This window comes from Prosopis cineraria, unplaced genomic scaffold, assembly GCF_029017545.1.
Source record: "Prosopis cineraria cultivar Desert tree isolate PC_DT_omini unplaced genomic scaffold, ASM2901754v1 PC436, whole genome shotgun sequence".
Lineage (NCBI taxonomy): Eukaryota > Viridiplantae > Streptophyta > Magnoliopsida > Fabales > Fabaceae > Prosopis > Prosopis cineraria.
Genome location: NW_026555761.1, coordinates 1 through 50,629, shown reverse-complemented (window position 1 = coordinate 50,629; position 50,629 = coordinate 1). Strand labels below are relative to the sequence as shown.

Here is a 50,629-nt window from a genome sequence, read left to right as displayed (position 1 = left end):
AACACATTTTTTATTACTCAATCTCTAAATCTCAAAAATAGAAATCACATAATTTAACCATTAATCATCATAATTCACATATCATACATGATTCTTACTTATTTCGTATTTTAACTCTGCTATAGATCTCACAATCCATACACAAACACTTTAAAGGCCCAAACTACAATTATATAATTATAATAAAAACACATAAGTAAGAAAGTCACAATTGATTATCCCTAGTTGGCAATATCATGCAATATCTACACATTAATACTCAAAAAGTAAAAGGAGGCCTACTAAATAGGATCTTAATTCTATGCCTCAGTTTGTTTCTCTCTGTCCTGCCCTCTAAGCTAGTTCTTGTAATATTAAAGATAGTGGGGTGAGTATAAATTATTTAGTAACCAAGGTCTCGATCTAACTCATACTAATGCATGTCAATCAATTTAAATACAAATGGTAAAAATAATCAATTTCAAGTCATTTACACGTTCAAGAGCATAATTCAAATTCTCATTCATAGTACACATGCTCATAATTAATGATTGAAATAATACATTTTCATATAGAAACAATACTCGCCACATGATTTGTTTTACTAGGGTCACAAGACGAGAGCAACCAGGTGCCTTTTTTATTACTATATGCATGATCATACTTACCTTATATCCTTCTTATTCCTTTGACACGAAATTGTAGGCTTAAACTCATTAGGATCCTCCACACACTGAGACTACCCTAGTAAAAACACACGTAAGAGGTTATCTTGTCAAGGTTTTCTAACTCATTTTTGAGTCACGATTTCCCCCATTTCTCACTCTATGAGGTGTCATTTTTCATAAAACTTATTTATTCATTGAACAAGTAGATAACTAGCTAGTTTTAAGTTTCGTTGAATTAATGGGATGTTCCTCATTGAACAAATGAGATAATATAAATAATAATTTAGACTAACCATCGAGCTCTGATGAAAGCCTTACAATGTGAATTTTAATTTCCTCTTTTCTTTCTAAGAAAACTCCCACCTCTCATGATAATATAATGCATAAATACACAAACTCCTAGCATGGAAGTATTCACTACTCAAACATGCTTAATCATCTCATTGTACTCTATTAACAAAATCACATCATTGGACTTCAAAGGAAACAAGTCATAGAACTTATAAGACCATCAAAGTGGATTTTTCAAGCAAAATCATGCCAAACTTGCGTTCTATTCAATTTCACATATTTTAATTATCAAATATGATTCAATAAATTAATTAACATATAAAAGTACAAGAAAGATTCTCCTGATTACCTTAAACTCTTGAGAGGTCAAAAGTTTCACCCTTCAAATACTCACTCCCAATGCTTCAATGAGCTTAAATGGTGCCAATATAATCACTCTGTAATTATTACAATAAGTTCATCAATATCTTTTTTGGATAATTTTTACTATTACTCAAATACTTCTTCATTTCTAAGATTCATTCTCTTCTCATATAAGAGTATTCATAGAGTTTCTTAGCTTCCCTTCATTCACATTAACGTTATTGAGCTCTTAAATAACTATTAAGAGACTGCATTGTCTCAACTACTTCATTAATGGTAGATTTTCATTCATTATAACTCTAAAACAAAAACATATAGAGCCATAAATTCTAGTTTTAAATAGCTCAAACAACACTTATTAACTTTATTTAAGTCAATGGATTCGAATTTATACCTATATAGTTCAAAAATCATCATTTTTAACTAAACTCTAACTTCTCAACTAGAGAAAATGGAAGAGAAAGGTAGATTTAAGCTTAAGAAACTTACATCTAATGTTTAAAAGTTTTAAAATACTCTAAATGCTTCCAAACTATAAGCCCTAATAGAACTCCTTTACGTTTCTTTCTTTTCTTTGTTGTTCTCTCTCTTTTTCTGCATCAAGCTTCACGTTTTTATTTTACAAAAAGTGACCATCAGTCGCAGCGGACGTAACATGCACCGCAGTGCATGGCACAGAGAGCCCATCTTGGCTATTTCACTCATGGATGTTGTGGCATATGAACCGCAAGTCGTGATGCATGGCACAAAACCTCCTCCATCATATTTTTCTCCCTCTTTCATATCTGGGTGATCCGACTAACTTTGAACTCACATTTATAGTTGAAATTATAACCAGACACGTCCGTTAGACCTCTCTAACCACATTCCTCACTAATAAACTTGATCACTCTAATCAAGCTTAATTAGTTAAGCTTAAATTTTGAGGATGTTACATATATTTATATATAAAATGTCATTTGCTTTGTTTATTTTGATTTTAGATATGTGAGATCTTAAATGCAAATTATAAGCCGGAATCCATTGATAAGCTGGTTGATGCATAATTAATTTTAATCCTGTAAATCTTTAGGATTGGGCTTATTTCTTTCTATCTAGTAGTATCACATCATGCGTAGAAACTTGAGACACGTATTGCCATTATTTTCGTTTGAATATCCGATCCAAATAATATCAAGGTAAGTTAGTAATGATCATGGCCGGGCAAAGAGGAAACTAGTTTTCTTTAATTTTAATCTATGCATGTAAAATTTGCAAGCAATTGCATAAAAGATAATGCTTAATTTAATCGTAACAGAGAAAGTTAAATAAAGTGAGCACATACAGATTCTATCAGCTTCTTAATTTCGAAGCTGTAAAACTTCATGTACTAAAAATTTCAACATCATATTTACAGCTGTTCAGCCTAATCAAACAATGACGTAAAAATACAATCAAGAATTCATGTTGTAACAGATCCAGGAGATCAACTATGATTCAAATTAAGCTTAAACATGTAGGGCGTGGCGGAGAACGATGAAACGTACATCTTCGGCTTCGCACTTCCCCTGAGAAACATAAAACCGAAACATCAATGACAATTCAAAAGTCAGGACAACCAAATAATTTCTTTATTGGTTAATATCACGAAACTCACTTGTCACGACATCGAGAAATACAGGCAAGGTCGGCTACTGATTTGTTTTTTCGGGTCGACTTGTTGGTTTCCCATCGACGTTGTTGTCGTGATCCTGATCCGCACTATCTTCCACGATTACTGACAATGCTGGGCACCAATGCGATGGGTGGTTACGACGACAACCAATTCTGTTGCCCCTAACGCGACGGTAATTACCGGAAGTACGAATGTGACAAAGATGGCTTTCGTCCGTTACCGGCGGTCTCCGTCGTGGATGACGGCAGCAGGATCCGAATTTGGAAAATAAATTGATCATCACTGGAATCAGGAAGCAGTGTGCCGTTTTGATTCCTCTGATTCCGTTTGTTGAATCGGAGTTCAGAGTGGAAGCGATTCGATTGGAGCATGTAATCTTTATATTTACGAGCCAGTTAAAGCCCTCCCTCGACGCTTATAAATCTCCTTTATGAGTTGTATGCAAGCAGTTAAGTTTTCTGCCTTATCCCTTTAAAATAGGACTGTTTTGGCAGGATTACTTTCTAATTTGAGTTAATTTGAGTTAATTCCATATGCTTGGCTTGCACAACCGTTATCTGCTTTTCATTTAAATTGACAATTGAAAATTAATTAAAATATCACTTTAGCAACAAATTTTTTTTTTACATAATGTTTAATTTTAAATATGGGAAAATATGCTGTTTTCTTTATATCAAAATTTTAAAATTATTTGATCGTGCTTTGCTGTAATCAAATATAAGGATTTTTAAAACGGAAAATATTAGCCGTCAGAGTTTTATTTTATATTTTTAATCCTATTTAAAATTTTAGGAAAAAACCAAAAAATATAATATTTTGTAAAATATTAAATATGGATCCTTCACTTTTTTGTAGAGAGAGAGAGAGAAGCCTAGTGGTCCAAAAGCTTTTATTCTCATTCATTTAATGTGTTAGGCTTGAATATTAGGCCAACAATAGGCCCAAAACTCTGGTAGCATAATAACGTCATCTACGACAGCCCACAGGTAAATTGAATGGCGCCAACGAATGGATAATTATTTTAAATTCAATCTTTAATTGTGAAAGCATTAACAATAAATGCTCAAAAAACAAATTTAGCAATGAAAAAGGTGCAAATCTTTCAATTTTTTTCCTAGATTGACTCATAGAGTGAGGCCTTAGGTCAATGTCTTAAGAAATTTAATGTTCGGTATGGTTTTAAATAGGATAAGCTAGCTTGTTTTGCATTTGACATGAAACACTAGCTTTTGTATTAAAAAGCTTATTCCACTTGACATCAAATTAAAGAAAAGGCAAGGGTTTATGCTTTTGATGATTACAAAGGTCTGATTATTGTCTGTGTTGTGCTAATTTAGTTGCATGTGGATGTTAGTATGTACCCATGTCACTGTCCATATGAAAGTACCTCGTCCACACAAGATTGCCCCGTCATGATATATTGATGTGTTCATGTTAACAACAATTAACTCTCATAATTAAACAAGACACAATTGAAACTTGTTGGGTTCTTCTTGTTTTGTCCTCCCCCAGCTCCTCCGGAAATTTTTTTTAAATGTTTTACACTTGAGATTAGGAGTGCGTAAAGCTGAACTAAAATTGAAAATCAAATCAAATTTTTATTATTTAACTTGGTTTGTTTGGTTTTTCAATTCAATTCTTTTTTTAAAAAATATTTTAATTGATCAGTTCAATCCGATTAGTAAAATTTAAAATTAAATAGATCAAACCAACTGAATCATTATACGTATAAATTAATAAATTATATTTAGTTTATTAATTATTACTTTTTTATTTTATTCTTTTTAATTTTATATTTAAATAAAAGAAAATATACAATCTAATAAGTTGTAACCATAACCTCTTATTAAATTTTATATATACAACTTGTCTGTTTTAGTAGAAAAAATAACAAAATTGGCACAAATTTAAATAGTCTAATATGAAATTTAAAATTGAATTAACTGATTGAACTAAATTTTTAAATTTTAATTCGATCATTGTTTGGTTTGATTACCTTATTTGATTTCATTCGGTTCCTATTTTTAATATTATTTGGTTGATCAAACTTTCACATTTTGACATTGAATCAGATCCATCATTGGGAGCAAAATTGTTGCATTGAGACTATGAGTTCCTTGTTTGACATCAACATCAAGTATAAGATAACTTGTATTATTCATAATTTATAAATAATTTTGATTTTTATAAAATTTAGTATACGCAGAATTTTTTTATTGATAATTTTTTTAAAATTTTAGTTCTGAAAATTAGTACTAAAACGGAACAAGACTTTACATATGTGTATTACTTTTTTATTTGGTAATATATATATATATATATATATATTACTAGACAATTTATTACGCGGTGATCCACACGGCAACCCTTTTTTTTTAATGTTTTGTTACTTTTTGTTTTGCAAAATTAGAGAAAAGATTGAAAATATCGTGTTTTAATTAATGAAAATTATGCTAATAAAATAAATAATTAAATTACCCTTTAAACATATTTTTTCATATATATATATATATATATATATTTGCAAAGCTTGTCCTAAAAATTACTCAACAGAATTGTTCTAAAAACATTAAAAAAATGAAACAATTCCTTATATTATTACTTCTTAGCTAACATTTTGGCTGTTATTTAATTTAATTAATACACGAATTTCAAAATCTAAAGAGCTACATATAGTATCTGCGAAAGAAAACTAGCTTGAAATTAAAGCAATGAAAGTGGTAAAATAATATTTCACGTAAATATAATTTTTTTCCTTTGAATAAGATATGGATAACATTACTAAAAAGGAGTATACATCAAGTCTCTCCTATTCTTATCATCATCCACCACTTTTTTACAACAAGGTGAGGGTTGATCATATATAAGTGCAAAATTATTTGGACAATCAAAAGCCTAACTAGCAAGTACATGAGCACAAATATTAACTTGTCTAAAAATAAAATCCAAGGGAATAAAACTATTCATATACAAAAGGAATCTAGCATATTCAATTATATATTTATAAGGGTATAGCTCGATTTCCACAGTCCAATAATCAGGTGAGTCACTTCGGCACAATCCATGTAAGCTCTCACTCCAACATGACCCAAATATGTACAAAGTTCCAGCCGCTGAATTAAGCTCACAATTTCTGTAATCGCAGGTGCCAAGCTGCCCACTGTTGAATTGTAACTTGCCATCCACTCTGCATTGATGTTTCTAATAAATACTCCACCGCAACGACTTGTCATCCTTGTAAGATAATCTATCCGCATCCAAGCGAACCTCCAATTCTTTGGGTCAAACCCAGCTGGTGAGAGCATTCCGTGTAGCCGTAGCCATGGTGTTAGAGTTGCTAACCATTTTCAGATCTCGGGACACACGAAATAAAATATCCACAGGAGAAGAGAGTCTCTCTTGACCATCATTAGAAAACGCTCTAGAGCATCTAAAGCACCACATATATTTCCCAACACATATGGCCAAATAGAATATCCCATGGAACACTCTTAGCATGCAAATTACCAACGTTATTTTTCATGTTCCATAGAATCCATTCGTACCTGATAAACTTTTGAACTTATACCATAGTTTCAAGTTGATCATTATTTTTCCATTTTGCTACCGCATGCGGGTAGTGTAGTCTCTCAACAGGTGCCTAGTATCTTCCTTTGATTCATAACCCAATATGCAAGAGTCTGAGTCTCGGAGGAAAATTTTCTGTATGGTGCTTTCCCTTGGCCATTAGCCAAAGGTGTACTTTTATTTTCTCCAGTCTCGTCCATCTCCAGATTTGTCCAGAGTTTCCCTGTCGATGAAATTGTATCGGCACTAGGAAATTTATTTATTTTTTCCCTTTTTAGCTGTAAGTCAGTAAAAAAGGAAATGCGTACGATTAAAGTCATTTAGCAAATTGATCGGACTTGGTGAGACGATAGAGACATGTCCTTTTGTGCAGCCTTTTGCAGGATGAAATGATACTTCGCAAACGTTGCATGATGCTTCAAATCGGACGTGAAGTTGCCTTCATTCTTTTCTTCTTGTACTTTTTCGCAGAGCATACTTGTGTTCAGCCACCATACATTATTACCATTAATCTTCATCAGATCGACAGTTTATAAATTCACATTAATTAGTAATTACCGCCCCTTCTCTCTAGTCTCTATCTCTTCGCGCGCTTCTTTAATTTATCAGTCACACATACAAACAGAAAATCCTCCACGAAAAGTTAATTAGTCAAATAAAAGAGAACTTAATAATGATATTATAATATACAAAAATTGGAATACGTGAGCATGTCCAAATGTGACACCCAACTTAATATTAAAAGATCGTATCTTGATCAGAGGATTAAAAAAAGAAGACAAAAGAGAAGAAGAATAATTAAGGAAAAATTGCAATAGTAACCTAATAATCTGAAAATGAAGAGGTCAGATTTGTTTTTAGTTGTGGCATTACAAGCAGAAGGAACAATTTGATCTGTGCATTGTTATAATAAAAATGTATAAATTATATTAAATAGGTGCATTATTTGAGAGCAGGGGAATGAATGCAACAGGAAGATCGAGACTTGTTATGACTAACCATATATGGGATGTGGATTAAAATAGCTATTTGGTGAAAGCGAATTGGACAAGAGTGGGCCGGCTATAGCACACCTTCTTTAACTTATTTGCCACCATGTGTTTTTAATCCAGCCCCGCAACAATATTACATTAATCAAAATCATTATCACTACAATACAAGTAAGCGCTAATTAAAAAGCAAGCAACAGTATAATAATCTAAATTAGCTTTATGATCTTTTGATCCATCCAACAACTTATTTCAAAGGGACGTGTATAAATATCTATTAATTAATGCATTGGATTGGAGGGACGTGTAGCATCGTCTATATCTATCTAATGCAGTAGCAAAAAAGAACTTTTATGTTGCTTTTGAGAAGGCGTGCATGGAAATTCCTCTACAAACCATAGTACTTAACCACCGGATCACATTATTCAAATTGAAATTTCCCAGTACAGTTTGAAAATATAGGCTTGAATAATTCAAAGAAAAAAAAAATCTATTGTTGCCTTTGACGAATAATGAAATCTCTATTTGATTCTCCGCATATCATTTCATTAATTTAGTTAATTAATTATTAAAATGTCGCTCTAATAAAAATATAAAATTTTAGTAAGCCGTGCTTAAAACACTTGAACAATACTAAATAGATATCCTTAATTTCTATCTCATTTTAATCCATATATCTATGCTAACTAATAATATGCTGCGTTGAGCGTTATAATTAGTTTCCAAATCTAACCTATATGATGTGTGACAAGTAACATTCAATAATAAGTCAATAAACTACACGGTAATTAAATGTTAGATGAAAGTAAGTTAAAAAAATATTAACATCATAGGAGCATTTTAATGATGCCTACAGTCAATTAAAAATATATATTTTAAAATTAATCACATAATTAAGACTTTTGTCATAACACACACACGTTTTTTTTGGTAAGTATAAGGATCAAGCTCCACAGGAGGCAGGAAATATCTCTCCCAAGGTAATGGCAATAATGGGCAAACCTTTCTTAACTAAATTAGGACATAAATAATGATTAGGTTTTGAATCCTCAACTACTTAATTAAGTGATGAGTCTTTACCACTCACGTCAATTTTAATTGGTTACAGATATATTCTTTTACAACTCTAATAATTATACTGCAGTGCATTGATCAGAAGGACATATGTTAAAAAAAAAAAGTCTAGAGGTTTATTTACTGTACCCAATCTCAAAGTTTTGTCTCCGTACTACTATATCAAGATATATGACATATAAGGACCTTTTGTCTACTATATATACGGCTTCACAAGTCATAGTTCTCAAACTCCTCCTCCTCCCTAGCTACCGCACTTTCATACCCAAAGGGTTTTGCTCTGATGTCGGAAGCGTTTATATGTCCTTAAGCCTCTAAAAATTCAGTTGATAAAGCCCTGGCTTTTCAATCCTCGATCTGCACCTTTATCCTCTTGGCGCGAGTCAAAAAGCTCACTAAAACAATATCCTCTCTCTTCATTCCATCTTCTCTTTTCCCTGTACATATATTGCACTCATCAGTTCTCTTCCATGCACCGATGCACGTCCAGTAAAAATCATAAACCTTACAAGCACTTTTGATCTTGTTTTTCCTCCTCTTCAGAAACCTAAAACCAAGCTAGAGCCATGAAAACTGAGTTAAAAGGAAGCACTACTTCCATTTCCCTCCAATATCCAACTCTCTTCAACGCACCGCACAATAATCCTGATATCTCAGGAGCACTCAAAGGCTGCCTCGGGAGCCTCGATGGAGGTTGTATAGAGAAGCTCTTGCTTCACTGTGCCAGTGCTTTAGAGAGCAACGATGTAACTTTAGCTCAACAAGTCATGTGGGTGCTCAATAATGTCGCTTCTCCAGTTGGCGACACCAACCAAAGGCTCACCTCGTGGTTTCTCAGAGCCTTAATCTCTAGGGCTTCACGAGTCTGCCCCATGAACTTCAACGGGAGAAGCAGTACCATCCAGAGAAGGTTGATGTCCGTGACAGAGCTTGCAGGGTACGTTGATCTTATCCCTTGGCATAGGTTTGGGTTTTGTGCTTCCAATAGTGCTATTCTTAAAGCAATTCATGGATTCCAAAGAGTGCACATACTAGATTTTAGCATTACCCATTGTATGCAGTGGCCTACACTTATAGATGCCTTGGCCAAAAGGCCTGAAGGCCCTCCTGAGGTTAAAATCACAGTGCCTTCTTGTAGGCCATCTGTCCCACCTTTGGTCAATATTTCAATAGAAGAAGTTGGGCTGCGCCTGGGGAATTTTGCTAAGTTCAGGGAGGTCCTTTTTGAGTTTAATGTGATTCGAAGGAGCGCATCTTCTGAATTGAGCAATGTTAATAATGATTCATCCTGCTTTCCCTTTGAGTCATTGTTAAGTCACCTGAATCCCGCTACGTTAAATCTTAGGGAAGACGAAGCTTTGGTGATAAATTGTCAAAATTGGCTACGTTACTTGTCCGATGAAAGAAAGGAGAGTTTCCAAGATGCGTCCCCTAGGGATACTTTCATAAATCTAATTAAAAGTCTTAACCCTAGAATAGTACTATTGGTTGATGAGGATTGTGATCTTAGTGTCCCAAGTCTCACGTCAAGAATCACCACTTGTTTCAACTATTTGTGGATACCCTTTGATGCTTTGGAGACCTTTTTGCCTAAAGACAGCAACCACAGGGTAGAGTATGAATCTGACATAGGCCAGAAAATTGAGAACATCATCAGCTTCGAGGGGGTTCAGAGAATAGAGAGATTAGAAAGTGGGGCGAAAATGTCGCAAAGGATGAAAAACGGAGGCTTCTTCAACGTTCCATTTTGTGAAGAAACCGTGAGAGATGTTAAGGCTTTGCTTGATGAGCATGCTAGTGGATGGGGAATGAAGAGAGAAGAAGATATGTTGGTCCTCACATGGAAAGGCCATAACTCTGTAATCGCCACAGCTTGGGTCCCCAGTGAGTTAAGCGATCATATGGGTGTGGGCTGAGCTGTCTTTATAATAAGGACTTAAACCTCATTTGGTCCCTCCCTATCAATTCACTGATCACTCGATATAAAAGTTTTGTATCATTCTAGTATTCGCACACGTAATTTTGGTTCAATTATTTGAATATTGAAAGTACTAAAGTGATATAAAAAAACTTCTGAATATTGATCAATATACCATGAGGTTTGAGTCCTTAAGCATACTAAATTTACAACAAGAGACAGCAAGAGAAATGGGCCTAGCTAGCATGAGAGGGATTTGAGTTTTGGTTGAGTGGTCCAGGGAGAGAGGCAGAGAAGCGAAATCAGTTAAAGTTGAAGGCTGTATGGAAAGGCTGCAAAATGACCAGCAAGAGACAAGAAAGGAAAAGCGGCTTTCATTTTGATTGTAATTCTCGTCTGCTAGCTACTGCGATGAAGCCGAGGCTGTTAGATCACACGAAAGGCATAAAAGTTAAATGTGCTGATTGTCTTTGTACAAGAGTCAAAACTGTGTCTCTCAGCCAGCCATGCATATACATATATACATATATGTATTCCCCTTTTGATGCAGCTTTTGTTTTCTGCCTTCGAACTCAGTGCAAGAGGTTCTCTTGGTTGCTAAGAAGATCTCTCTTAGTATATTTTGTTTTCTTATTTCAATCTGCAACAGACTCTCATGATTTCCAAACCCTTTTGTTACAGCATCTGCATAAGCGAAGGTCAGGCAAGAGTGCAAGGCCCTCTCACAGATATGCAAGTCAATAAATATATATATCAGAATTCTTTCAAGCCTATATATATATATATATATCATGGAGTGAAACAAGCTTTAATTATACTTAATTTGGTAATCTAAAAGTTTTAATATTTTGTATTTCAAGCATACCTGTGACTCAATTGTCTGATAAGTAATTAAATATATTTACAACTTTCTTTCCAAGTCCATCCATCTTGATTATAATAAAATGTTTACAAAGTAAATGAGGCATTATCCTGAAAAAAAAATTGGGAAAAATATTTTAAGGATCAAATTGAATATTTTGAGTTTTCAATAATCGAAGTTAAAGAAGAGTGATATTCAAGAATCAAGAACAAAATTAATTACAGTTTGCGGTGTAAATCTTTTTTTGCCACCAAATAAAGACAAAAACAGAAAAGAAAGGCAAAAATAATTAGAAAGGACCACCCAATCCTGAATATTGCTTTTTCATGAGAGGTCATATTCAATTCCATACCAGTTTGTATTATTGTGCGTGGACAAATCAGAGAGACATATTGGACATACTAAGCTAACAAGTTCCCCCCAAAAAACAAAAAAAACAAGAAGAAGAAGAAGAAGAAGGGAAACAAAAAGTCCGACCTGCCGGATTCGAACCAGCGGCCTAAGGATATCTGATATGTTACACACTACAGTCCTCCGCTCTGCCAACTGAGCTAAGGTCGGTTGTGAGCAATCTGCCGTAATTTACTTAATAATGATAATTTTCCAACTTTTCGATTTGTGATCCACTGCATTTTTTCATTCTAAGTTAGATGAACAAAATATATGTGATCCTCCTAGTTTACCATCCTATGTGGATGTTGAAAAACTGTGCTGGTCGAAGTTTCTATCCTTCATATTGTTCCCACTAAACACCAGCACTGGAGTTATTTTTCCTAGGACTAATGATCATAACTCTTCACGACTAGACGGTGATTGAATTAATTAATCATCACCACATGAATAAACAAACCTGATATTACTTAATTATATATTGACGCCGTTATCATGTCTCCAAGTTGCTCCTTGATAACCTGTTCACGTTAAAAAACTTACCGTAGAGATACACCGCCTACGTACCTCAAATAAAGGAAGATGCTAATCTAAATTATCATTTAGAGTAATCCTTTTTCTCTTAATTTATCACATGAAATACAAGCTCTAATTGACCCGCTTAGGAAAGATTATATAATCCCATATTGTATATATACCAATTCAACAACCAATTAAAATAATTCATTCCTAATTTCCCAGAAACTAAATTGCTGAACAGTTAGCCAATAAGTTATTTAGGTGGCCTGCTGCAAAAATAGAAAAAAAAATGTATAAATTCAGAATCCAGACAAGGGGAATACTTGTTATATGCCTCGATAATCTTTCTCTGCGTCTGCGTCTCTGACTTATAGTCCGTCCATACATATAATATCCCACTGTCCGATTTTATATGCTTTGTGTTGCTTCTCTTGCACTCTCTGCTTTGTCTCTGTGTCCCATGGTCGAACCGCATCACCTCACCAATCGAAGACTCAACTACAACCACCCCATTTTCTGCCTCACTCTCTTTGTCTCTCTCTAGCTTCGCCCTCTCCTTCCTCTTTGTCTTCTTCTTTCTCTCAGAATCTGCTCTTTGGTTGCACTGCGTCCTTTTTTCTCCTCCTTCCCTCCCCCATATTTTGGCTTCTTTCGCTTTCTATTTATTACGCATCTCCCAAAAAGTTCACTACTCTTGATTTGTGGTGGGTTCGTTTTGGGTTTTCGTTCTTGCTTAAGTCATGGAAGATTGCTGTGATCTTGAAGTCGATATAAATGGACAGGAGACCTTCCTGGTTAACAAAGTAAGCATTTTCTCTGTTTATCAGAACCTCTGCTTCAAATTTTGATTTCGCGTAGGTTTAGGATCTAAGCTATAGTCAGAACCCAGAAACTTCGTCCTTTCAATCTTCTGGTTGATTGTTTATCTACGTGCTACTTGTTGTTGCTAGTAAAGCCAGAAGTGGTTATTGTTCAATGATTTTTTTTTTATATACTGTTCAAGGATTTATTCAATATCCATGCATTCTGCTGTAATTTATCTCTTCTTTCTTCCGTTATCATTTCGTTAGTAACTTTATGATAAAAATTGAAACTTTCTGTCCATCATTAATATGCACCTGCATGACAGTGAAGTGGGGCAATAATTATTTAATTATCATCTCCATTTTTACAAACCGCAAGCTCAGAGGACCTTATTCTTTGTCTGGTTTCTTTCTTTCTTCTTATGTGGTTTATTGTTTTGTTCTTGTTTGCGGCATATCGCATTAAATGCTGGATTTTAATGTTCTCACCTTCATTTGTTTTATTCACTCCTTTTGCGAGTGACTGAGGGTTGCTTTCGGGGTCATTTATTTCTCTTCTATACGCTTCTATGCTAGATTATTAGTTGATGGAGATCCTTCTGTCTCTCTCTAATGCACAATTTATTGTTCATAACAACCCCTGTATCACCGGTCCACTCTTTTGCAGCAACTTTCCTTTTTCCTTAATTTTTTTTCTCGTCTCTCTCTGCCGGTTTAATTCGATGCTAGATTTCCCCTTTCATGTGTAGATAGAGAAAAAAAAAATTGTAGATGTTTTCTTTCGTGAGAGAATCTCTTTTGTCATCTAACTCTGTTTCACATTTTAAATGGGTGCTTGCAGAATATTGTTGCTCACTATTCTAGCAAATTCATTAAATTATTTGGGAAAAATACCGGTCCTAATAGAAAGCTTAAAGTAATATTCCATGACTTTCCAGGAGGGGCATCAGGTTTTGAGCTTGTATTGAGATTTTGTTACAACAACGGAAAATATGGCATAACTCCTTTCAATTTGTTCCTTGCACACTCTGCTGCAAAATTCATGGAAATGAAAGAGTCCGTTGATGGGAAGAGTCCTAATTTGTTGGAGCAAACAGAAAAATCACTCCAAGAGATTGGCTACTGGACATGGTCCAACCTTTTAGCAGCCTTGAAACAGTGCCAAGATTTCACTCTAGTCGCAGGTTGTTCTACTATGATGCTTGAGAAATGCTTGGAATCCATAGTTGGGAGGCTGGTTTTGACCAGCGAAGCGAGCCCATGTCCATCTTCTTGTTCCTCTGAGAGTTCTGGGCATCGATGTTCCAGCGACTCCAAAAGCATTGAGAGTACAAAGACTGCCTTTTCTCGTTCAACATGGTGGTTTGAAGACCTTATGTTTCTCAGTCCCTTGCTGGTTCAAATGCTGGTGAAGTCTATGCTTTGGCGTAAATTGGACCAAGTTATAATCAGCAGGTTTCTGATGTATTACCAGAAGGCAAAGTTTTCTTCTGCCACAACTGATGAGAAGAGGAAGATCATAGAAATGGTCATAGACATGCATTACAGTATGGACCCTAGAGTTCTCTCTTGCAAGACTTTATTTGGGATTCTCCGAATCACCCTCAACTTGAACATAAGCAAATTTAGCAAGAACAAATTGGAGAATATGATTGGCGCCCAGTTGGATCAAGCAACCTTGGACAATTTGCTTGTTCCATCTCCTTATGGAATAAACTACTTATACGACGTGAATCTTGTTCTGAGATTCTTGAAGGCATTCCTGCTTCAAGGGACCCGTCTGATTGCTCCTTCTCGGATGAAGAAAGTTGCGAGCTTTATAGATTTGTATATAGCTGAAATAGCCCCTGATCCTTATTTAAAAACATCCAAGTTCTTGGCTCTTGCCTCAGCACTACCAGATTCTGCAAGAGACTCCTATGATGAACTGTATCATGCAATGGACATGTATCTTGAGGTTAGTTGGTTCATATTTCATTTATTCTTCTCCTGAATTGGTATACGAAGGATTCAAGCTTGTGATGACATTTACAGCTAAACCAATCTTTGGGTTTGTTAGTAGGTCATTTTAATCTTGGAAGTCTCTAATGTCCAATCTGTCAGTGTCATGTGGTTGTCCATTCTATCATTATTGTCTGGAAATACTATTGTGATCTCAAAAGAATGACTTTAAAAATTGAAAAGCCTACTTAAACGTGTTTGACTATAGGTGCACGCGGATTTGTCAGAGGAAGAAAGGCTGAAGATATGCAGTGTTTTAAATTATGAGAAGCTTTCAGCCGAGGCATGCCAGCATCTGTCTCAGAACAGAAAATTCCCTTCAAAATCTGCCGTTAAGGCTCTTATGGTTCAACAATCCAAGCTCAAGAACTTAATTCTCGGCATCCCCAATGCAGCTGCAATCACCATTTCGCCACGTAGTTCCAGTGACACTGACAGAAGAGGAACAAGACACAGAATCAAGGAACAGGCCATGCTGTATACTGGAGAATTTGATGTTCCAGTCCAGGACAAGAAATTCGCAGCAAGCTTGCAAGGAATGAAATGGAGGGTTGCAGAATTGGAGAATATCTGCAGGAAATTGCAAACCCAGATGGCAAAGATAATGAAATCAAGAGTATCGTCAGGCCACGGCTATTCAAGATCATTGCCCAAACTCTGTTCATGACAGAACAATTGCCATGATATAGATTGAGATTTTTCCTATGTAACTTACATGTAGTGTACAGCAAAGGAGTGAGTTCAATTTCGTAGTTTTTCTGAGCTACTGAAGTTGATTAAGTTCAGTGTAAAGTAAAAGATGATTCTGAGCCAAGTGCTTGCATAGTTCCACGTCCCTTCCTCCAACAAATATTCGTAATAAGCAAAGACAGCACATGTTTCAGTAGGGCAATACATTTTAATTAAGTAGGTTCATATTATATGATCAATACACACGTACACAGGACCAGTTGTGAAGGTTTCTTTAGTTGATAGTGCATGGCAATGGTGGGATTCAGAACGACAAATCAAACTTTATTGTTGTTATTATTTTTCTGGGGTCCAAAAGCTCTATCGGCATTATAAAACGTGTGCGTTTATGTGATATACATTTTTGCTGGGTAGTGAGGGAATGGATCATTCAAGTTAGTGGGTCAACCACACCGCCTTGATAAAGCCTTTCCTCTGCACTGAGTTGGGTGATCTCCGGAGAGAAACCACTTTCTGAGATGAACGTCTCTATCATACAGAAAAAGGACATCTTCAAGAGTTTGAGTTTACTTGCGGAGGAGCCTACGTGCATGGTCATTAAATATTACTACTTCATTTTCCCTCAGGTTGCTTTTAGATAGATGGGTTTATGTTGAAAATTTAAATTTAAAACCTCATATTTAAAATCTCACATTTGAAATTCATAGATTTTAAAATTTTTGTTTGGATGATATTAAAAATTTCAAATTATAATATTAAAATTTTTTATTTAGATGTTAAATAAAATTTTATATTTTATATTTAAGTTTAAAAGCAACTCGAATGACATCAATGATATAGTCCAAGTAAAAGTTAGCAGTCTAGTCGAGATCAAAGGTGGCAACCTAGTCTCAGTCGACTCTAACTATCCTATTATAAAAGTATAAGGGCTACAAATTGGACATAAATGATGATACCAGACCATTTCCTATTAACAACAACCATTTGGTGCCAGATGACAAAGGCGAGTGAATCAAAAATGGTGATCACAAATCAATCCCAAACAATGGTGATGAACTAAAACCAGTTGGATGCAATGGACTAATATTGGAAGATGGTAGTGGACTGACACCGAATTATGGCACTGGACCAACATCGAATGACAACGACGGTAAATAGGCATAAAGTGGCATAGGAGGGTGGTCCTAATCGTTGTAGGTGGTCAAATTTGGGTTAGCATCGGCATTCGATCTTAGTCAAAGCCAGCCATCCGATCTTGGTTAAAGTTGGCCATCCAGTCCCAGTAGGCTCTAGCAATCCAATCTTGGTTGGCACCAGAGATCTAATCTTGGTCGGTGTCATTCATCTGATCCCTATCAAAGTTGGCCATTAGATCCTAAACTTAGTGTAGCAATTAGGTCCCGGTCGGTGTCAGGGGTGCGGACTAGGAGGGCCCCAGAGGTCCAACCCTGATCAAAGCTAGTTACCCAATCTCGGTCAAAGTAGGTTGTCCGATCCTTATCAACATTGGCAGTGTGATCCTGGTCGATGCTATCTATCCAATTTCAGTAAAAGTTGGCCATATGATCACAGTTGGTGCCCGTAGTCCATTCAATCTTGGTTGACACTAGCGGTCCAATTCAAGTTGACACTGGCATTCCTATCTTGGTCATTACCTTATGTTTGGTCCCCATTGATTTTGGCAATCTAGTCCCAATAAATGTTGGCAGTCCGACCCCGGTGAACTCTGCTAGAGGCAATAATGTCAAAGTTAAGAATGTAGCAAAGTTGATGAATGAATATAAAGAAAGATAGAAGCTTTCATGAAAATTTAAAATAATAAAAATTTAAAAAGAATTTAAAATTACAAAGGAATTAAATTAAAATTTGAGCTTGGATTTTGGTCAAATACAAATCCACCAATTTTTAATTGCTCAAATAATGAATTTGACTTAAATTTAAATTCATATGCATCCAAACATAACATCAATGTTAAGACAACGGTCACTGGGATTTAAATTTTAGTGTACCCTTTTTTGTTTTTTTTGGGCTGAATGTCACTGTAAATTTACCATTATCATCCTTCCAATGTCAAGACAAGCAATAATAAATTAGATGCATAATTCATATGATAAATATCAAATACTATTAAATTTAAAACAATATTGTAAATGGTGGGTTTATTATTATAAATATGCTCATTAGCTGTACATAAACTAAAATTAATTATTTTAATGATTATTTAGTTGTACGCAACAACTTAATATTTAACTTAATTATTTTATTTAAGACGGATGACGGACTATTCATATTGTCATCTGTATCTTTTATATAATTTTTTGTCAAAATTTTTATTTCATCTCGTATCTAGCATCATTAGTCATATTTTAGTATTATTAAGTTTAATTGGGAACAATTTTTTAAACGTGACTTATTTTCATTCACAAGGCATCACCTTTTAATTTTTATCTGTGAACAAGATTTAAGTTCATTACTTTTTTGCTAAAATATCTATGTATGGACAGTTTTTATATAGATAGCTCAAATATAAGAAAGAACAAAGAATAAATATCTTCTAAGTTTGTTAAAATAGTTATATACTGACAATTTTAAACAAATGCGACCGCAGCTTTTTCGGGAGAACTGGTGTTTTCATTAAAAAAAAAATATGTCATAAATTTTTAGAATTATAATTTGAATTTTCTTTCTCTTTCTTCTGATTTTGTTTCATTGTTCACAAAACGGTTTCATTGAAATAAAATTGAAGTTGATTGATGAATAGACTTGTAGTTGCGCAATTCTTTAATTCGTAGAAGTCAAACAATTATTTCTCAATATGTGATTGGGAAGAGCCATATCATATGTGTACCGTAAATATTTCCCAATATATTCTTTCTCTGTTTAGCAACACATCCCTCTCAAGTTCTCATATATATCTCTTTTCACACTTTCATTTCTCACTCCATAAGCAATGGAGATAGCCTGGCAAAGCTTTTTTTTTTTTTTTTATACAAGACTATGGCAAAACTGTACAAAAAGATTATGGTCTAATCATTTCTAAAATCATAAGATTATTACAGTCCATCAGAGAAAAATCAAAAATCATAACGTTAAAAGTGTCATGTATTGACCGATGAACTAATAGATCAGTATATCTATTCACTTCTTTATAAACGTGGTCAAAGATAACAATTCAGTCTCTCATTGTGAGATTTTTAATCTTTCTAATAATGCCTAATAATAGATGATTTTTATAGTATTCTCTGCTGATAAGCGACAATGCTTATATAGAATCGGTGTAAATATTAATTTTAATTAATTGATATTGTGGCAAAGCATTTTGGTTGCTTGCTTTGATTAAAAAGTCCTTGATGTACGCGCTATAGTTAATAAGACTTCCGTTGTTGCCTTTAAAAGGTTAAAAAAAAAGAATCCAAATGAAAATGCATTATACATTTTTATTTGTTAAGTTATTAAAATAACGTTGGAGTCATTCCCTCTCGTAATGAAGTGGGCTACGTAATTTGATGCAAAGCACTAGAGCCGGAGTGAACTCAATCTTTCTTTCCCTTAGACGCCACTCACCTTGCAGATTTCGAGGTCTCAGCAATTTCAAATGCTTGAGCGGTGTCCATTTACCCTCCAAATGATAATATAAGTTAAGTAATTTTTTAAAAATATCTCTTAATTCAAAATATAGAATATTAAAATTCAGGCCAAAAATATATATAATATTAAATAAGTTTTATATCCCTTTTCATTTATACCCCTATTTTTTTATTTATCATCTTTAAATGACTCATATTTAAATATTATGTATGTGTTACTAGAAAAATTCAAGAATATAAATGAAAAGAGGTGGACATTTTTAAAAAAATAATGTTTCAAATAAATTTTTTTTATAAACTATAAAATAGTTCACAAGTTCAAATTTTGTAATCCAAAAAGATTATTCTCTATTTTCAAATCACTCAATTTTGCGGTTTTCAGTTCCTCTCCCACTCTCTTTGCACGTGGGAGACAGGATGTTTGTTATTTTGAGGAAAACTGAAATACTTTCACAATTATCACAAAAAATTTAATAGAATCACAAACCACACTCAATTAAAAAATAAAATTAAATAAACTCAATGCATCACATTATTCATAATCTATTCAAAAAAAATTACACACATTTAATTAAATTAAATATTAGGTTTTATTTTTTTAATAAATTTATTTTTATAATAGCATGCTTATTTAGTTTCTTATTTTTTTCTATTATCATTAATATTAGAATTAATTTATATTTAATGTTATTTAAATATTATATTTTGATTAGATATAGTATGGATGATGTGATGCACTGTGTATATCTACGGATTTTTCCTCAATTGAATCTTACAAACCGTTATCTAGTTACTACTTAACATTTAATTCCATTGACGCATATACAATAAGGGAAAAAAATGATGAGAAAAGCTGAAAGTACTTGGTGATGTTTTTTCCAGGAAAAAAAAACTTAAGGCAATTCAGGCTTACACAAAATCCCTCATGAGTCCTTTTGCTGGATTGGGCTTCTCATCTATGATAAGCTTGCCTCTACTAAATATGGGGCTCGGCTTGCTCACCCTGACGCAACTTGTTGAAATTGTTATATCATATACAAAAATATACAATTTTCCTTCCGCTCAGCCTTTAACGTGACAAATAAAACTAGTGTATATTACTCAAATGACAGATCTAACTTTAATACAGTGTTTTATAATAACAATTTACTCATACTAGACAGACTTGGGGTAGAGGTGAAAACATGCTAAGTCAAGTTAGACTTTGTTAAATACACTTGAGTATTTGTGATAGATTAGAAGATTGAGCCTAACTTGAAGGTTATATAAGGATTTTTTTTTTTCATGGCTCAAACTTAAGCCTCTTTAAAATTTGGTTTAGTTTGAAAACCTATTTAAAAGTCTAAATAAAAATGAACTTTTTAAATATCTCAAATATGCTTTAGGATTGTTAAAGCATGCATGCATACGCTCACACAATCTAAATTATCAATTATAATATGTATAATAATTAACAAGTTTTACCAACTATAATATAACATAATAATAAAGTAACAACATTAAAATCAATAAAGGTTCACTCTAATTGAAAACAAAAGTAAAAATAAAAAATAAATGATTGATTAAAAATTAAATAGTACAGTTTATGTGTATGTAATATATTACATAATAATAATATATATATGTAAACAAGCATGCTTGTAAGTTGTAGGTTAGGTCCTATAAAAATAGATCTGACTTATTTAATTAAACATGTATAATTCAAAGCTTGAACTTGGTTTGAAGTTATTTAATAAATGGGATAGTTTAGATTTGAGATAGATTAGGCTATAGGAGCCTAATCTATTTACACCTTTACTTGGAGAAACTAAATTATGTGAATAAATGCAAATGAGTCAATAATAATTTTGACTGTTGACACAACAAGTAGTTAGGATAGCTAAGTGGTCTAAGGCACCAAACTCAAGTTTTGATTCTTGTGAGAGGGCGTGAGTTCAAAACCCACTTTATATAGTATTTGCCATTTCATGGTATTACGCACTATACAAGTTGTATGGCCTAATTGTATATCATAAGAGATCTGCTTTAATAGTTTAGTCCCCCAAGGTGGGGGAAAGGGAGGGTAGGGTTGCAAATGAACCAATAAAAGAAAGGTTGTTAATTTGGGCCAAGCCCTACGGGCCAACTCGAACCCGCCCGAAAAAGTTAAGCCCAAGCTCAAAAAAATAATAATTTTTTATTGTTCGAGCTTATCTGAGCCACCCGAATAGACCCAAAAAAATTAGGGCCAAGCTCAAACCGTTCAGGCTTGGCCTGAATACCCGAATAGAAATTTTTTTAGAATATATATAATATAATAAATGTTAATTATTTTTTAAGTTTTATATCATTTTATTCTAAAATACCATATATTTGAGTGTATTACTATAGTTATTTTAAAAAAATAAAAATATTTATATTTTCCTATTTTTATTATTTTTAATCAAATAAAATATCTCAAAATAACAATTAAAATATATTTTAATATTTATTTTTATATTTTAAAACTTAATTTTTAAAAAAAAAAGAGTTGAGTCATGTACACCATTTTCTTGTCCAAAAAATTATATTTTATATTTTTTATAAAATAAGATAATTAATTTTAAATTAAAAATAATTTAAAAAATTTTGAACATGTAAGAATTCCCAACTCTACTACTAAACAAACATAATAAATAAAATAATATTTTTTAATAATTATTTAATTATTATCCATGTCAGACTTAGTTAAAAATTAGGAATGAACTAAAGTAAATAGCTTTTGTATGTAGGATTTAAATAATATAAAAGGTTAAAGAAAAAAATTTTAAAAAATAGTATTTTACCCATAATTAAATGATTTTGTTTTATATAATATACTATTTTTTTCATATTCTTAAAAATAAAAAGTACAATTTATCCAATATTTATTAGAAACTTTAAACTAATCAGGACAATAATTTTAAATTAGTGGTCTAACCGTAGTTGAATTGAGATTAACTTGATCATAATTAAAATAATATAATTCAATTAAAATATATAAATATTTTTATATAACCATGATAAGGGCAACATTTAAATAAATAAGACATTAATTTACAAGTAAAGAAAATATTCATGAATAAATTGCATATAATACAACAAAACAGTAACAGAGCTACTTAAGTACTTAACTACAAAGTTAATAAGTTATTATTTTTTTATTCTTTTCAAGTTAAAATAATATTTTATGTTAATAAAATTATTTAAAAATTAAAAATGATTAAAAAATAAAAAATATTTTTTAAAAAAGTTTCAGGTATTCCGGCCGGTCTGAATAAACCCGAAGAAGTTAGGGCCGGGCTTAACTATATAAGCTTTTTAAAAAAGTAAGATTCTTTAAGTCCAATTCAAATAAGCTCACTTGAATTGAGATCAATTTAAATAAGTCCGCCCGCCTGAATTACTAGCTCTAAATAAAAGTGACCCCTCTCATTCCTTTTGACAATGGGTGTTTTTTTAAAAAAAAAAAATGCATTTACGCTGTTCTAAGGCCCAATTAGTCTGGATGATGGCCCCTTGACAACTCGAATCGATCCCTCATGGAGATCACTGTCGTAAGGTTGCATTTTAAAGACATGGGACTAATTAACAAATGTTACGTTTAGCAGAAAAGGCTAATCCTCGACAATGAAGTAAGATTCAAATTCTCACTAAGAGGCTAATCACGTTTAGTGTCTGCCCGTTCATCGAACAAGATTACTTTCAATGGACAATATCTTTGCACAATTAAAAAAAAAAAAAGACATGAGACTACTTTTAGATTATTACAATTAAAAGTGAATTTGTATGTAAAATTAATGAAAAGGGTTATATTAATTTTTTTTTGTATATCTATGATGTGTATAATACTATTGCATTTAATCCATGGTATGTAAAATATTTTACATTAATTGAGCAGTCGAATAATTATGGATCTTTAACTCATAATTATAGGTTATCGCGATCGGTGAAGTTTGTAATCACGAATCTAGTTCTGAGAGCTTATAAAGTTTAAAACCAGAACAGGCTGATCATTATTCATCAAAGAGCTAGAGGAGTTGCATGATGACCATGTCTCAATAATGCATGAGGAATCATGGCCAGGTTTCATAGCCGTCGGTACGTGCAATATATTTTTGATAGTGGATCCCATAATGCTTCCATCTTTATTTGTCTCCTTCCAGCGAACCCTGACCTACATATCTGTTGGCTCGCGTCAGCATATTCTCCAACTTAATACATCTCTACCTCTGCCTACAACTTCAACAACAATATATTCATGATAATAATCCAGCAACATCAGGTGAATGACAGGGATCAATAATTATAAACAGAGCAGTAGCCATGTCTATAGCTCTGATGATAATGGCCTCGTTTCCTGGAGTTAAAACTGTAGGAACAGTTCAATCATCGTATATGAGGCTGTTGCTTCCCTACCATCCTCCACGAATTGATGCCGAATAACATGTTTTCAAAAGAAGTCTTTTTTTAAAAAAATTATTTTGTTTTTTAAATTCTAAATTAAAAACATTTTCAAATTAATTTAATCAAATAGATTTTTTTTTTGTATCTTGAAAAATGAATTTTAAAATATGGTTTATAAAATCGTTTTTAAAAATAAAAAGAGAACAAAATAAAACAAGCCAAACTTTTTTTTTTGAGCAAAAAGCCTAAATTTTTTTCACTTTGATTTATTTTAGCATTCTGATTTTCTTTGTTGGCCACAAAAAGGTTTCATGACTTCATCCCTCTGATTGTGGCTGATCTTGTGAACAATAATTGAGATGAAGAGTGGGGCAACAGGCAGCAGCGTACGTGGATGGCATTTTCGGCCACTAGAGCCACGATGCCAATCATCACACTTCCCTAACGGAAGATTCCTTTAATTTTCATCCGCTTATATATGCCCGAGAGAAACAAATAGAGACGGTGAAGAAATAAAATAAACGCAGAAAATTCTAGATACTTTTGGCGGTGTCAGAAGAAGGATTGGGAAGCGTGAAGAATGAATGGCGTAACTGGCTTAGTGCTCGTATCGATGGGTAGCTTCAGATGTTGTAGCGTGCGGCGAAGAAAAAGAGCGCGTGATGAGAGAGAAAAGATGAAGTGATGTGAGGGGGGTCGAGGTAAAAGTTACGAGGAGAAGTCGAGTGTTTGTGAATATGGTAAGTTGAGTGAGTAATAAAAATATATTTTTAATTAAGTGCCTCTCTTTTTACATTCTCAAATCTCAATAAATTTTTTCCCGTAATTTTTCGCTCTAATAATTAATTGACCAATAAGATTCATTTATTTAGTGAAGCCATAATAAATTAATTAAATTAAATAATAACTGATCTCGCAACTGATAATGAGTGATATATGTAGTTTCTTGTTACAGTCAGTTTAGGTTAATATTTTCAAACGTTATGATAATTCCAAATTGATTAGACGAAGGATTATTTATCAGTTTTATCTTTCAATTTATTGCATTATCAAGAAACACGGAACGGTCTTTTTAAAGAAAGCCACTTTGTTATCTAGCTACTAGTATTTAGTATACAATAATAGTTTTTTTTTTCAATCTTTAAGTTTGATTCGCATATGCAAAACACAGCCAATGTAATTCCCCAAACATATAGAGGATCAAGTAATTGGAGGCCTATTAATTCTCAGGAAGCTTAATGGGTTCAACAATTAATGATCGAATCCGGTTCTTGGATGCAGCATCCGGGGCTCCATGTCCATCTCCATACTGGTAGGTGCAATGGGAAACTCTCGCGAGATTCATTGCTGTTTCTACAAAAGCTTTAGAAAATTCAGACCCCATTCCTCTTTCTTTGTTCATCTTCCTCCACGTCTCGTCCACCAAATTGCGCACGTATTTGTATCCATTCTCTTCAGTGGCCCCACTTTGACGCATGTAACATACTATCGAATTTGCTGCCTCACCTCTCTCTAACTCCGCCTGCACCCAAAAACATTATCAAAGACCATAATTAAAACAATATAATGACCCCATCACCTGCACCCAAATGAAATTAATGTATGACGGCATAGCAAATATTCAGATTGACAGGGGATAGGTCACCTTTGATGTGCCTAGATCGTTGCACAGTCGAAATATGATGGAAGGGCAACGCAAGAGGTCATGATGGGGGTCCAAGGATTGAAGTGACTCCTTTGAGAAATTGTGATGGAGAAAGAAATAAGCATGGGTGAGAATTAATACTCCTGAAACTGACATCCATGCGTTTTCGAAGTAGTCATTGAAGGAGGGTATATGTTTGTCATAAGACCACCTGGCTTCTTGTAGGAATGCTTTCAATGTTTCTGACCACTTTAAATTAATATCAAGAAAAGACCATTTAATTAGTTTCACACTGAAATAGTGTTTAACATGTGATATATGTTTGTTATGAAATTGTTTTCGTTGAGTACTCACTGCTCTGGCCAGGTAGGGTAGGATGGTGTGTCCGTGCTCTTTCAGTGCCTCATACGTCATTTCATTGACAGTGTTGTACAGGGCTAGGAAACACACCTTCATGTACTCTGGTAGAACATGTATTGCATTGATATCCCACCTGAAACAACGAAAGAAGAATTCATCATATAATGTTATTAGGATCCTATTATCCTAACATAGTTGGTTTCTACTTATACATTTCTTCCAACCAATGGGAATATATGTAAAATAAAGTTAAACATATAGGAGAGAACCAACCTTTCAACAGCGGCAGTAAAAAGCTCAAGTTCATCCAAAGTGCCATAAACATCATAGACGTCATCGATTGTGGTAATAAGACAAGTGACTTTGGTCAAAGCTTTGCGAAGCTCACTATATTGAGGTTCGGACGCCATCCCGACGGCCCAAAAGAAGCACTCCATTAGCCTGTCCCTGCTGAAGCTCAACTTTGATGCCAGTCCCATCGCCTTCCACCACCTATAATAATAAACACATGAAAGAAGCCAATTTTCTCTTTTGAGCCTTTTACAATTTGATTGGCACTAATAAAATGTATATGGGGAAATGACTCGATCATATATGAATATGATGAATTGACTAGCCTTGACATTTCTTGGAGATCCCTTTGAAGTGATGACTGCACTATGTTAAAATCCAGTCTGGCAGCTTCTAGAAGCATCTTATTGGCGTCTTTTCTTTTTCTGTACGCTTCTATGTACCATCTGGCTTCTAACCTTCTAGTTCTGTGATGCAGTGGAAGGTCCAGAGCGTGGCCAATCGCCTGTCCTAACTGATGATCGTTGCTTAGATGTTCCTTCATGTCTCCGAGATGAATGGCGGCGAAGGCCCTGGCCTCCTCCAAAATGTCTTCTCCTTCGTATCCCAGAAACGTTGCCTCGTACAGACTCAACATCCCTCCCCCATCTTTGCCAAGGCATGCCTTGAAATTGCCGTTTTGGTCCTTGAAACTCGCAAATATATCTGCGTTGCTTGATTTATGCGAGATGTAATTATAAAAACCCCACAAGGAGAGCCATATAGATAAACAGTAACGTCAACAATAGATGGACAGTACCTGGGGAGACATGATAGCCATGATCTCTGAGGAGTCTGAAGGTCAACGCAGCTTCGTGCAGGCTTATGCACTGTTTTGTCTGACTACGTTTTTCCCAAGTGATGAGACTATCAAGAGCGGCTTTTACCTCGTCGTCAAAGTGATAACCAAGGCCTAAGCGTTGGATGTCGTCAATGAGCTCAAGTTTTGCCAGTCGCTGGGCATTTTCATCCACGATCATCCCCCTCACGTCGTCGAGCAGCTTCCTTTCTCTGTGTTGGTTCTTTTCATCCTATAACAACAAGTACTGTGAATTCTTTGTGGTAATATATAATCGAAGATCATGAAGAACGTTCTTAGTTGTGAATTCCTGAAGCAAGGAGGGAGTAGAGTAATGAAGGGAGAAAGTGGATATTGAAATATATTACGTACCGTAAAACCATTGTTGAGGGACTGGAGGAAGTCATGAGTCCAGAGAGTAGGCTGGTAATTGGCTGAGTTTCTTAGAGACGAGGGAGGGAGGGAAAGGGTTTGTTGGCTGGCGACGCATTGAAGCCTTTGAAAGGAAAGAGGCCCTTCGTGTTCGTGGTGTTTCCTAAAACCAGGTGAGATGAAGCAGGAATTGGCCGAGAACGCCCTAGCTAAGGCCATACTTCTTGCTAATTGCAAGTGAATGTACTAGCTAATGATGCTTTCAGTTTGCTAATGTTAACTGCTTGCGTCCCTTAACTGTGAAGGGCTTGTTATCTATATAGCACTTTCCCGAACCTGTAGTCTCCACAGAAAATATGCGCATGCACGCTGATTTGATTTTTCATTAGTAGTTATTAATTTGCTTGTCACGTGTTATCGTTCAGTTTATAGTTTCGCTTTGGCGCGTACTAGGCACGTACTGCGTTGGATTGCTTTGCAAATCCGAAAGACGATGTCTTAAGAGGGAGTAGTGTCAGCCAGTAATGCAAAGCGGGTGTCATTTCATTGGATGGGGGACTCAACTTCAACACTGAAAGCAATTTTTTTTTTTCGACTGAAAGGAAAGTATTCAAAATGAAAAGAGATTACATCAAAATATTTATCCTCTTAAAACGCTATTATCGTGCACTGCCTCTTGGAGTAAAGTTGGGGATGATTAAAGGTAAAAAAAACTAACATGTAATCTATCAATAAGCTTAGCAAAATAATCAGTATAGGTATTAGAGTCTCTACTAACATAACAGATAAATATACTTTAATCTCTGTGAAACGAAAATCGAGCATCGTTAATTACATCTAGAAAAATATGTAAGTCCTTACATCCTTTAGTAATCGAACTACTAACATTATGGATAAATATACTCTAACCTTTGTGAAACAAAAATCAAACATCTTTAATTACGTCAAGAAAAAGATGTGAGTCATTACATCCTTTAGTAATCAAATTAATAGCATCAATATAATCACCGAACATATCAACATTATACAAATTGATATCCTAGCAAAGAAGCAAACCATGACAATCATAGGTAGAACAATAGTAAGTTTGCAGCTAAAACATTTGACACAATTATCTTGAGGGTTTCAAATGCCTCCACCACATCCACTAGAAAACAATTTCAATTGCTCTGTAGCATATGCCACTTTAACAACTTATATTTAATTTCAAATTAAAAGTGGTTGGGGATTTCAATTTTGTGACATGAAGGTATCAATTTAATTTATACTAATAATTTAGATTACTTGTTCCAATCTTGTTTATAAGTCAAAGAGAAGGTTTTTTAGTTTTATTTATAAGTATACCATTAAATTTTTATCATAATTTTTTCTTTTACCTTCTATTAAATATTAGTGGGAGAAAATATTTATATTTAATATGATAAAATTGAAAACTTATTAAATTTTTAGATAAAGTTAATGAATTTTGTTCATTCCATTAGAATATATTTGAAATAACTTATAAACAACAATAACAATAAATCTTATTCCATTAAGTGAGGTCGGTTACATAAATTATATGATACTATTATGCTCTATCATTTATTAAGCTTTTAAAAATATTGTTAATTAAAATGTCTCTCCTAACAACCTCCAAAAGTATTTTCTTTAGTCTTTCTCTACCTTTCTTAACAGAGTTCAAATCATTTGCTTTATTCTTCTCATAGGTGCCTCTTATAGTCTTCTTTATACATATTCAAACCACCTCAAACAATTTTTTATTATTTTTTCTTCAATAGTTGCAACACTCACTTTTTTTGTATTTACTCATTTTGAATTTTGTCTTTCTATGTATATTTGTACATTCATCTTAATATTCTTATTTTTGTTACTTCAATTTTATACTTTTGTTATAATGTTCATCCGTTTATTTTATTTTATTTTATTTTTTTCGCCAGCAGAAATTGTAAGATCCGTCCTCCAGGGGCACTGGTCCATTCATTTCACAATATCCACGTGCGACGCGAAGAAAAATTATCAGCGCGGGCAGAGCATTGTCAAGTGGGTCCACCTTCGCCGTCCTTTACATAGTCCTGCGACGGCAAATGAAAAACGGAATCATCGAGGAATTTGATTCATCTGGCCGAGAAACTGTATCAGTTTATCTTGAAATCTAAACTTCTAATCTTGTGATATGAATTTATGTTAAATAAAAATACTAAAAATATTTTTTAAAATACCCATAGAACTGCAACTAATGATCATGCTGATGTTTTACCCCATCAGACTGGTACTTAATTTTCCTCAAAACATTGCTTGGATTTTTATTTTATTTTATTTTATTTTATTGAATTTTCAGCATTTCGGAAATCTAGAGCCATATTTTAAAGTCTAAACAAAGATAAGAGGTGATAGCGTATTGGGAACACGTTGGGATTTAGGAAAATAAAAGGGCTAAAGGTATGGCATGAGTGGCTATATATCGAGATGGTATAGTGCTCCTTTGCCAAAGATCTGGTTCCAGCCTACGTGTGTATAACCAATTCCATGCAATGGGCTCAAATATTATATCAATATTCCAATTTCCAAATTCACACAAGCGTTCCCAAAATTTATAAACCTACATGCCTTTTGACACCGGATTTGCCAAAATTCTATTTCAAGTAGAGGATGAAGCTTGTCTTTGGTAAAAAATAATAATAATAATAATAATAAGAGAGAAGCATTCCACGTGGATCGGAATTGAAAGCTCGTTCAGCTTCACGGCCATTGTTGGAGCCTCCAGTTAATTCGGTAAAAGACTAAGTGGCCATTGTTGGTAACATTTAATGATTTAATCCTAACTTTTAACTAAATATCTCAACATGCATAGTTGATTAGCTAAAAACAATTCAATCCCTAGAGTTTTGAGCCGGGGCAACTCAATTTATAGTTTCTCTATTTAGAATAATTTAATTCTTTTATTTCTTTCAATCAATAAACTATAAGGTTTGTTCTTAGTTAAAATTTGAGAATAAAATTAATAATTGAAAAAAATAGTTCTGGGAATAAAAAAATATATATTTTTCTTGCATTTTTTATATACGACATAAAGTTTAAAAAATGAGTTGCATTGTTAATAACTTTTGCAATGAACTAATCGGGGCTGCTAATAAATGTTACCACATAGATATATTGGAATATTGGTTGCTAATATTTTAATTAAATTAGCAAAATGTTATGGGTCTTACATTAAATAGCCTTACTTGATAAATGTGATTTATAAGTTTAAGAGACCATCCCACCTAATAAGTTATTTCTTATGATTCAAAATATAAGTATTTCTCCTTAATTAATCTTAATTCAAAATATAAACAATTCAGTATATGTAAAAAGAATTTAATTTTATCTCTTGTATTTATTAACCTAAATTTTTGTATAAATATTTCTCTCACTCATTACGAAGTACTTTGTAATTGGAAGTCGAGGTAAAAATAATAATAATATTTTTTTATGAACATAAAAACTTTATCAATGTGCAAATTTTTTCTAAAAACTACTAAAGGATCGAAAGGGGATAATTTTTTTGGAATAGACTCTCTTGTGAAAAAGTCAATCTTTTTTAGAGGGGAAAATCTAAAAGGCCTTAGGGCTTTAGCTTGTTTGGTTTTTGTTTTTCTAAAAAAATAAAAAATTCGTTTAAACAAGTGTTTTAAATTTAATTGTTTTTAAAATTGTTCTTATTTTTTGTTTTAAAAATTAAAAAATAGAAACATCTTAAGACTGTTTTTGTTTTATTTTTTAAAATACAGTACATTTAATTATTAAAAACTATAGTCACCTCAACTAATCATTATCATAAGCTACCACCATTAATTGCCAGCAACATCATTATAAACCAATTTTTTAATGCTAAATTTTTTTAAAATTAATATATTTTCCTTTTCTTTTAGTTTGAAAAATAATTATTAAAAATTGATTTATAAAATATTTTTTAAAAGAAAAATAGATAAAAAAATTAACAAACTCTTAAGGCTAGGTTTTTTGTATTTTTGGAACCCAAAACTAATTAATTAGGGATAATTGAATTGTAAAATTTGGTCACATGTTGATGGTGACAAAACATGCAAAAGAATAATTGCATGTGCATAAATTTAAAAAGAGATTTAATTACGGTATCCTATATTCTTCTAGATGACTTTGATCTTTGATTTGATCAAAAGTATATTTAATGGCCAAAAATATAAGCCAGTCACAACAACACAAATTAGTATTTAAGTTTGTGTTGAGAGAAGTGTATAAAATTTAAATATACGTCGTCTGTTTAAAAATATAATATAATTAGCAATATTGTTGACGGGGATCAAAGTCCTCACAAGAAATTAACTTTAGAGTTATCATGTTTTTAGTGAATTAGCAATATTAAGATATTTAGAGAATAGTAACTGGAGGACAGACGAAAGAGGATGAAAAATGAGATGAGTGGGTGCCTGTAGTCCCGTATTTGTTTTGTTGTCAGCGTGGCCCCACTACCACCGTCGTTCACAAGTATCCTATCTTGTGGCTTCCTGTCCGTCGTTCAAAACGTGTAACTATAACGCAGGAAACACAAAGCCAAAAGCTGCTGGCTTGCCTCGATCAGCAGCTCAATGAAGTTAAGTTGATGGTTGGTCCACTACTTTAAAATATCTCCTTATTTAATAATTATTTTAAAAATTATTTGATAATTTTTAACCTTCAAATAATGGGGCGTCATATATTTATTTAATATTTTTTAACCGTCAAATATTTTAAAAATTATTTAACGGTTATTTTAAAATAAAATAACTGTCAAGCAATCACTTAAATATTACCATATATTGCAGCAATAAAATAACCGTCAATAATTTAGTAATATTTGATGGTTACTTTGTAACAACTATCAAATATGTGTTTTGCAAATTCTATATGCCAAATACTTGATGGTTATTTTGAAATAACTGTCAAGTAAATTTATACTTGACGTTTCTTTCTAAATAACCATCAAGTATTTATAATGTATTTTTTTAAAAGTAAAAAGTAGCCCCCTATAAATACAAAGCAATCAAATATATATACTAACCAGCCAACAATAAAAATAATTGAATCATTATTTACATTAAAATTATAATCCAAATATCTTTAATTTATCTTATATCTACCTATACTTTAAACCTAATGCCATAAAAAAATCTATAACTTTATCTACTTTACAAGTTAAAATTTTAAAATTAATTGGCCTCAGACATAAAATTGACCAAAAAAATAAATGTGTATATCAAAACTAATTGGGCCTAACCACTACTGCTATCCACATGTTAAACACGGCCTGAGCTACCTCTTCGAGGGTTTCCTCTATATGTGCAGCTGCATACCGAACACGGTAGGCATTCTTGAAGTACTGTATGTAAAGAGTTACAACAAGTTTAAGTTAATAGCTATCTAACAAAAATTGTTAAAATGTACAATTTAAGTATCATTAAATTTAATATATACCTTGTTAGGTAATGTGGTAGGAGCATGAGTAATAATGTCCTTCAAGAATCTCATCAAGCAACAGCCACAGTCATTGCTCTGATTTGGCTGGAGTGGACATTGTGAAAAAAAATCACATATCAATAAAATAATAGTTAAAAGGCCACGGTTTGTTAATTAAAAACTCAGTCCATTAGGTTTGCCTTAACTGTGACTCATGTCTCACAAGATTCCAATGCCCTTAAGCTTGGGGACAAGGTCTTATTGGTCGCAGTACAATACAAGACCACAGCTTTAAGAAGAAAATAAATAATAAATGTTAGAAATTTAATATATATGGATATTAAAATAACAATTGATAAAAATTCAACTTACTTATTAAAAAGTTCTACCATATCTGGCTTGTTGCTTGGTTCTCTGTTAAGAGGATTGAGATACCAAATTTTTAAAGCAACAAGGTTAACTACAATAAGTATCCAGTGCCCCCTAATAAGAAATAACAAGTGTTATCAAATAAGTAAATATAAAAAATATTTATTTGTACCAAAAGTAGCTATAAAGTGGCTTACCCTTGGCAGTAAGGAGCAAGAAATAAAGTATCATTGCTTGCTCCCCTATCCTTAAATTGATCTGAAAGCTGCCTTGCTTGATTTTCAAGAGCTTCTTTTGTAATTCCATTATAGGCAGAAGCAAATTTTCAACAAATTCATATAATGCCCAATAGTAAATTAATTTTCATATAATCTTAAATTTAATTTCATAACTAACAAAGAACTAAAAACCAAAGCCTATATACATTCAATCACAAATCATAAGTCTAATGAATAAAAAATTTATATTCCAATTGCTGATTCCAATCAACTCCTTAATTACAATCAATTGACAATAATATCACAAGGAAGAAGGATAGGCCAACTTACTTAAGAAAGGCAGAGCATGAGGATGAAGAAGAAGAGCAGGGGAAGGAGGAAAGAAGATAACTCACGTTTATACTGATGAAAAGAAAGTAGGAAAATTTGAAGTCAGATTTACCCTAAATACTAAACCCAAAAATAAATTAGATAGATGAAGGAGAAATTAAACTTACATATGAAAAACGGAGAATGAATCCAAAATGGTCGAAATAAAGACTTGAATGAACGAACAACCCACAAACCCCAAAAAATGGAACCCACGAGCAAAGCCCAAGAAGAATCGAGTCTAAGTCTGTGTTTTTAGGTAGTTTCAGTGACAAAAAATGATTTTTGAGCGCTCTGGGTGTTTTTTAAAAATGTTCGAGTCACAAAAATGTAAAAATGAAAGATTCTGGAGCGTAAATTTAAAAGGCAATACTTGAAGGTTATTTTTATGGTATTGAAACTCAGACCGGACTGGCCGGGTCAACCCGAAAACCAGTGACCTGGTCCCTTGTCCAGTCTGGGTTTACTCCTAAACTAGTGAGGGAATGAACTGGTGTAATTCGGTCAACCCAAATTCTTCAACCTAGTATAACCCGGTTAACCCACTAACCCAGTGGGTTAACTGGATTATTATTTTTTCAGATAAAACCTCTAAAATGATGTCGTTTTAGGAAATTTTTTTTCATTTTTGATTTTTCAGAGTGCTAAGTTTAGAAATAAGATAACAAAAAAAAAGTGAAACTAAAGTCAAAAAGTGAAAAATTAGATGTAGAGTATGTTAAGTCCAATTTAAATTTTCAGACAGCATTTAGTTCGGCCTTTTATCTGTGTCTCTCCTCTCTCGCCCTAACCTAATCAGCATCTCTTCTCTGATTTAGTCTCTGTCTCTTCTTTAGGCTCCACCTTTATCTCTGTCTCTTCTCCAACTCTATCTCTGTCTCTGCTATTTCCATCTCTTCTCCAGCTCAATCTTTGATTGTCCATCTCTTTTTCAACTCAATCTCCATCTCTTCTCCAGCTCTATCTCCATCTCTTCTCTAGACTTTTGAGATTGAAGAGTTGTAATTGTAATTATAGATATTTAAAGTGTTGTATTTTATTACTGTTAGACTTTTGAGTGGTTGGATTTGGTTGAATGTTTTTATAATTAATGTCTTTTTATTTAAATTGTATTATTTTAATCATGACCGGTTTGGCACCGATTCAACCCCCGATTCAACCCTAATTGAACCACTAACTCGTGATCTAGTGTTATGATCGGTTCAATGATTAGTCCGATTTTACGTACCTTGGTGTCATCCTCTTCCCTTAAAAAATCTACAATTATTAACTTGTTTTGACAATCAAAATGTCTATTCTTCCCCGTTCAAAAAACTTTGAATAATTAAATACAAACATATTTAAATAAATAATTTAAAATATTTATTTTAAATTAATGTATTTAAAAAATAAATATAAATTATATTGACTAATTTATGTTTTATTATATTAAATTTTTATATCTATATGTTTGAAGTATTATTTTTATCAATTTATCCATTTAATTTTTTTCAAAAAGAACAAAAGGATAGCCATAAATTTAACATTTTTAAAATGGGCGATCAACCAAATAAGGATAGCCCCCCATGATTCAAAATATTTGTTAAATTTATTTGCATGTTAAAATTAATTTTGACCCCTATATAATACAGTTTTGCATTTTGGCCCTTCTTGATTGGGTTCAGAAATCAGGATCTGCCCCTGTCCCTATGATCAACAAAAACATAGTTATAGGGTATTCCCTATTCTTTTATTTTTTTTTTTCTTTTTTTGTTAAAGCGTATTTTTATTTTCGGCCTCGAACATAGCACAGATCGCGCCCGGCCTGCCTTTCCCCCTCATTTAATGCTGAACTCCAAAGGATAAATCATCAGTAATCACCCCATTATAGGATATACTCTCCTTTAAAAATATAAAATATTTTTAATTAAATTTTATTTTTTAATAAAATAATTATTTACTTTTAAATTAATACTGTCATTTAATATTTACTCCTATATAATGAAATATTTTAATCTAAAATAAATATAAAGTAATTATTTAATAGAGACATTTTAAAAAAATACAATGATTATATTTAAAAAAATAAAAATACCTTATATTTTTTAATATCAAACTCTTCAAAAAATATTTTATATTATTAAACAGAGAGAATAATAAAATTACTTAATCTTGGATTAGTAAAAGTACTTAACTCTTACCAGTCAACAATCACTACTACGAAAACAATTATTTACAACACCTTTTAATATTGGTTATAGAAAAAATCATTGTAAACAAAAAGAGGCGGTGACATGATGGTAATTAAAAGAAATTAATTAATGCCAGTTATGATCACCCTTAAATTTTCCAGAGGCATGCAGTTCTAATTGCCGAATTGAACTCACCAAAACCATCTGCATGTTACTGGCTATGGATGATATCTTCGACTCTTATGGCACTGAAGCCATTAGAAGGTTGATCTGCTCGTCCAGTAATTTTTGGTTATCACTTAAAAAAAATCAACTTGTGATTCAGACTTGATCATATTGTTAACATATATGCTTGTTTACAGGTGGAATCTGGACGTACGTGATAGAGGGGCTCTGCCTGAGTATATGATGATATGCTATATGGCATTGTATAACACTACCAGTGAAATTGCCGATGCTGCAAGAGAGAAAATCATCCTCTTGAGGAAGACGAAGCGAGAAAATACATAAGAGAGCGTATAGGGAAGCTGTGGTGGGAACTAAATAACAGCAATGGCAATGAAGTCTCTACCTTGGTCAATCGTGAAGGCTTCGCTTAACGTAGCAAGAACCGCGCAGGTGGATTTATGGGCATGGAGATAACAAAATCGTGTATAGCGTGGATGATTACGTACAAGCTTTGCTCTTCCAACCATTCTCAAACTACTAGTCCTACATAAATCCTTAATTAATAGAAGAGTGTGTGTGTGTAGGTCCTCTGTAATTGTAAGATTGTTCCACATTCATAGGTAATAAATGTGGTTTGTACAGGAAAAGCTTTTAAAAATACAAGTCATTTTTAATCGAATCTCACTTTTCAATAAAATAGTTACCTATTTTTAAATTAACTATGTCTTTTTATATTTATCCCTATTAATTAAACATTCTACAATAAATATAAAGTCATTCATCAATAGAGATACTTTTAAAAAAAGACAATGATTACTCCTTAAAAAATTAAAAATACCTTACATTTTTAAACATCTAACTCTTCAAAAAATATCACACATTTTTGAACGGAGGGAATATACTTTACCTTATATATTTATTTAGATTGTTTTCAATTAAATCAAAATATGTGAATCTTTTATAAATTATTTATTTAATAATAAATTCTTGTTATTAATTTTATTAATATATTAAGATTCACTTATCATGATTTCATTGAATATAAATATACTAAAAATATAAAATTAAGTATATAAATCTCATCTTATTATACATTCAACCTTGCCGTTGTGATATTGTAATATTGTATAGCATTTCCTTTGTTGATTGTACTTATTTTTGTTGCATTTATTCATGTTTGCCGTTAAGTTGGATTACTTTTTTTTTAAACCACAAAGTTATTATAATAATAATAAATGAATATTATAAAATTATTATTTTAATATTTAATAAATAAATATCAATCTGTTAAAATTTGACCCTTATGAAAAAATAATATAAGCATGATACCCTCCAACAAATGCACTAATTGCTTGACAGCCTTTATTAATAATTTTAATGTATTTATTTTTGACATAGTGCCTCTTGATTGTAGAAATTTTTTATATGCTAATATGACTCATCATGTTGGTTAGCACGATATTTCCGTAGCCTCCCATTAAAAAAAAAAGTATGAGACCATAATAAACCAATAAAACTATTGGTAAAAAATAAATTAATAAAAAATAATAAATTAATAAAACTATTGGTTAGCATGATGATTTGTGTCACTAGTCAAGTGATGGTATTACAAAGAGAGTGTTTGGTTTGAGTGCTGATCACTTGATAAGCACCTGAATCACTCAGATTTTTAAAAATTTTGGACAGTTTAAATTTTAAAAATTTATATTTATATTTATATTTTATATTTATTGTAAAAAAGTTATAAAATTTTAATAAATTTAATTTATCATTAATCTAAACAATACATATTTAATGTGGATAATCTAATTTAATATTAATTTTTTATAATTTTTATAAATTAACTATCCAGATGTATTATGGACTTTTTAAATTCAATAATAAATTTTTTTAGAATTTTTATAATTTTTTATTTAATAGATATAATATTAAAAAATAAAAATAAAGATAATCTTAAAACTAACACTTTAAAAAAATTAAGAAAAAGTTGTAACTTTAAAATTTTAAATTCAGATGGTTCAGAATACATTTCGATAGTTAATTTATAAAAATTATAAAAAAGATTAATATCAAACTGACTAATTTATAATAATTATAAAAAATTTTAAAATTAAATTAAAAAACCTAGATTAAATATGTATTATTTAAATTAATGTTTAGATAGATTTATTAAAATTTTATAATATTTTTATAATAAATGTAAACTAAAAATAAAATCTTAAAATCTGACAGTCTAGATAACCCATTATGTGATCAGCATCAAAATCGGACTTACAGAGAGAAAAGGTGATGTGAAGCAAAAATTGGATCCCGCAAGATTTTATCAATATAAAACATTATTGTTGGCCATTGGTGTATCGCAGGGTAAGAAATTTGGCTTTTATGCATGTTCCTTCTTCAAAACATGACCACCGTTCCGTACAAAAACCTAAATAAATTGCGCTGCTCATCATGATAGTGAAACTCAAACAATTAAAAACTGTTCTTTTTTTTTTTAATTATCAAGAACACCCTTCATTGGTAGGTTGCTAACCGAGAATCCATCTCTGACTCACATGATTTGTGGTGAAAAATGTCTAACTCAATTGTTCAACAACATCACAAACATCCAAAGTTTTTGATTTAATCATCCCAAGTCCAAACCCTTGGACATCAGCTAAATGGAACATGTCCTTAATTAAGTCTTTGTTTGATGTTAACTCTGCCAAAGCAATTTTAGATACTCCAATTTCTTTCTCTAAAAACTTCAATAAGATAATGTAGGGTAAATGTCCTTATTCTCTTTATTTGGGATACTCTTGGCTAACTTAAGATATCAAGATTAATTCTCATGCTAATGAAGATCATTGAAATTTTCTTTGGAAACTAAATTTACCTTCCAAAACTCTTCTGTTTATTTGGAAGTTAATCCATAAGGCAATCCCTATTGGTGACATTCTTTATAATCATCATTTATAGACAAATATTCTTTATAGCTTTGAATGTGAGTGTCCTAAAACTTTAAATCACATCTTCTGTGATGGTCCTTTTTCTAGAGCTGTTTGGTTTTGGGTTTTATCTATCCACTTATCAGCTATATTAGAATATAATTTAATAAACTAGATTCTAAGGGCCTCTAAGACCTTCTTTATTAAGCAAGACTTGGACACCTTAGAGAGTATCTTCACTTTGTTTCATCTTATTTGGTTCAAAAAAAATTTGCTCACTCACAATGAAGCCAAGTGTTCTGTTCGACAAGTTATCAGGTAATTTAATGAAAGTTGTAATTTCCTCAAAAGTGCATGCAATTGGGATTCTAAACATAAAAGCATGACTCCTACCATGATCTATATGAAACTCTTTTATTTGAACAAGTCTTTAATCAACCCAAGAACTGAATCCTCATTGCTTATATAGGGAATAAAGATATGGAAATTCAGAAGAAAAAGGACATCTTACTATCAATGTAATATCCTCTTCAATGAAAAAGAAATTTAGAGCCTGATATTTGAAAAATGTGTTTCCATACCATAAGATCAATTTATGGAATCATGTCTTAGAAGCTTATTAATCTGGATCAAAAACTTCAACCAATCACTTAGGAGACTAGGAGATCAACATTGTACTTTTAAAATTTGCTTCAACAAAGGGCTTAATCAGGGAATCCAAAACATTGTACAAGATATCAATTTCCCCTTGAGGTTTTTTTAACTGCTGTGTTTTTGAGAAGACCAATCATAATCACACATGTCACAATACTCCTCTTTTCTCCTTCCTTATTTTTCCTCTTATTACTTTGTCCTTTTGACTTTGTTTCTCTTTTTTATGTAAATATAAGTTGATTCTTTTACCCAAAAAAACTGTTTTTTTAAAGGTTGGGATTCAAAAAAATTTTACTTATAAAATTATTTCTATGACAAAATGACCATTTATAAGATCACATTTATTTTAAATTCTATATCTATTAAAACAATAATTTATTAAAAATATAAAAAATGAAATTATATTAAATCTAAATTGTTCAGTTTTGATATGGACATACAAGATTGGTGTTCAATGGTAATGAGCAATGAAACTAATTTTGAAGAAACCAGACAAAGAAGTGAACAAACGAACGATATATATATGAACACAGCGAAGGTTAGAAATGACGACCCGATCGCGAAATCTCGATTGTTCATGCGGTAGATGATGGTCTGAGTTTTAATTTTATTTAAGTCACATTTATTGCTTCGCATATTGTCCCAACAAATTAAATTTTCTGGTTTTGCTACGAATCAATCGTTGTCCCCTCATATAATTAAGAGTTGTTTGTATGACGAAGATATTGCTGGAAAATGGATCTAGGATCGACAAATTAAGCTTTGACAGAGAGCGATTCAATTCACGATAGGAGAGTTATCTCCAACGAACATATATATAAGTCACCATTCAAGGAATTTATATTACAATTAATCAATCAAACATAAAAAAAAAATGCCCTGTCTCATAATGTTCGATCTATTACTCAAATCTACTTTTCATGTGTACAAAAAACCAGCCCCATCAGAATTCCGTGCGCCCCCCTGAATATATAAATGATTAGGTAATCATAGGTCACTTATAAAATAACAAAAACCAAAAAGCAAAAAAAGATGATTGCGTGTCTATTTATTCCGAGGCATTTATCTGCCTCCAAGCTTAATGGGTTCGATAATTAATGATCGAACCTAATTACTAGACGTGTCATCTAGGGCTCCATGTCCATCTCCGTATTGGTTGGTGATATGGGAAATTCTTGCCAGGTTAATTGTAGTCTCCACGAAAGCTTTATGAAATAATTCAGACCCCATTCCTCTTTCTTTGTTCATCTTCTTCCAAGCCTTATCCACCAGACTCCGTAGGTATTTGTATACCTTCTCCTCAGGGGCCCCACTTTGATGCATGTAACATAGTATCGAACTTGCTGCCTCACCTCTCTTTAACTCCGCCTGCAAAACCATCATTAGTTAAGACCCTAATTAAAAAATACAATGAACTCATAATCTGTGCTCGAATGAAATTAATGTCCGACTGCATAGGAATATTCAGATTGACAGAGGATAGGTCACCTTGGATGTGCCCAAGTCGTTGCACAGTCGAAAGATAATGGAAGGGCAACACAAGAGGTCATGGCGGGTGTCCAAGGATTGAAGTGACTCCTTTGAGAAATTGTGATTGAGAAAGAAATAGGCATGCATGAGGATTAATACTCCTGAAACTGACAGCCACGCGTTTCTAAAGTAGTCAACGAATGAGGGTAGGTGTTTGTCATGGGACCATCTGGCTTCTATCAGGAATGCTTTCAACATGTCTACCCACTTTAATAATTAAGAAAACACACGTTTAGTACCAAACTGAAATAGTACTCAACATGTGATATGTTCATATCAATGAACTGTCGTATCCATTGTCAGAGAGTACTCACTGCTTTGGTGAGGTAGGGCTGGATATTTTGTCTATGCTCTTTCAGAGCTTCATAAGTCATCTCGTTGATGGTGTTGTATAGAGCAAGGAAACACACCTTCATGTACTCGGGAGAATGTGTATTGCATTGAATATCCCACCTGAAACACCAGAAAATGTATTCATCAAATATTGTACGCACTTAGATGATATATATGTGTGTGTGTATGCCTTTCAACAACAATCATATATGTAACAAAATTTAATTAATTAGGTATAGGAGAAATAAAAAAACAAACCTTTCAACAGTGGCGGTAAAAAGCTCAAGTTCATCCAAAGTGCCATAGACATCATAGATATCGTCAATTGTGGTAATGAGACAAGTGACTTTGGTTAAAGCTTTGCGAAGCTCACAGTATTGAGGTTCGGACGCCATCCCGACGGCCCAAAAGAAGCACTCCATTAGCCTGTCCCTGCTAAAGCTCAACTGTGATGCCAGTCCCATCGCCTTCCACCACCTATAATAATAAACACAAGCAAGAAGCCAATTTTCTCTTTGAGCCTTCTATAATTTGATTGGCACTAATAAAATGTGTATAGGGAAATGAATCGATCATATATGAATATGACGAATTGACTAGCCTTGACATTTCTTGGAGATCCCTTTGAAGTGATAACTGCACTATGTTAAAATCCAGTCTGGCAGCTTCGAGAAGCATCTTATTGGCGTCTTTTCTTTTTTCGTACACTTCTATGTACCATCTAGCTTCTTACGTTCATGTTCTGCGATGCACTGAAGGTCCAGTGTGTGGCCGATCGCCTGTCCCAACAGATGATCATTGCTTTGATGTTCCTTCATGTCTCTGAGATGAATGGCAGCGAAGGCCCTGGCCTCCTCCAGAATGTCTTCTCCTTCGTATTCCAGAAATGTTGCCTCGTACAGACTCAACATCCCTCTGCCATCTTTGCTGAGGCATGCCTTGAAATTACCGTTTTGGTCCTTGAAACTCGCAAATATATCTGCGTTGCTTGATTTATGCGAGATGTAATTATAAAAACCCCACAAGGAGAGCCATATAGATAAACAGTAACGTCAACAATAGATGGACAGGTACCTGGGGAGACATGATAGCCATGATCTCTGAGGAGCCTGAAGGTTAAAGCAGCTTTGTGCAGGCTTATTGTCACGGGCTGAGAGTCTGGCGCAGCACACAGCGCCCGTGCGGCGTCCTGGAGGACCCCATAATCCTCAGGACAAGCCTTACCACGTACGGATCACACTGGTTTCGCCCTGCCATGGGCTCATCAGGGAGGCGGCACTAGCCCCCGACCAGTTGTGCACTCAGTCCGAAGACTGAGGCAGAACACCCCCAATGCTAATGTCGCCCCCTTTACCCATATTGTGCGAGGCTAACCAGCGGACCGTTCATTATCTTGGTCTTTACACGGTCACGGAAATATCATCCGTGACATTCTCCCACACCCAATCTAGCACGCCCTCGTGCTAGGGGAGAACGACTCCGCCCAAGGATCGTACGTACAGTACTGCCACAAACACACCAACTTACTTGCTGAGTGACCACCGAGTCCTGCACTCTTCGGACCCACTCGCACCCGCGAGCCAACAGGAGTGGAGTCGACAACGGCCAACCATCCCGCCCGAGTCCCCACTTTTGGACCCACCTGCTCGGAGGCCTTTCTGGAGCGGTGCCGAGGCCGACCAGTCCCAACGTGGGACCCTACGCGCACACGACAGTAAAGTATGTCCTGCTCTGATACCACTCTGTCACGGGCTGAGAGTCTGGCGCAGCACACAGCACCCGTGCGGCGTCCTGGAGGACCCCATAATCCTCAGGACAAGCCTTACCACGTACGGATCACACTGGTTTCGCCCTGCCATGGGCTCATCAGGGAGGCGGCACTAGCCCCCGACCAGTTGTGCACTCAGTCCGAAAACTGAGGCAGAACACCCCCAATGCTAATGTCGCCCCCTTTACCCATATTGTGCGAGGCTAACCAGCGGACCGTTCATTATCTTGGTCTTTACACGGTCACGGAAATATCATCCGTGACATTATGCACTGTTTTGTCTGACTACGTTTTTCCAAAGAGATGAAACTATCAAGAGCATCTTTTATCTCGTTGTCTAGGTGATAACCAAGGCCTAGGCGTTGGATGTCGTCAATGAGCTCAAGTTTGGCCAGTCGCTGGGCATTTTCATCCACGATCATCCCCCTCACGTCGTCGAGCAGCTTCCTTTCCCTGTGCTGTGCTTTTCATCCTATAACAACGAGTATTGTGAATTCTTTGTGATAATATAATTGAAGATCATGAAGAATGCTCTCAGTTGTGAATTCCTGAAGCAAGGAAGGAGTAGTGTAATGGAGAGGGAAAAAGTGAATATTGAAATATATTACCGCAAAACCATTATTGAGAAGTCATCAGTCTAGAGGGTAGGCTGGTAATTGGTGGAGTTCCTTAGAGACGAGGGAGGGAGGGAAGGGCTTGTTGGCTGGCCATACATTGAAGCCTTTGAAAGGAAAGAGGCCCTCCTTGTTGGTTGCTCTGTTTCCTAAAACCTAGTGAGAGGAAGCAGGAATTGGGCAAGATTAACGTACTCGCTAGGGCCATAGTTCTTTTTTGCTGGTGAATAATAATGCTATACTTTGAATTGCGACTGTTAATTGCTAGCTTGAGTCCCTTAACTAGCTAGGAAGGGCTTGTTATATTACCCACTCTCCCGATTCTGTAGTATATTGGATGACTCTTCATTGAACTAAAATAATAGTAATTAGTATCACATTTTATAGGCACGTACCCTGTATTGTACATGATGATGCAGTTTCTAGCCTTTCTTTAATTTGGTGCTAGGGGTACGTGTAGAGCTGAACTGGAGAGATGATGTCATAGAGGGGGTGTGTCATCCCTAAACGGAAAGCACATATTAGTTCATTAAATATGGTCCAAAACTTGAGCGGATGAAACTTGCATCCGTATTGTGGTGAGCACCCCGTCCTTATCAAGCGTGATTCACATTAAAATGAACTGTTTATTGAAATTAATTTTTAAATAATTTTAATATTGTATTTATTAATGTAAAAATTGTAAGAAAATTTAATATTAAAGCTGAATTTTCTTTTGCCTATCAAGAAAAGAACATTATGGTACTCTCATTACCTCTAACTAGACCTAACCCATCCAAATTTAAATCTTTTTATTTTTATTTTGTATTTATTAAAATAAAAAATATTAAAAAATATATAATAAATATGTTCATCACCAATCTGATTAGTACAGAATTTAAATATATTCTAACAATTTAGATGTAATCTGAATGAATAATCCAGATTTAATATTAATTTTTTATAATTTTCATATTAATAAATATAATATTAAAAAAATACTTAAAAATTAATTTAAATAAATGACAAAGATGATTTCAGAATGAAATGAACATTCAAATTGAGTCACACCTAAAGTGCTCAGCACAGGTGATGCTTTCGATTGCTCATACACCTGAAGATCAGAGTGCGGACGCAAGAAACTTCCATCCAAATCCCTGTTTATATAAAATACTTTCGGTTTATATGACATCATTGTTTATTTCACACACATTTTACCCACATGGCCCCAAAATTGCAGCAACGCGTCGGAAATAGCGGTTTATCCTTTTGTTTAATTTTGGTCTTAATAAATAAGATATATCCTTGCTAGCTTTCTAATTATCAATTTCACATTGTCCGCGCTTGAGAAAAATAATAATTTTAAAAGGAGACCACTATCACGTGATTATCACTACTCTTTACACTGGTTAATGGTGACGTGGTGTATCAAAAATTCCCGGAGAATAACTTAGCATACTTGCAGTCATGATAACTTGTTTGGCCAGCAAATGCATTTCATAATCAAAACAAACCAGAATTACAGAATCCTAAAGAGCAGATTAAAGAAACTGAAAGTCCAGTGAGCAAAGGAAGCAAACAAATCCAAAAGCACAGCAAAACAATCACCGAGACACGTCAGCCAACCTTTGTATTTTGGATTTTTATATTTCTTATTTACAGTCATAATAACAACGTTTGGATTTTGTACTTTTACATTTCTTATTGCCGATGTATTATGTGTGTATAATATGGCGGGCCTTTGTATTCGAACCCATCAAAAAGTTACAGGTTAGTTAGGGAGGTCGTGCTGTGTTTCTGACTTCCGACTAATGACTCCCATATTCTCGTGTATTTGTTTCACTCTGAAATTGAAAACATAGTAAAAAAAGTTTAAATTATAATCCAAAGCTTGAAAATTTTTCCTAATCAATCATAATTTATAAGCTTTATTAGAAGTTGCAATAACATTAATTTGAGTAGATTTTTCCAAATTTTCATCAGCCACAAAACCACAAAATAAAACATAATTAAACATGAAAATATAATTAAGATGCAGAAGTCTAAAGGATAAATAAGAAAATATAACTATTATATTACCAAGCCATGGAAAACCAAGAATCCAATTTAAATACAAATAAAAGCTTCAACATTATTTGGAAGAAGGCTATTTCAATATTTTATGAGAATTCAATTTAATGCTAAAAGAATATCCACTAGTCACTGTAAAGATTAGGATGCTAAGAATATTATATGCCATCATTGAAAGATGAGGAAACCAAGTCAAGTTAATCCTCAAATATTTCAACACATTTAAGTTTTTTCAAGTTATAATTAAGTGTTGCTTCTTCCAAATAAAATTAAATCATTAAGTATCTTTAAAGTTGTCAATCCAAATAATATTAAAAGAAGACATTTAAATATAACAATATTTAAAACCAACAACAAAAGCTTCCATATTGTTATTATCTTCCTCTGATCCCACCAAATCAAAAGTAGCTTGATATGATGATGACGACGATGACATGGGCACATTAAAACTTGATAAACATTCTCCTCCAACACTATTACTAGTAGCTGAAGATTATGATGATCCCACATCTTTATATTTAATTTTTCATTACAATGTATGGGATCAAGTTTTAAGTAAAAACACTTATTTACTATATCAAACTTCATCCTTGAAGAACAATCCTAAGAGAAAAAATGACACATTAATCACTCAAATATTTATCAAACTTGACAAGCTTTCTAGAAATCATATCTCTAATCACATGATCAATATTATCTAAATCTTCTTTTAATTACAACGACACAATATTTGAAATTTTCATGAAATACATGTTAGAAGTTGGATATAATGACTAACTTTGTTATTATTGCAAATGGCTTCAAGAATTTGCACATCTCCTCTGCTCTAGATCACTCTTCACTTTTTGAGAGAATATTTAAAATCGGTATCACATAAAGCTAAATTAGATGATAAGTACATTTTCAAACATTGCATGTGTTGAGTTCTATCTAATTGAGACATCTAATCTCAAGCCTATGGAAATGTCATCCCCTCCATCTTGAACATATTTTTAAAATTTGTCATCCTTGCCTCTGATGCCTTTACATATTTAATTTTTTTCTGAATCTTATATACCATATCAATTGTTACTTTCAAGCCTTCCTGGACTATAAGATTCAAATATGAGTACAAAATCTCACATGAAAAAACTAACTTGAACATATTAAGCCATTTTATAAGTTCAACATATCTTTCAATATATCTTGCACATTATTATTGGCTGAAGCACCATTCAGAGTAACAGAAGACACTTTCTTCTCAATCCCCCAATGTATCAAGCACTCATACACTTTTTTAGCTAATTCATCCCCAGAGTATAAAGGATCTATCTTTGTAAATGAAAGAATTTTGCTATTAAGTTTCCATTTCTCATCAACAAAATGTGTAGTTAAGCCAAGATAACCTTCAGAAGCTATTACACTTCAACAGTCAAAAGTCAAGCATACTCTATTAGGACTATTTGCTATAATCTTTTTCAAATCCTCTTTTAGACAAAGATAGAAATTTCAAAACACCAATCACAACAGTTTTTCTTGTAATAAACCTAAAATTGGGATTCAAATATTTATGTAACCTCCTAACTTGTGCAAACTCACCTGAAGAATAGGGGAGATCATCACGAATGATAGCCATAGAAATTATTTCTTGAACCAATGTCATGAAACTTTATTGTGATTAATTTGTCTGGCTCTAAAATTCAACCTTGATCTATTATACCAGTGCCATGACATGCTGGAATGATAAACATGCATTCACGTGACACGATTATAGTGCCATAATCCCTACCATCAATAGCAAATGATTTTCCACGACCATTACATGTAGCCTTCTCTATTCCATTCAGTAGACCAATTTAACATAAAGCTTTGATACTTTAGATGTACAAGCTTTTGTTTTACCTTTCTTATTTGAATTATCTTGCACAAAAGAGTCAAATTTAGTGGGTTCTAGTTTTTTTACATTAGTTTACTACATGTAGTACTAGCAGATGCCATCCTACAACATTTAATTATTTCAACTAAAGTGAACAAAAAATTGAATTGACCACCAGAAAAAAATTCATTAAAATGAGTTTCAAATAGTAGATATCAGTTAAGTATAGATTTAAAGCAAGCAAATCAAAATTAAAAAAATGCAAAAAAAAAAGTTTCAATATAGCAAAAAGAAAAAACCAAAAGAAAAATTCCAAATACTTAAGGATCTTGATCCAAAAAATCACTTGGCATAACCCATTTGTCATTAGAGAAGGGATGATTTTGAAAAAAACTCAAGCAGATTTGATGAGTTATTTGATTCCATGTGAGCATTAGGATGGGATAATCAATAAACATCATATAATGAAGGATTTCTAATTTTATACACATTAGGTATTCTCATGACACAGATTTGAATTTTCAAGCCGCAGAATCAAGTAGCTAGTCAATCAATCAGTCTACTATGAAAATTCAAACATTTTTACAAATCTTATTTATGATGCTAACTACATGGGCTATAAATTGTTGTTTGTCAAAAAAACACACTATGTCACTCAACTTGCAACCTTATATGTGTGTGTGATTACTTAAGGGTAAAATTATAATATTAAACCCCAAGTTAAGAACAAAAATTCCCAAAACATGAGTAATCATTTCCAAAATGAAACTAATAGCGAAAATCAAACTTAAGTTTTAAGAGAGCTAGGGTGATGAGGGATTGAGAGGGATGAGCCAAGGGATGTCAAGAGATGAGAGATCAAAGGGATCAAGAGATTGATGGGTGACTTTAGGTTTCTGACACGATGAGAACAGAGGAGGAGAAGGATGACAACTCTTAAGTTGTGATGACTAAAGTAGAGAGCTAGGGTCAGGTCAGTGGTCAAGGATAAGAGTGGAGTGCAAACTAAAGAGATGAGCTATAACCTGTAACTGTTGCTAAATGAGCAAGTGAGAAAGAGGCAAGTGAGCAAGGGGTTCTTTAGTTTCACTAAGTGAGTAAGCAAAGCTAACTCTAAATCATAAGTTAACCCACTGTTAGTTCAAGTTATACAATGCAGGCCAAAATCAGCTTGAATCTAAATGAACACATTTTCTCCAACCCAACTAACCCTTTTTGTGGGTTAGCGAGTTGAACCTGTATTATCGGCTCTGGTTAGAGAGATTTAAATTACATGGATATGGAGTATCATATATAAAACCCCATTTGTGCTCTAATGCTTGACTTCACAATCAATAAATAAAAGACTTGGTCTACCTCAAACTTAAAGTAGAGTTAAGATAATTATGAGCATTAACTTAGAGTAGAAATGGAAATAACAAACTTTTCAAGATATAAATTAGTTAAAACCAAGATGTTGACAACTACACTAGTTATTAATTATGAGCATTAACTTAGGGTAGAAATGGAAATAACAAAACTTTTCAAGATATAAATTAGTTAAAACCAAGGTGTTGACAACTATACTAGTTATTAAACCAATCAAGACACTAATTCCAATGTTATTGATCAAAGCTATAGTTAAATTGTGATCAAACTGATTGTAAACAAAGCAATTTATTAAACTGATCAAAACACGACGTTTAACGATTTACTCATTCAATCAGGTGGGGTTGACTCAAATTACATGTTTTGTAATTTTGTCTAACAAAAAGAAACCGGTTGGCCAAAAAAAAAAAGAAAAGAAACCGAGGTACGGAGGCATGTGGAATTTTTATTATAATTTTATAAATTCTGAACGTACAAATTAATCGGGTGGCCACAGATTGAATGGGCCCATGTGAAAATTTATTTGTTGTATTATTTCTTTAAGATCCTTATCACTATCAGAAAGTCGTGCAGTGATGTTGCGGCACCCACGCAGGATTTTCATGGCCCGTGAACCACCAATGTGGGCTGACCCATCCCTATAAGCAATCATCATTCATTAATTCAGGCGCAAGAGAACCAAAAAAACTTTCCGAACCTAGAAATTGTAATCAACTAAATACCATGGTCGCTTCAACAATTCACGGCTAGAATTCAAAAATAATTTCCACATTTAAAAAGAATGAAATTAAAATTTAAACACTCGAAAAAAGCTATTTAGATGGAGAATGATTATGGGCGAGATTAAGGGAATGTTGTAGCCTTATAGGAGGGGGATAAGGGAGAGGGCCGAATCCAGGAAGTATAGTGAATGCAAGCCCTTGAAATGAAGGCTTTGAGATAGATATGTACGTTCGCGTCCTGTCGTGTTGGTCTCCAGCAATGGCCCGTCATTGTCTTGCCTTTTGTCTGTGTTACAGTAGCCACTACCCGCATCTCTTCGGCGAACCAAAAAATGAGCTCAATGTTCAATTACTATGGACACTCTAGCAACATTTTTATAATACAATAGACGAGGAGCTTGTTCAAATTGACGGGGATGAGCTCATTAATTCTTTCCAAGTTGGTAAATCGACTGAAGAGAAGCTATTGATGTAAAAACGAATCACGAGAGCAAGAGGGCCGATAGAGGAACTGAGATTGACGGTCACTTGCTGAAAGAAAGCCAAGTGTGATTAGGAAAAAAAGATGGAGGACTCGTTTGTTTTCATTTTCAAAAAACAGCCTTTTGTTTTTAAAATAAAAAGCCTGTTTGAATAAATATTTGAATTGAATGTTTTTTAAAATTGTTTCTCATATTTTATTTTTCTTATTTTAAAAATATAATATATTTGATAATTGAAATTTACAATTACATTGACCAATTATTCTCATAAGCGACTACTATCAGTGTTTTTTTTTTTTTTAAATTCTGAAAT

At 33.2% G+C, this 50,629-nt stretch overlaps 3 protein-coding genes, 1 non-coding gene and 1 pseudogene across 5 annotated transcripts; 2 read left to right on the top strand and 3 right to left on the bottom strand.

The window, feature by feature from the left end:
• Positions 1–8,836: 8,836 nt before the first annotated feature.
• LOC129297100 (scarecrow-like protein 32) lies at positions 8,837–11,276 on the top strand. The gene has a single exon (XM_054935479.1). It carries the CDS (start codon positions 9,152–9,154, stop codon positions 10,499–10,501), a length of 1,350 nt encoding a protein of 449 aa, XP_054791454.1. The 5' UTR covers positions 8,837–9,151; the 3' UTR covers positions 10,502–11,276.
• Positions 11,277–11,836: 560 nt separating this feature from the next.
• TRNAY-GUA (transfer RNA tyrosine (anticodon GUA)) lies at positions 11,837–11,926 on the bottom strand. The gene is given in 2 exon segments: positions 11,837–11,872; positions 11,890–11,926. It is a non-coding gene; the product is annotated as a tRNA-Tyr (tRNA).
• Positions 11,927–12,529: 603 nt separating this feature from the next.
• On the top strand, positions 12,530–16,007 carry LOC129297097 (BTB/POZ domain-containing protein At3g22104-like). 2 transcript variants are annotated; one of them, XM_054935476.1, is made up of 3 exons: positions 12,530–13,077; positions 13,919–15,034; positions 15,287–16,007. In XM_054935476.1, exons 1-3 carry the CDS (start codon positions 13,015–13,017, stop codon positions 15,743–15,745), a joined length of 1,638 nt encoding a protein of 545 aa, XP_054791451.1. In that variant the 5' UTR covers positions 12,530–13,014; the 3' UTR covers positions 15,746–16,007. The 2 variants fall into 2 exon arrangements, with proteins under 2 accessions (XP_054791451.1, XP_054791452.1); XM_054935477.1 differs by having other exon boundaries at positions 12,559–13,077; positions 14,016–15,034.
• An 8,971-nt stretch (positions 16,008–24,978) lies between these two features.
• LOC129297098 (tricyclene synthase TPS4, chloroplastic-like) lies at positions 24,979–27,484 on the bottom strand. Its single transcript, XM_054935478.1, has 7 exons — positions 27,266–27,484; positions 26,855–27,125; positions 26,382–26,760; positions 26,038–26,256; positions 25,759–25,897; positions 25,405–25,653; positions 24,979–25,281 (listed from the first exon to the last, which is right to left on the bottom strand). Exons 1-7 carry the CDS (start codon positions 27,482–27,484, stop codon positions 24,979–24,981), a joined length of 1,779 nt encoding a protein of 592 aa, XP_054791453.1.
• A 13,173-nt stretch (positions 27,485–40,657) lies between these two features.
• LOC129297099 (tricyclene synthase EBOS, chloroplastic-like) lies at positions 40,658–44,048 on the bottom strand (annotated as a pseudogene).
• Positions 44,049–50,629: the final 6,581 nt, after the last annotated feature.

Coding starts and splice junctions, on each gene's coding strand:
- LOC129297100 (XM_054935479.1), top strand. CDS start 9,152: ATGAAAACTGAGTTAAAAGGAAGCACTACTTCCATTTCCCTCCAATAT.
- LOC129297097 (XM_054935476.1), top strand. CDS start 13,015: ATGGAAGATTGCTGTGATCTTGAAGTCGATATAAATGGACAGGAGACC. Junction 13,078..13,918: donor AGACCTTCCTGGTTAACAAA/GTAAGCATTTTC, acceptor GGGTGCTTGCAG/AATATTGTTGCTCACTATTC. Junction 15,035..15,286: donor CAATGGACATGTATCTTGAG/GTTAGTTGGTTC, acceptor GTTTGACTATAG/GTGCACGCGGATTTGTCAGA.
- LOC129297098 (XM_054935478.1), bottom strand. CDS start 27,484: ATGGCCTTAGCTAGGGCGTTCTCGGCCAATTCCTGCTTCATCTCACCT. Junction 26,761..26,854: donor TGGCTATCATGTCTCCCCAG/GTACTGTCCATC, acceptor CAAGCAACGCAG/ATATATTTGCGAGTTTCAAG. Junction 26,257..26,381: donor GATCTCCAAGAAATGTCAAG/GCTAGTCAATTC, acceptor TTATTATTATAG/GTGGTGGAAGGCGATGGGAC.